Here is a 54,404-nt window from a genome sequence, read left to right on the forward strand (position 1 = left end):
CTGAATCTGAAATCGCCCCCTAAACCCTCATTCACTATCCTCTCTTATCTACGTTAGTCCACTGATATAGTTCACTTGAAGGAGGGAATGAAAACGAGTGAATGAATTCGGACAGCTGTTGTGTGTACATCGGCTGTACACTCGTTATTGCGGTGCAATGTGAGATTGAATGAGTGCACTCAATAACCACTATGGTTTCGGACACCACTACAAATGGCTGTCCCCTCAAATGATGCCCTATTTGAGGGTTTAGGGGCGATTTTGGATTCAGCCAGGGAGAGTGCTGGCCTGCCGAATCGGAACCAGGTGACAAACTAGGCAAGTCAACCTCAAGTATAACATTACAGCTGATTGTGTGTGTGTGAGCGTGCGTGAGCCGATCTGTTGGTGTGTGTGTGTGAGTGAGTTTGCATTTAAAACACACTCAAACACGTGCACACAATTTCAAAGCAATTAATTGGTTTTGTTTAACTCTTAAACATTTTTCGAGTTGTGTTGTGGTAAAAATAGCAACAGGTAGCGCCTAGAACGCAAACAAAATGGCGCCATCTATTGTCCAAATATATAATGGATTTTTTAAATAACGTGGATCTTTCATGGGTTTTCTACTACATATTTCAATAAGAGACATAATTTATGTTATATCAAGCCATACAAGTCTTAACACCAGGGGATCCCTTTAAAGGGAAATGGAAAACCACTCAAGGAAGCATCTGTTATCAGAACTTCCCACACTGTTGCGGTGTGTCTCTATTGCCAGGTACTGACTCTTTGAAACAATTTTTATATTATTTTGTAATTGTGTTTTATATTGAAAACTAAGATTTTATTATTTAATATAATTTTAAATTCATATATATATTTATGTATATATTTAAGAAATATTTGCATGTATATACTGTATATACATATATATAATCTATTATATATATATAAATATAAATGTTTTATATATAGAAATATATTTTTTTCTTAAATATATACATGCTTGTGTGTGTATTTATATATAAATAATAATTAACAGAGTGCACACACATATATTATGTAAACACAAACTTTTATTTTGGATGCGATTAATCGCGATTAATCTTTTGACAGCCCTAATTGAAATATAACATTTACATCAGAAATACAGTATTCTGTATAGTCAAAATTATAAGATTAAAACAATCTTATCAGACTTTTTCACCAAATAACACCACATAAACATGTTTAAAAATATTAAATTATGTTGTAACACCAAAAGAAAAGTGTAAAAGGTATTTTATGTAAAAAAAGCTTTTATGTAAAAGGTCAATTGTTCCTCAAAAGTACTGTATGAACTTAGTGTACTCTAAGTGTATTGCACTGACCGAAGACATGGCAGATATCACCACCTCATCTTTAAAGACAATCAAAGCATCCAGTGGGTTTAAAGGTAACGTTCCCTCTTCCTCCTCAACAGCAATTATGGTGACTGTTGCCGTATGCACCTGGTCAAGCTCCTTTTTCTATATGCATTGAAAAAACATATGTTAGTTTATGTCACCTCACCACATATAAAAATAACCCTTGTCAGGGCAGAAACATTTAAATTTTCATAAATAAAAATAATGTTGTGAAGGAACGGAGTAGATTTGGTTGATTAAACTAATTCCTCACAGGTGTTTTGGAACCGACACACCCAGAGTAAGCAATCGACCGAGAGACAACACAAACCAAACTCTTCCAGTCTCAGCTACAACTCCAGTGTTTGAGGGCAGGTCAAAGCACACATTGTTCACAGACAGCCAATGAAGAACATGTGCCCGTTGAGCTTTAAAACTTTGCTGACCTACTCCATTAGCAAAAAAGCTATATAACACATTGCCACAAAGGTAATATTCGAAAAAGCATAATTTATAGTTTTCACGTGACGTCACACGCCTATAGGAACGATCACCAGGAGGGCAAAACAAGGCTTTCCTCCATTGCCCACCAGTCATTTTTACCAGGTTTGTAGTCGGTATTAATGCAGTAAGACAGTGATATTAAAATACCATATTCAATATACACCTTATTGATGATGCATACTTTGTACAGGAAAGCAGATGAACACAAAATAGTAATGCATCACAAGGTTTCTCATTAAGAGTTTTTTCCATCGAAACCCATTATAAAGAAAACGTGTTGTATTCATATTCTCAGCTCATCTGCTCTCCTGTTTATAGTATGCATCATCAAAAAGGTGTAAACTGAATTTGATCTTTTAATATCACCTTTTTAGTCCATTACGGCACTTTAAGGGTGTGTTGCACCAAGGCTTCTTTAGTCTGGCGTCGGTTCACCCTCCGTCTGCTGCTTGATCAGCTCTTCTAACGGTTTTACTGCGTAATTAATCTGTTTCAAATTAAGTGGTGCAACAACTCGGTTTAAAATAAAACCCATACAAGCAAATCCTTGATTAGCGTTAAATTTAGCTTAATTCAATCCTTATTGGTGCAACTCACCCTATAGTGTTGTGTAGTGCGGGAAAACAGCGGACTTGGCAACACTGCCTCCAGGGCTCCGCGAAAGTCACATGACTGAAAACTATGAATTGGGGGCGCTTTAAAGTCGGCATGAAATTAAATTTACAAATATTGTAGTGTTTACTATAACTGATTTATCTGTGCACTTCATTGTGCAAATTAATTTACCCTTATAATCTTTAATCAAATAGGTAACTTTCCCTCCCCCATCGAAACAACTTCTTTTCTCTCCCTGTCATGTGATATGGCGCAAGCCTCTCAGAAACCTGTCAGAGATCGTAGCAATATGGTGGTTAGGTGCATTTTTCTCGACAATAACTTCTTCAGGAAGGTCTTGAGTCAAAAAGAGAGAAATATATGAGAAATAAAAGCTTTTTTATGTAAAGAATTGGACGATCGGACGATCAGCTTGTCGTAACGGCTCGCTCTTATGAATGCAGCGTATGTGAACACGCTTACGGCATGCCCCCCTTATAAGGGAGAGCTGAGAAAAGTTTTACAGAAATAAAGCCATAAAAGGCTTAAAATAATTGAAATCTGTAGCATGAACCAGCGAAAATTAAGGATATATGCTCAGTAACATATGTAGAAAGGATTTTGAGAGAAAATACATTATTTTAAGAGATAGATTGAGTTTTTCTCCACAACTGAGTGCAAACTGCCATTCAAATCTGCCTCCATTTTGTTAGCAACGCCCAACTTCCAACGATCCAATCAATTCCCGAAGGACGAAATCAAGCCCTTTTCACGCCGACTTTAAGAATTTGCGGTCCCTTTAAGAAATTTGACAGCACGCACACTGAGCATGCGCAGAAGAAATAAACGCGAGACGAGAGCAGACACTCCAGTTAAAGCTGAAAGCGACGATCGTGAAAGAAGGACAAATGTGGAATTTGTTCAGATGCCTTATATTTCCAGTCTGCAGGTGAGAGATGTTTCTCAGATTACAGAGTTTAACATTAATCAGCTCCAGAGTTTACATGTTTACCCAGATAGCAAAATACACTCGGGCCAGTTCCGGTTTGATTCTCGACTGCCGGAGACTTACCCGTCGGCCCGCTTCCGTCTGCCGCACTCGGGCCGTATGCATGTTTACTCACTGCCCGATTCCGGCCCGAATCAATCGGGCCAGATGCGGCAGCCGTTAACTTGCCGACGCTGCCGCAATCAAGCCGGAATCGGGCCGTCACTAATGCGTACTGCCCGCCAAAGCTGGCCCGATTAATTCTTGCCATGTTATTATGAAATGTCTACCTTTATTAATGTTAATTGAATAACCTTTATACCACTTTTGTGTTGATATGACAGCAAATGGATAATGTGATACAAAACATTTAGGCTATAATAAAACTTTTGAAGAAAATGAAAACATAACTTAAAACATATTTTTAATCCGAATATTGTTGCAAATGATATAAAAACAAAGGACAGAAATATGAAGAAACTATATTTATTTAGAAAATTGCACATTTATCAAGAAACAACTTTAAACACAACCAAAAAAAAATATTAAAGTGCACAAGTATAAGTTCAAAGAAACTTGAATACAAAAGTTTTGTAAAAAGGCACACATTTTAAATAAAAAATGGATATATATATTTAAAATTATACAAGTATGAAGAAACATCTTAAAACACCTATTGTAAATAAATAAATACTTAAACTAGATTATATTGAAAAAATAAAAAAAAGGTATATGTGTTATATGGTAATGGTAAACTAAAATGGTATCAAGAACTATCTTTAAACACCTATTTGTCAAGAAAATGTAATCTAAAAAAAAACCCCCACAATAATACTAATTAAAAAAACACGCATATAAATAAAATAGTGCAAAAAAAAAAAGAAAAAGAAAAAAGAAAGAAATACTTAAACACCTATTTTTATACCTGTCATTACAAATATAAAAAAAGAAAAGAATTGATCAAAGTAATTTACACATTAAACACGTTAGCCTTCGCTCTTTCCTTCCTTCCTCCATCTCTGTCAGGAGCAAGTTGTAGCCATCTTGTTATATACCTTTCCACCTCTTTATCAGTGGAGCTCTTGGTATGGGCATTTGTCCTCACTGCATCTGTAAATGGCAAACAATATTCACAAATAGTTAGTTATACAGTTACACAATTTTGCGCAACAAAGAACAGATATTGGTAAAAAAAAAACAAAAAAAAAACAAGCAAAAAATACACTAACAATACATTAACAATTATATGAAAGTAATCGTACACGACAGATGTATAGCAGCCTATATGTACTGGAATGTATATCAAATCAACTTACTGACTACAATAGTCCTGAGGGCCAATGCACGAAATGCCACTTTTTGGTTTGCACCACTCCAGTTAATTCTTTTAGCAAAGGAGTTCGCCAAAAGCTTTCCCAGGATACGCCACACAGCTTCTTTAGTGGAAAACCCACCAATTGTTCCTAAATAGGTTACCTTTGAAGAAAAAAAAAAAATGAAACGGTATTACAGGCAAAATAAATATACAACAGTAACGGAGTATCAATGTGATTATAATACATACAAGACAAGACACATTGTGTGAAAAATTCAAGGACTTCATCTTACCAACTTCTTCATTTGTTCTGGCTGATCCTTTATTTGATTTTCAAGCCTTTCCAGATCAGATAAATCTGACAAAGGAAGGTTGAATGTGGTGATGTCTGGAAGTTCATCACTCTGCGACTGAGCACTGTTCTGTTTCTGCTGATTCTTCAGAATGATGGCAAGTTGTTGCTTGATGACCTCTTGTGCTTTTAAAACTTCAGTCAGCAGGGCTGCAAAAAAAAAAAACATAAATAAGCGTACATGCACTTGAAGCTTGTTTTTTGTATATTTTTTGTATAGTGTTTTGGTAGGTAGTCAGTTAAATCTTAAATCCCTTGTTGAATTAGGCCTTTAAAATGAAGTTCATACTTACAAACACATGATGAACTGCAACATGTTCTGTCTCCATCTCCAGCTGCACTGGTACATAGACGTAAATTATTCCTAGAGGTGGTAGGACTTGCAATACCATCTGTGTGTCTGGATGGAGTTCTCAGAGGTTCTGCCATAGTCCGTGGTGGTGACGGTATTTGAGGTGCTGCAAAAACTTCTGAACGGTCCTCTATTCTGACAGTTTTTTCCAGTCTCTTGCTTGCAAAGTAATTATCGTCATCATCCTCACTAGAGTGGTTTCTTTTGTTTCCCCTGATCGTGTACATGAGGAAAAAACAACAACGTTAAAATAGTGCCGTAGCAAAACTTGCAGATTATAATGTATCAATGCAATATATGTACAATTTACATATAAGACAGTTAACCCAAAATGAAAGTTCTGCAATCATCTATTCCCTCATTCTGTTGTCGCTAACAGACTTTTCATTTTGGGGTTAACTACACCGTTTATTTGAAAAACACCTGTGGTAAAAAAACATGCTTAAAATACAAACAAACCTGTTCTTTCTTTTTGTGTATGCTGGACGATCATCATCATCATCTTCTGTCTGCAAATCAGACATCAGAGTTGCTTGCGGAAGTTTGAGCCGAGCTTCCTGATACGTGTCTATAAAACATACATGGTGGTTAACCTCCCCAAAAATGTAACAATCATGAAATATTGTCACAGTTTTCTTAATATGTTAGTACCTGTGGTGTGAATAATTCGCACCCTGAAGGCAGACCAAGTACGATTAGGAGATTCATGGAGTGTTACAGCCTTCTGGATCTTAGCCACAGATTTGTAAGTCGGCCAAGCACAGGTACCATTCTGCACCCATGAAGATGGCACAACTTCCACTTCAGATGACTCGATGAACTCCACAATATGGAACATTTTCCCAAAAAATCTTCAAAAAACAAAACAAAAAAAAGAGCAATTTGTTGCATTTTACACATTTTTACACAATTTTTATTCACATTACACAATAATTTACACAATAATAATCAAGTCAAGTTGAGCTGTCATTCCGCTTATTATTGCACAATAATCCTTCTATTTTCAAAAATACTGTTATGTTACACTCCACAAGCCTGTACCTGAATGTGAGATTTTGGTGAATTATGTTTAAATATATCTATGCTACATTAAAAAACCTAAGACCAACACACAGTTGAACTGCTGTTGTTGTCAATTTAAATGCAGTAAAGGTAGACAGGCAAACTTGGTTTGAAAAGGAAGTATGACATATTTTTTAAGCGTCTCATCAATTTTGGCACATCTAAATTCTTTAGAAAGATCAGATACGAGATAAGCTCCAAGCCTGCAAGAATCAATTGGGTAGTCATAAAATCTACGAACAGACTCAAACTCAGCATATACGATGTAAGCATCATTGTTCTCAATATAGATGTTCTGTACCAACCCAATATTGGAACCAATTCTGACACAGTTATCGCCTTTTGAAATTTTTAGACAAAAATCAGGGAAATATATTTCTTTATACTGTCTCACTTCTCCATTAACAAACTGCAAAATAGGACCATCACAATGCTCTTTTCGCACATAACTTTTGGAAGGGTCGATCTTAGAACCACCACTAGATATTTCAGATATCCTGCGTACAATCTGGGCAACAGGATGACATGGACGTCGGACCAATCTTTTTAACTGCCCTAAATAATTCTCGAATGGAAATGCAGAAATGTGGTCAAGTGGACCATGGCATTTCACATCATCAGCTAAGTGAACAAGGCCATGCACATTATACACCACATATTCCTTGCCATACAGCTTCACAAAGTGCTCCACAAAAGCCACTAGTAATACCTTTGCATATTCACACATTACAGAACACAGGGTTGGATCAATAAGAATTGAAATCGCAACTGAGAGAAGCATAAAGTTATTGTAAACAGGAGTGCATACAACATCATGAAGAACTACTGATCCTGTGTAGAGTAAAAACTGTCTTAGTTCAGTTGCCTTCCACCTGTTTTTTTCTTCAATCGACCTTGGTTTACGAGCAAATTCTGATGGGACATAATTTTTAATGGAGAGTAAGTTCTGAGATAATTTGACTACTTTCTGTGATGGCAAACGAGTCTTGAGAGGACCACTTGTCCATAGATCTAATAACCTTCGCATCACACCAAGACAGACTAAATGCATATAATCATGAGGGAAACATGATACCATGTTTATATCAAGTTCAGTAAATGGAGATCTAGTTATGTGGTGGTCTTCATCACACATGCTTCTGAACGTTTCATTCGTTCTTAGGGCAGCATTAGTCTCAGGGAAAGTCATGCGCTTTTGTATGTACACACCAGACTGTACACATTTACCACATGACGAATAACCTGTATGAGATTTAACTCCCTTAACATATGCACGAGCAGGTGCATCACAAACTACAGAACTAATTTTTAGGAGTAGTTCCTTTCCTCTGAAAATAAAGCCTGACTGCAGGACCTTAACTTCGTCAATTAAGCTTTTTAAATACTCTGCCAGTATTTTTGGTTTTGAAATGCCACCAAATATTGCTATTAGAAAAGGCTTTTTGGCTATGCCTTGTAATAAGCCTAAAATAGGCCACAGTTGCATATTTGAACTCTTGTGCAACGGAATGCCATCAAAATTCAACTGCAATCTCAGTGTGTGTCTGTTTGGTAACTGGGGCAATATTTTTTCAAGCATTCCAGACAATGCATTAAGAATACCAAAATAATAGAAAGAGCCTCCTGCTACTTGTTCTATCCTATATATTGTGTTAGTCTTAAGCAGTGTTCGAGCATCTTTTGGAAGGCTGGGATGCATACTACGCAAGACTGACAGAAGAGCTGTTAATGCAACCATTGTGATTCTGAAGTCTATAGCCCAGTCAGTTAGAGCGTTTCTAAAAGCTTCATCAGGACTTTCCTCAAAATAGTCATCACTATTCTCAGAATCACTTACAGAGTCTTCCGACATCACTGCATCATAATCATCTAAATTAACAGAGTCTTCTGACACCACCACATCAATATTGTCAAAGTCATTATCTTCAGAGGATTCATTTTTACTAGTGTACATCTGTTGATTATGAGGAGTGTCATCACTAGCCTTAGAGTTAGGAGTTTGCAAAGACTTTAGAATCTGAGCAACACTTGCCCTCGCCTTTTTTTGAATGTTAGAATTTACAGTATAAAACTCATAGTTTTCAGACATGACTTACACAGGATGGCCTCTTCTGTGCTGAGCTTGGCAACTTCACTGATCTTGTTGTGGTCTGTCAAAAAAAGCAAAAAGCACACAAACAATGTTTAATTTTGTTACAATCAATATACTGCATAGATACATTTATAGAGATCAGAAAACACCAGAAATCAACTAAATTACATCTTTACATACATTACAGACTTACACTTTTTACACTTAAAGAGCCAGAAGAAAGAAAGATCAGTACCAGCAGTTCATGGCTTGCAATAGCCCATTAACACCTCAGACAATATCATTCCTATTCACATGTTCATTATAAAACACTGACATTACTCTTTTGTCTTTGTGCAGATCAACTGATGTGCTGTAAATTGCCCAAAATGTGTACTTTTGTTCCCATTCAGTCGGTCACGTTCGACGTACGTCGGACGTACCGACGAATTGGGATCACTTCTGGGAGCCCCTATCAGCTTCGAGCTATCTAGAACCGGCCAATGAACAATTGGCGTGCGAGATTTGCATCTCGCGCTCCGCCCCGCGCCGCGGGTATAAACAGGAAGCGAGAGCGAATGCACGCTGTCATTCACTTCGGAGCCACACGGCAGATGAAGAGGACTCTCAACGCTACACTGCTTGAGTTTATCGCTGCTATCAGCAAGTTATTTAGAAGACCGGAGAATCCAGGAAACGCGTGTTGGAGAGACGGCACATTCCAGCGGGATCCGCGCTGACTCATCGGCTGCCTCTGCAAGCAGAGAAAAACTGCTGTTTTAACAGCAACAGCAAATCCTGTTGGTCTGGTTGGGCGTTTTTCCTGTTGAGTACAGGCACGGGCTGCACAACAATCCCGTGCGCTGTCGCGTTTCCCCCTGAGTGCTTCAGCACAAGAGCGTTTCCTCACAAAAAGAGTTCACGGGTGACGTGCCGTCCTTTTCAGGATGTCTTACCACCCGTGCGTTTCTGGATGCGGTCGTTCCCTGTCCCCTGCTGACGGTCACAATCGCTGTCTCACGTGTTTGGGCATACAGCACGTTGAGGCGGCGTTTGTGGATAGTTCATGTTCCCACTGCGGGAACATGACTATCGCGGAGCTTAGATCGAGACTCTCCTACCTCCGGGCTGGGGGAGTCCCCTTACCCATCCCACGAACCAGGGCTGCCCCTAACCCGGGTGGCCCTGCTTCTTTGGATGGCCAGGGTGATCTGAGGATCACGTTTAGGGCAAACCCGCCGAGTCAATCTCCGCAGGCCCCTATTCCCTCTGCTCCGCAGCCGGTAGAGCCTCCAGGAGAACCCGCTGGACCCTCCCACGGGAGACCAGTGGTGACTTTTGGAGCTCCAGCAGATGAACAGATGTCAATCGCTGCATCGGAGGGGGAGTTTCAGTCCTCGGGGGATGAAGGTTCAGTTGTACTGCCTCCCTCTGGGAGAGTGGCAACGGCTGCACCGGACCCTGAGATGGCTGCTATGCTTTCCCGGGCCGCCGAAAGGGTTGGGCTCGAGTGGAACCCTCCACCGTGTCCCGAACCCTCTAGGTTGGACGATTGGTTCCTCGGGGTGGGTCGCGCTGGTTCTCAGCGTCCCGCCCCGACACCTTTCTTCCCGGAGGTGCATGAGGAGCTCACGAGGTCGTGGAAGGCACCTTTTTCTGCCAGAAACCGGCCGAGTGACTCCTCCCCCCTCACTACTCTCGACGGCGGACCAGCCAAGGGTTACGTGGGGATCCCGCCAGTGGAGCGCGCCGTCGCGATGCAACTGTGTCCGGCGACCGCCTCTAACTGGCGCGGTGACCCGCGTCTCCCGTCCCGGGCCTGTAAGTTCTCTTCCAGTCTGACTGGGAAGGCTTACAAGGCCTGCGGGCAGGCTGCGTCCGCCTTGCATGGCATGGCGCTGCTTCAGGTCCACCAGGCCCAAGCGCTCCTTGACATGCACGAGGGTAGGCCTGACCCAGAGCTCCTCCGGGAGCTCCGGACGGCGACGGACCTCGCCCTCCGGGCGACGAAAGTCACCGCCCGTTCCATCGGTCAGGCGATGTCCACGCTTGTGGTCCAGGAGCGTCATCTCTGGCTCAACCTGGCTGATATGAGGGAGACCGATAAATATCGGTTCCTGGACTCCCCCATCTCGTCAGCTGGGTTGTTCGGCGACGCGGTCGAGAGCTTCGCCCAGCAGTTCTCGGCCGCCCAGAAGCAGACGGAGGCGATCAAGCACATCCTGCCCCGGCGGCCCGCTGCTGCCTCCACCCCGCCGCCGGCGGCAGCGCCTCCGACTACTCGTCGCCGAGGACGTCCACCCGCCGCCGCCTCCGCCCCCGCCAAGGCACCGCAGCAGCCTTCCACCAGCCGACGGCGTGGGGCCGGCCGTGGGAAGGATGTCCAGCCCGCTCAGGCCGCTGCCAAGCCAGGTGGCAAGCGTCGTCGCAAGCGACCCTGAGACGGGCCACCCAGAGATGGAGGAAACTGCTCGGAGGGAGATGGCTGCAGCACCACTCCTTCCCCCGGAGGAGGGCCGGGGGAGAATCTTTTGTTTGTCTGTTCCGCCGCTGGCCCCAGTGCCAGCGGCACCCAAAACATCAATAAAAGAGCAGTTTCCAATATCTCTGGGTGCCAAGAGAGCGCGCTTGGCGGTGGTCGACGCTCCCATGCCTCGCCACCCTCAAGTACCTCTCCCTTCGCCAGCAGGGGACGCCGGCTGTCGGGACGCACACAAGCGGCCTCCCCACACTCGCACGTCCCCTCCGCGGATGCAGGTAAGTGTTGCACAGCACACTCAGATCCCGCTTCGGGCCGCTCCCATGCCGTCCGTGCCGGATCCCTGCGTTCCGCCTCGCTGCCCCGCTGCGGGTACGTCTGTGGTACCGATGGTCCCCCTTGCTCGGAGTCTGGGAGCCTGGCTAGCGCTTCCCAGCCCGTCTCGGTGGCTCATCCGTACCATCAGACTCGGCTATGCGATTCAGTTCGCCCGGCGTCCCCCCAAGTTCAGGGGCGTTCACTTCACGACTGTAGTGGAGGCGAACGCCCCCGTGCTCAGGGCGGAGATCGCTGTCCTACTGGCGAAGGACGCGATAGAGCCGGTCCCTCAAGCCGATATGAGGTCCGGGTTCTACAGCCCCTACTTCATTGTACCCAAGAAAGGCGGCGGGTTACGACCGATCTTGGATCTGCGATTCCTGAACCGGTCCCTTCACAGGCTGCCGTTCACGATGTTAACGCAGAGGCGCATCTTCAGGTGCATCCGTCCCCGAGATTGGTTTGCAGCGATAGACCTGAAGGACGCGTACTTTCATGTCTCGATTCTTCCTCGACACCGGCCCTTTCTGCGCTTCGCGTTCGAGGGACGGGCATATCAGTACCGCGTCTTACCCTTCGGCCTGTCCCTGTCGCCCCGCGTCTTTACGAAGGTTGCGGAGGCGGCCATTGCTCCCATGAGAGAGCATGGCGTTCGCATCCTCAACTATCTCGACGACTGGCTGATCCTTGCCCAGTCGCGAGAGCAGTTGTGCGAACACAGGGACAAGGTGCTCAGTCACCTCAGCCAGTTGGGACTTCGGGTCAACTGGGAGAAGAGCAAACTCTGCCCCACGCAGAGGATCTCTTTTCTCGGTATGGAGATAGACTCGGTCGCCATGACTGCGCGCCTCACCGAGGAGCGCGTCCAGTCGGTGTTGAACTGCCTGAATTCGTTCAGAGGCAGGACAGCGGTTCCACTGAAACATTTTCAGAGGCTCCTGGGGCATATGGCATCCGCAGCCGCAGTAACGCCGCTCGGATTGCTTCATATGAGACCGCTTCAACGCTGGCTACACGATCGAGTCCCGAGATGGGCGTGGCACAGCGGTTCCCTCCGCGTCCAAGTGACTCCGAGGTGCCGCCAAACCTTCGGCCCGTGGTCGGACCCTCTGTTTCTCCGGGCGGGAGTACCCCTAGAACAAGTGTCCAGGCACTCCGTTGTCTCCACGGATGCCTCATCCACGGGTTGGGGTGCCACGTACAACGGGCTTGCAGTTTCGGGTCTGTGGACGGGGCCTCAACTGCAATGGCATATCAATTGCCTCGAGTTGTTAGCAGTTCGTCTTGCACTCAGCCGCTTCAAAGTTCCGCTCAGAGGCAAGCACGTTCTGGTCCGGACGGACAACACTGCGGCCGTAGCGTACATCAACAAACAGGGTGGTCTACGCTCCCGTCGCATGTCGCAACTCGCCCGCCATCTCCTCTTATGGAGTCAGAAGCATCTGAGGTCGCTTCGTGCCGTTCACATTCCGGGCCTGCTCAATCGTGCGGCCGACGAGCTGTCACGTCAGCAGGTACTTCCGGGAGAATGGCGACTCCATCCCCAGGCGGTCCAGCTAATCTGGAGTCGTTTCGGGGCCGCACAGGTAGACCTGTTTGCCTCCCCAGAGACGACCCACTGTCAGCGGTTTTATTCCTTGACCGAGGGGACCCTCGGGTCGGATGCCCTGGCCCACAGCTGGCCCCGGGAAGAACGCAAGTATGCGTTTCCCCCAGTGAGCCTTCTTGCGCAGACACTGTGCAAAGTCAGGGAGGACGAGGAGCAGGTCCTGTTGGTCGCTCCGTATTGGCCCAACCGGACTTGGTTCCCGGAACTAGTGCTCCTCGCGACAGCACCTCCCTGGCCCATTCCTCTGAGACAGGACCTCCTGACTCAGAGACGGGGCACCCTATGGCACCCGCGTCCGGACCTCTGGAAACTCCATGTTTGGTCCCTGGACGGGACGCGGAGGTTCTAGGTGACCTACCGCAAGCGGTAGTTGACACCATCACTTCCGCTAGAGCCCCCTCTACGAGGCGCCTCTATGCGTTGAAGTGGAACCTGTTCGTCGACTGGTGCTCTTCTCGCCGAGAAGACCCCCGAAGATGTTCGATCGTTTCTGTGCTTACCTTTCTACAGGATGGGTTGGAGCGAAGGCTGTCTCCCTCCACCCTCAAGGTCTATGTCGCCGCTATCGCCGCTAATCATGAGCTCGTAGATGGAAAATCTCTAGGTAAGCACGATCTGATCGTCAGGTTCCTTAGAGGAGCAAGGAGATTAAATCCTCCTCGTCCTCCCTCTATACCCTCTTGGGACTTAGCTCTGGTGCTAACTGCACTACAGAGAGAACCCTTTGAGCCTCTGCAGTCAGCTGAGTTGAAAATACTGTCGTTAAAGACTATACTCCTGATTGCGTTGGCCTCCATCAAGAGGGTAGGGGACCTGCAGGCATTTTCGGTCGACGAATCGTGCCTGGAATTCGGGCCCGGTAACTCTCATGTGATCATGAGACCCCGGCCTGGATATGTGCCCAAGGTTCCCACTACTCCCTTCCGGGACCAAGTGGTGAGCCTGCAAGCGCTGCCTTCGGAGGAGGCAGACCCAGCCCTAGCTTTTCTCTGTCCCGTCCGTGCTCTCCGGACTTACGTGGATAGAACGCAAAGCTTCAGGACCTCAGAGCAGCTCTTCGTCTGTTACGGAGGACAGCAGAAGGGAAAGGCTGTCTCCAAGCAGAGGATGGCCCACTGGATAGTGGATGCCATCGTCTTGGCTTATCAGTCCCAAGACGTGCCCTGCCCGCTCGGGTTAAGAGCCCACTCCACTAGGGGTGTTGCCTCTTCCTGGGCGCTGGCTCGTGGCGCCTCGCTGACAGATATCTGTAGAGCTGCGGGCTGGGCGACACCTAACACGTTCGCTAGATTCTATAGCCTCCGTGTAGAGCCGGTGTCTTCCTGTGTGCTCACTTCCCATAGTCAGTAACACCGAAGTACCCGTTCTAGTGTCGGCTTGCTGCGCCATTCCCTCCCCTATGGTAGACGGATGCGTGCGCTTTTTCGCTCCAGTCGAGTTCCCCGGAACGGCGAACCCTGTTGAGTCCTCCACAACCCGCGGCAGTCGGACGTGGCGGAGCGTTCGACGCCAGGTCTAACACTCGTATGCATTGGTGGAACTTGTGTTAGGCTGGGTTCCGTATGTAGTGACCCCCACGGCGGTCCCATATGTGTATTCTTCCACGGTACGGCTCCCTACGGCGAGCCCGTGTCTTTCCCTCGGCAGAGCTCCTCTGCCGTCTCAGGTACGTGTTGTCTCCCTCCTAATTGGCCGGGGCCACCCCTGAGACTTCCGTATGTTGTGCTGCCCACGGCCAGCCCATACGTGTATTCTCCACATGTTAACTCCCTCTGGGCATGATGTGGCTTCCGCAGCTGCCTTCACAGGCACGCTTTCCCAGCGTTATCCAATACAGTCAGCTGAGTGGGTCTTGCGGAACAGCAGCTTTGACTCTCCCTGCGTGAACCTACCCGCCCGCACCAGATCGGGATCTGTGGGGCTCATCGCTGGGCGCTGGAAGTGGTAGTAACTATGGCGTTTTCCATAGGGGATCCCAATTCGTCGGTACGTCCGACGTACGTCGAACGTGACCGACTGAATGGGAACGTCTCGGTTACGTATGGTAACCCTCGTTCCCTGAAGGAGGGAACGGAGACGTACGTCCCGTCGCCACAGTTGCTGTACCATCACTGCAGGTCGAGCCACTACGTGTGGCTCCTCAGTGAAAAACAGCGTGCATTCGCTCTCGCTTCCTGTTTATACCCGCGGCGCGGGGCGGAGCGCGAGATGCAAATCTCGCACGCCAATTGTTCATTGGCCGGTTCTAGATAGCTCGAAGCTGATAGGGGCTCCCAGAAGTGATCCCAATTCGTCGGTACGTCCGACGTACGTCTCCGTTCCCTCCTTCAGGGAACGAGGGTTACCATACGTAACCGAGACGTTTTCTTTATACCTACATTTGCATCTTTTTATACGTAAACCAGGATCTGTTCTACAGATATTTTCAGGACTGTTAACAGAGGCCAATAAACCAACCAATTGACACCAACGTAAAACTATAACTAAATGAAAATGGATAAGTGTTTGGAACCCATTTAAAACAGTCTGTACAACATACAATGAAAATTACAATGTTACTGTTTAACATTATGACTTACTATTTTAAAACCTTATTCACAGAGTCAAAATTCTACTGTATACTAATAATGAACTGCACTTGTACAGCATTTATTAATCTTAGTTAATATAATAATTTCAACATTTACTGAAGCATTATTCAAAACAAAAGTTTTGTTAATATCAGTTAATGCAATGTGAAGTAACATGAACAAATAATGAACAGCTGTATTTTGTATTAACTAACGTTAGCAAAGATTAACAAATGTATTGCTCATTGTTAGTTAATATATTAAGTAATGTTAACAAATGAACCTTATTGTAAAGTGTTACCAAATAACGACCTAAAAATACTTTTAAGTTAAACACAGTTACAATTTAACAGTGTGAATAATGTTTTAAAATAGCAAGAATCATAGTGTCAACACTCTACCGTATTTCCTTTAAGTTAGCTCAGAAATACAACATTTACGGCTTTTACTAGTGTTGTTAACAGAGCCATATAGTATATGGACTATTTTATTACTTCAAATAATTTGTTCAGCATGGTTTCTTAAAATAATATATACTTGACCTAAACTAAACTAAATTTAGCATTCACAATGTTTTAAAATAGCAAGTCAGTATCAACAGCATATCAAGTAGCAAAAACCTTACCTTTGCGATTGAAATCCAACGTCGAAATGTTGTCAAACTGTTGTGAAACCGAATCTCTTAGCATCACCTTTTATTGTCCATTCAATGACCGTCATCCAATCAGCTACGGCTACGGAAATGCGTCATTGTTACGCAAGATTTGAATTTGCCGAAGCTCAGCTAAATGCTGTTGGCCTATAACTTGAATAAATATTTATATTAAATAAATGGGTAATAACACAAGCTGTTAGAATATAATATGGCACTTACCGAGTTCGTTTTCAAGCCGTCATTGAGAGAAAACAACAACAACAACAAATCGCTGAATGGCAACCGTTTTATCTGCATATGGCCCATCGTAACAATTTTCAAAACAAATTTTAAAAGAACTTTTTTAATTAATGAGCACTGCTATTACTTTTTAGGTTGATTTAGGTCGTGGTCATCGAATTCCCATGCAAGAAAGTCGTGCTAGCAGCTGCAACAGTTATGGGGTTAGCTGCAGTCCCACGCGTGCTGTTAACGTCTGTAACATTAGTCCTTTTCAGCGTGTCTGCTTCATAGAATACTTGGAAATAAAAGCGCATCAATGTTTTCAAATTTTTTCTTACCATATTCGTATTTTGTGGTATTTAATCCATTGTTTTGTTTTCGTCCAAACACAACCACAATCGCCACAGTTGAGACCCCTCCCACTACTGTAAGTGACGATGAACGAGTCACCTGAGATCACGTGCATAATTTAGCACGTTTAAAAAGCATTACACCGTAAAGAATGACCTGCATGCTTTATTACAACTAAATAGATTTGATCCTTCTGTGCAAAACGATCACTGTTATTATCATTTTGATTAAGTTTTACCTTAGATATTTTGATTTGTACAAATTCATGACATTAAATGAGTAGCTAACACATTATCAGATCCTGTCAGGAAATTAAGTAAATTTTAAAACAATTTTATGTTAATTATTGCTTCATTATGTAACCATCAGTGATTGAACATAAGCCGAGTCATTGACAGAAGTGGCCCAGATCTCTATAGCCAGAATCGGGCCAGTTACAATGAACAGCAATCGGGCCAGTGCTTTACAGCCGTAACAAAACTGCATGTGCCAGAGCGAGCTGCGGGCCAGAATCGGCCCGGTAAACACACGCCGATGCCGAGTCAGAGCCGCAGGCGCCGCGGGGCAGCCGAGCTCGGGCCGATTACTACATGCTATCTGGGTAAGGACCAATGTAATGAAATGTGTTGTGTGTCCTGGTTTATTATTAGAGTGTAATAATATGTTGGCAGAGAGTTTTTCACAGACTCTGACTCTATTACACCAATACAATGTGCCACTTTACAGAAGATCTCAGACATCGGCATAATGAATGAGGTGAAAACAGGGAACTTTTGGAGACAAAGAGGCTTTTCAGCAGCTCAGCTAAACATGATGGTCCTGTTGTTTCTCTCGGACTTTGGACAAGAGTTGAACAAACCTTGTTTTAAATGCTATTAATATCTAACTATCAAACTACTCAATATTCCTGACAGAAAACATGTTCAATCACAAGTTTAAGTGTAAATGTAATTAAATTAATCCAACATTAATTCAGTAACTTATCTTTGATTTTTCCAGGTCTGGTCCTGTGGGCGTCAGTATCTCACAGTGATCACAGTTCACACCTGCAGTGATGTCCCTCCCACAACAATTCACCAATAAATACTGGGAAATATTCACATCATCCTACAAGAGAAGGACAAACTCCAGGTGTAGCAGCTGAAATCTGTGTGACTGTTAAAGATGGAGTTTATTAAAGAGGAGATTAAAGAGGAGATTGAAGACAGTTATCCAGAACCATCCAGAATAAAACATGAAGATACTGAGGAACAAATAGGTTGGTGTCCATTCTTGATTCTTCATTATTGACTGCTTTAGCAGCTGTGAAATAATAATCAGTATATGGATTATAAATGATAGAGACATGCATCTAAATTATCATAACCCAGTTTTAATTGTATTAACAAGTGAATGACAGAACTGATCTTTACACATTAAATATACTTAATACTCACACAGACAGATACAATATGTCTTGTTTTCTGCTAAGTGTTTTTAATTTTCACATTTAACCTCATTGAACTGATTCTGACAGCTTTATATGTTTATTTTAGACCAGATGGAAGAGAAGGAGCAACGACACAAACTAAATGACATTAAGAAACTCTGTGACTTCAAAACTCAAGAAACAAAAGCCAAAAAGCTGCACACCTGCTCTCAGTGTGGAAAGAGTTTACAAAATAAGAAAGATTTTAACACACACATGAGAATTCACACCGGAGAGAAACCGTATACATGCTCTCAATGTGGAAAGAGTTTTTCTCATGCATCAACTCTCAGGTATCATCTGCGCATTCACTCTGGAGAAAAACCATTTAACTGTGATCAGTGTGGTAAAGATTTTATTTCATCAGCACAGCTAAAAAAACACCTGATAGTTCATTCAGATGAGAAGCCTTATGTGTGTTCTCTCTGTGGAAAGAGTTTTCCGCGGCTGAACAATTTAAAAAATCACCAGAAAACACATGATGAAGTGAAAGATCATGTGTGTTGTGACTGTGGGAAGAGCTTTACTACAATTAGTCAGCTGAAACTGCACCAAAGAACTCATACTGGAGAAAAACCTTACAAGTGCTCATACTGTGACAAGAGTTTTGCTCGGCCTAGTAACCTGAAAATACATAAGCGAGTTCACACTGGAGAGAAACCGTATACATGCACTCAGTGTGGACAGAGTTTTTCTCAAGCATCAGGTCTCAGTGTTCATCTGCGCATTCACTCTGGAGAAAAGCCATTTAACTGTGATCAGTGTGGTAAAGATTTTATATCGTCACCAATTCTAAAAAATCACCTGAAAGTTCATACAGGTGAGAGACCTCATGTGTGTTCTCTCTGTGGAAAGAGTTTTTCACGACTGGAGAGGTTTAAACAGCACCAGAAAACACATGATGGAGTGAGAGATCATGTGTGTTGTGACTGTGGGATGAGCTTTACTACATCTAGTCAGCTGAAACGGCACCAAAGAATCCATACTGGAGAAAAACCTTACAAGTGCTCATATTGTGACAAGAGTTTTGCTCGGTCTGGAAACATGAAATCACATGAGCGACTTCATACTGGAGAGAAGCCGTAATACTGTACTCAATGTGAGAAGAGTTTCAGAGATGCTGGAGGATGTTGTAAGTGAGCAACATTTGTTTTCATGTCAAATATGAAGTTTTTCCACACAACAGTCAACAACTCTTACAGTGTAAATGAAGTTGTTTTTATTTTCTGTCAGGGTGGATTGTGTGACTTATATATATATATATATATATATATATATATATATATATATATATATATATATATATATATATATATATATATATATATATATTATTCATGTAATTTCCTTATTACTAAGTGTACTAAAGTGTGTTCTGAAGATCATGCAATTATGACAAATAAAACAGAAACAACATCTAGTCTTGATTGATCTATTTTCAGGAACAGAGAGAATGAGTTATACAGTTTTAATCACATTGAGTTTTCTATACTTGTGGTCAGAATTATTGTCCATGTTGGTAAGAAGCCTGTAAAAATAAATCTACATTGTTAATCATTTTGATCTTGTATTCCAAATATCCACAAAAATCTAACCTTTCATTTAAAATCCCTTTATGAAATAAAGTTCTCTAAAACATGTTAGACATAATTATTATCACAATTTTAGGGTGCGTTCACACTTGTGGTTCGGTTCGTTTGGTTCATTTGGTCAGGACCAAAAAACAAGAACAAAACATATAGTCCTGGTCCGCTTAGCATTCACACTGGCATTTTTTACAGCAACCCTAAAGTTACCGAACCAAAGGCATAGGGATACGGTAACAACCTGATTGGTCGGCTTTTATAACGTATATTTCGCAACGGAGCTCGCTTACTGAACATTCAAAACAATGCTGTGTGCTGGATTTTACGCGTGTACATATGGTTTTATTTTTACCAGCTGAGAACTCACGAAGAGCTCATAAATTGTTCAAAACAGCACCAGGATTTCCTCCATTGTATGCAGAATTGAAGATCTGCATATATCGATGAGGCACTTTACCTCCTCGTTGCTCCACGTTTGCCCTCTACTCATTTTGAATACACAGATCTTTCCGCGTCGTCAAATCAGCTGACTTGTAGCGTCGCATCTTGTGACATTACGTCCTGTTTTTGGTTCGTTTACATGTCTTTGGTCCGTGTTGCATTCATATATCAATCGAACCGCACCAGAGTTCATTTGGAAGCGGACTGAGACCCATCTTTTTAGGGGTCTCGGTCCGCTTGTTTGGTGCGCACCAGGGTTTGTATGGCAGCGTGCACATGTGTTCAAATGAACCGCACTAACTGAGCAATCGCACCAGGGTTAGTTTTAATCGAACCAAACATGACAAGTGTGAACGCACCCTTATTCAACACTCCTTTTGCCAAGATAACAGAGTCTTCTTCTATAACTGTGCGTTCACACCGCCGCAGGCGAGAGCGTCAAACTTCGCTCTGGCCGCCCTGCCATCGAAGCTGTAGAAGATTCGTGGACGCGCTGCCGCTCTGACGTAGATCGAATGCTTGGTCTTTTTTAAAACTGTATTTAAAGGGGCTGCAAAGCAAACACTAATGTTGATCGGCGTTTGTGCAGACTGACCACAGGTAGGGTATAACCGTATAATATAATATCATTAAATCATTTAAATGTCAAAGTTTAAAAAAAGCAGATCGATGGAAAGAACTTAACAATTATAGTTACATGTTTGCTAACGAAATAAACTAATTAAAAGCCATTTGTGTGGTGTATAAATAATCGGGAAGGGAATCGCATGACAATGGGACACATGGCAGGATCACATGACAAACAGGAACAAATGACAAAACCCAAACACACTGTGACAGATCCCCCCTCTATGGTTGGCTCCCGACACCCAACAAAACCACCCTAAACAAACAAAAGTCTAGGACGGCGGTCTTGGGGGAGGGATGTCGGTCTAGGCCCGTGCAGGGGGACAGAACATGGGGCAGTTCAGGGGGCCATGGTGGTACTGGCAGTTCAGGAGCCCACAGAGGCGGGGCCATCCATTGCACACACCTGCAAACTTGTCGCTTTTCGGCGACAATCGCCGTTTTCTTGGATAATTGGGTCATTTACGTTCGGTGCACACGTGTAACGTTACTGAGCGGTTTCCGAGTGCAATCTTTAACAATTCACAGTCGGCTCGTTTTAAGCGCGGAACACACTTCAATCCGAGTTCCCACACGAACATATTAAGTATTCAGTCCATTTTATCACGAAATTCAAACGATAAATGCCGTTTTGACGCTCTATGAGGCGTGACTGGTCACTGATCACAGTTCAAGCGGCCGCGCGACGTGCACGCGCGTGAACGCGATCATCAGTGAAGGCGATCGATCATCTCTTCCTAAAGAATAAACATGAATGACCATCTGAAGGTGTGTTGAGGATACATTGCAACTTATATGTGGTGTAATCGCTAAATCAGGGTTTCAACGGCGGAAAGACGTCATTATAACTGCTTGTAAACTAAACAATGTAATGTAACGTTAGCATCACATTTACCTCAGGCAGTCATGCAGTGTCCACAGAATTTTATTCACTAGAGAAATCAACTCTTTCACTAAATATATGCACTATATTAGCCGTTATATTCATTATGTTCTACTTAACCTGTTACTGATGTCTTGATTATTTCATGTATGTTAAATAAACCTGTCATGAAAATGACAGACACTGTGTATAAATTATTATATTTCAACAACGAATTGGAGAAAAAAAACTATTTTATAATTAGATTTAGAAGTTAATGCAAAAACTGCCTTATGTGAAGTTTACATGTTGCATACAATGTGTTATTTGAGTGTTGATTATTATACCTAAAAATAAATAGCAACTGAATTTAGGCTAATAGTTTGGGCTCTGTTGTTTTTACCTTTTAATATTAATGTGTAAGTAAGGGCTCCCTATATAATTTACAGAAATATCTTCAATAAACTTTGATATAATTTAATTAATTTTTTCTTCTTCAGTAAACCACTGTTAAATATAAAAAATAAATAAAAAGCAATTTTGTAAAACTGCTGTACCGAACTCGTACCGAACCGTGATTTCTAAACCGAGGTACATACCGAACCGTCAGTTTTGTGTGCCGTTACACCTCTACTGTCAGTCTTTTATTTTTTGCACAACACTTCCTTGGGTTTCAGGTGTTTCCGTGTTGTAAATAAAATAATTTTTAAAATACTAAATGTGTCATTCTCTTTAAGTTACGCTCAGAAATGTGTCATTTGCATATTAAAATCAACAACAAAAAATCGAGCCTGGGACCCACCCCCCACCCGCTACACTATCACCTTTTTTACTCTGAGGAGTTTGCAGGTCTGATTGCAACCCCCCCTCCCCCCAAAAAAATATTGGGCAGAGCTATGGGGTCATGGTCTGGAGCCATCTCTGGGCGCTTGTCAGTGGCTGGAGCTATCGCAGGAAGCCGGTCAGTGGCTGGAGCCATCTCAGGTCGCTGGTCAGTGGCTGGGCCCTCTCTGGATGCTGGTCACAGGCTGGAGAAGTCGCTTGGCTCTGGACGTAGACAGGAGACGTCGCTTGTGTCTGGATGTGGACAGAAGTTGTTGCTTGGGTCTGGACATGGGTCCAGCGTCCAGAGATGGCTCCAGCCCCTGACCAGCGTCCAGAGATGACTCCAGCCCCTGACCAGCGTCCAGAGATGGCTCCAACCCCTGACCAGCGTCCAGAGATCGCTCCAGCCCCACCCCGTGGCCAGAGTCCACAGAGGGCTCCGCCTCCTTCTGTCATGAGTCCACAGAGGGCTCCGCCTCCTTCTGTCATGAGTCCACAGAGGGCTCCACCTCCTTCTGTCACGAGTCCACAGAGGGCTCCGCCTCCTGTCACGAGTCCAGAGAGGACTCCGCTTCCTGTCAAGAGTCTAGAGTGGACTCCGACTGGGCCACCTGCTCAGACTGCTCCACCGTTGGGTGTCTCCAAGACCGTCTGCACTGCTGTGGTGGTCGTCTGCTCCACCTTGGGGGTCTCCAAGCCCATCGGCGCTGCTGTGGTAGTCGTCTGCTCCGCTGTGGGGGTCTCCAAGACTGTCTGCAGTGCTATGGTGGTTGTCTGCTCCACCATGGGGGTCTCCAAGACCGTCTGCACTGCTGTGGTGGTCGTCTACTCCACCGTGGGGGTCTTCAACCTCGTCTGTGCTGCTGTGGTGGTGGTCTGCTCCGCCATGGGGGTCTTCAACCTTGTTTGCGCTGATGTGGTGGTCGTCTGCTCCACCATGGGGGTCTTCAACCTCATCTGCACTACTGTGGTGGTCGTCTGCTCTGCCCTGGCCACCTGCTCCATCCTGGTCATCTGTCCAGCCTGCTCCTTCCTGGCCTTCTGCTCTGCCTCAGTCTCCAGGCCCTCCATCCCGCCCCCGGGTCCGCCTACGCTCCACCTCCCTCCGGGATAATAATAGTGTGTCTGGAAGTGTCTGGCTATGTCACGATCACTAGTGAGAGTGCCTATGTAGTCCACCAGAGGGCACTCCACCTCAGACTATTGCCATATCACCACAAACTACATTACCCATAATACACTCTGCCCGGACTCATCATCCTTGATTACATCCACCTGTGTCTCATTACCCTGTTCACTTCACCCTATATAAGCCTGGCTATCCCAGTATTCATTGTGAAGTCTTGTTTGTTGTATTACTGCATTTCTGAGCATTCTCCCTTGTTTCTTGTCTTGGTTTTGGATTACTTGCCTGTTCCATGGATTACCCTTTTGCCTGTCTCTCCTTTCTTGCAGTGTTAATTTCTTTGACGAATAATTTTTGTCATAATTTTCGTCAACAACCATTTTTCACTGACGAAAACAAGACAATAACTAAATAAAAACTAGTGTTGGATGACAAAAACTATGACGAAAATCAACTGTCAATTTCGTCAACAAATAAAAACGAGACGAAAATGTTAGGGAGTGACGATTAGGGAAGAGATCCAGTCAGAACTGATATCCTGTGTAACAGATGCGCACATTTGATTTGAACGTGCTGATCTAACCACTGGAATACAGCGCTGTTGCGTGCTCTACAGACTCACGCTTCCCTGCATACAGCGCTCCACAATCAATGAACATTAGCACACATTTCTGCCAAGCAATAGTTTATGAACTAATGCTGATGAATAATGACAATGTTTACTTTACGATGTTTGTACAGTAATATGTTTTAGACAGTTGTAACAATGCATATTTTATCTCATATGAACTTTATCTCATCTGAACTTGGATGAGTTCTGACCAATTCGGTATCACCATTGGTTCAGAGGTGACTGCTTCCCCACCCCTCACCAAAAATGACACGTTATGTGTGGTCTCTTAACTTCCCGCTGTAAGCAGAGAGTACAGTTGGACATGATTTCTTATTATAAGAACATGATACATTCTACACAGATTTCAATCAATCCATCTTCTGAATTATGAGCATACAATCACACTGATACCAAGCAAGACATATTTTCAATCAACCATTTAATAGTTATAACAATTACATGAATTGTGAGTAAGTTTAACCATAATGGTCAAGTGTTGTAACGTACTGCTCTGAGACAGAAGATTGAGAATCCAAATGCAGCTTTATTTAATGGGTGATTGAAAGTATGTCTTGCTTGGTGCGATCAAAATATAGATAATTTTGACAACACTACCATGCAGTTTGTTTGTTTCTCCAAACTTTAAGTCCATAAATCACTCTGATCTCCTTCACTGTTATGCTCTCCAGAATCTGCCGCTGCGCCGCGAGCACTTTTTTCACTTCAAATATCAGGCCATGACAAGGTAAAACCATCATTGAAAATAATTTGAAATCATGTAGGTCTATTATACAATGAATTATAGGCCTATAAAAAAACTTATTAACAGTCCATAATATGTTCAAACATCAATGAAAATGAAGAGCAGCTTTTTTTTTCAAACACTGACTTTCAAAAACAACTTGTTTAACATGAAATGCTTCTCTTTTCATCTTTTCACTAAATGTATGGGCCACAAGAGAAATATTTAGAAAATAAATTAATACAGTTATATACTGTTATCAGCAATATGTTTAAGTAGATTTGTCTCTAAAGCTGCAGTGGTTTGAGTGAAGCCTTGCACACGTGCCGTCTATGATTATTTACCTTTGTGTATTGTTCTTATTCTGTTCACTGGCTATTTTATTTAGCCTATAAATGGATTTTGATGTTTTCACAAAACTACACGTCTCCCGTGCATCTTCGCAGCCATAATGTGTCTTCTTTTGAATGCATACATAGATATATACAGCAGTGCTGTGAGTGGTGGCCAGAAACTTTAAAGTGAGTGGACCTCAATGTTAAATGCGATTTATTGCTTTATTGTAGAAAATTGTAACTGTAATCGAATGAAGGTGAATAGAATGTTGAATCTGTATATATTTTCTATATTTTTATTGTGTATTATTAATTATGATAAGTGTGTTTTGCTTCATAGGCGAGATGGTTTACTGAATGCGGCCCCTTTAAGAAACATGAGACCGCGCGCACTGAGCATGCGCAGAAGAGAGAATCGCGACTCGCGAGTGCCTTTTTCCTCTTCCGTCTCTCTTTTTTCCCCCTTTTTTGTTGTTTGAATGTAGCCTAACAGTCGAATAAATTGTGATTCGCTGCAAGTGTATGTTATGTTAATGTTCTTCTTGAAACTTTCTCCAGTTGAAGCTGAAAGCGACGCTGTTAACGATCGTGAATGAAGGACAAAAGTGGAATATTTTCTCCGGATGCCTTATATTTCCATTCTGCAGGTGAGAGATGTTTCACTTATAGTGCAAGAATTGGTATTTGTGTTGCCTAAATGTACATTGTTCGTTGTGTAATATACAGAGAATTAATTATGGTCATTCATTTTGCCTCTATTCAGTTATCTTTGTTACATATCAGTTTAATTAAATATATTAATTGAAGAATTTGACCTGTTACTTGTTTCATCTGTATAAAATCTGGAGTCACATAAAAATGAGCAACCTTTCTTTAGAGCTGTTTTAAATGATACTAATATATAACCATATCAAAATGCTCTATATTTTTCAAATCAAGCATATGGTAATTTGTGTAATTATTAAAGTATTTCAGTATAAACTCAGAAACCTTGAATTTGGCAGATCTGGTGTCCCTCACAATAATTCACAGAATAAGAGCTTCAGTTCAACCGTCAGTGAAATAATGAGAAATTATATTGAAAATGCATCTAAATTATCGTAATCTTGTATAGTTCTTCCACATTTTGATTGTCAAGTATTAGAATATTTTCTTTTGTGCAATCAATCTCAGTCCCTTAATTGACAGTTGATTTCTGATTAGTTTAGATATTAATTTAATAATATAACCTGTGCCCTGTTGCATCCTCATATCCTGTGTTACAAAAAATGAGCAACCTAGAGCTGTTTATACACTGTTAATATGTAACCATCAAAATGCTCAATATTTGAACCAAATTAAAGGCACCATATGTTATCTTATCTCTAAAAACGTAACTTTGATTTGTCCAGATCTGGTCCTGTGGGCGTCAGTATCTCACAGTGATCACAGTTCACACCTGCAGTGAAGCCCCTCCCACAACAATTCACCAATAAATACTGGGAATATTCACATCATCCTACAAGAGAAGGACAAACTCCAGGTGTAGCAGCTGAAATCTGTGTGACTGTTAAAGATGGAGTTTATTAAAGAGGAGATTGAAGACATGAGTTATCCAGATCCATCCAGAATAAAACATGAAGATACTGAGGAACAAATAGGTTGGTGTCCATTTTTGATTCTTCATTATTGACTGTTTTAGTAGCTGTGAAATAATAGGGGTGTAACGATATTCAAACCGAACCGAAAAATCGCGATACACCACCCACGGTTCGAAACCGCGATCCTCTCATGTTGAACCGATCGTGCAACTTCACCTTATGCAACATTATTTTTTTCTTCCTTGATATTTGATTAAATAGTAATTAGTACACTTTTAACAATTAACAACAGCCATATTTATAATAATATTATTTACTAAATATACACTAACTAAGTACATGTAACGTGACTTCGCTCAAGCTTCGTGCCGCCGCTCCCACCACGCGCTGCGCGTAGGGCACCAAGTGCTGAGGGGGCACCACAAGAAGACAAGAAGATCGTGGATGGCCTGATTCAGTATCTGCAGTCAGATGATATGTTGTAAGGCTATATGTCTCTTTCACCTTAGAAAACCGAACTTTCATGTCCTGTCAGCCGTTATTCTGTGCTCGTAGCGCACACACTTCAACTGCATGTGCAAACGCATATAAACGCACTTCATATATTAAGCGCAAAAGAAACTACAATCATGCAACGTAAGTCGTGAGATAAAAGTAAAGTACCAATAAATCACGCAACAGGTACGCCGTGTGTTATCTGAGAATGATTTGCATGCATTCTGTGTTAATCAGGAGCAGTCATATGATTCATTAACAGCTCATGTTGTGTATTGTGTATTTGCCATGGTAGCTGTTGTTTCCATAACCCCAAATGCCACTTTATTTTCACTGTTATTTTGTAAATAAATTATTTTGTAAATTTAAATTAGTGTGGTGGCTACTTTATTGTGTTACAAAATAGGGCTGAACGATACATCGAATTTTCATCGTCATCGCGATATGAACTCTCGCGATAAACACATCGCAACCGACAGCCTGACACGATGAATAAGGGAAAAGTAAAGTTGCACGTCAACTAAGCAGGGATCACCGGCGGTGGTCGGCCAAAACACCTTTTTTTGTTTGTGAATGCTGTTTTACGTGAATATTATTGACACGAGTGAAGCACAAAGCTACATTTACAAAATAAATAATAGGTTTGCAATTAAATGTTACATCGCAGCCATGGAAACATAAGGATTCATGCCGAACGAGAGAGGAAGCTTTGTGTGGTGAGACAAATTTAAGATTGCTTGCGTTTTGCTATCTGGTCACACGATTTTCCTCGAATTTAACAATAGGCTTAGGCTTACTACATTTTATTCTACTGGACATGGAATCTCTTATTTGTTTCCCCAAATCCTCATTTACGTCTCTCACAGGGGATTAAACGTGTCTTCCTTGTTTGATTTATTTAGGAGTAGCCTAGGCTATATTCGCATCATTTACTGTGGTAAATTAGAAAACGGAGTAGGACAGATAGGCCTACATTTTACTTTAAACTTTACTTTATTTAACACACTTTGTGCTGCTATCAGACTTGGTCAAGTTTATGTGTATAGCGTAGTTCATACACGCCGGAGATTTTTAGTTTCGCTTTCTCTCAAAGCGCATAATCAAACAAAGCCTCAGTTCTTGACCCTGCGGAAGATAATTTCGTTCTTCACATTTTACTACAAGTAGCCTATCAGTTTTGGAACATCAGGAGAAAACATAAAGATATTAGAAAACGATGCTTCTTTTCTGCTCGTGTCTTCCCTTTCAGCGCAGAGGCATGACGCACGTCTGTGAGGAAATATAAACGAATTTTTTCTTTAACTAATATTTAACTTATACTGTTTATATTTCGATTATTTACAGATATTTATTTAAATGTTTTACAGACTGTAGTTTGTTGTTTCACTAACGGAAGTAGGCCTACTAAAATAAACACGCATGTTTGAGCCTTATAGGCCTATATATTTTTTTTTCCAAAATGTAGGCTATTGAGGTAGCATATATATATATATATATATATATATATATATAATACGTCAATCTCAATTAAATAGCCTACATTTTGAAAATAAAAAATATAAACGAATAATATATTTAACGAATATATAATGAATTTATATATATATATATATAATATAATAATAATAATAATAATAATTAAATATAGCTGCAAGCAGCAATACCGGGGCCAAGCGCAAAGAAGAAGACAAGACATGCCAAAATGGCTGGCAGTGTCAGATCAACTGGAGCAATGAGCAATTAATCACGTTTTAAGATGATTTTAAGCAAAAGGCTGAAAATGCATTGTAGTCTGAGAGTGTCAGACCAACTGCAACAATGAACAATTATACAGTTTAAGAAGATTAGGCAAAATGGCTGAAATATCATATATTGAGTCACTGATAATGTAAGTTAATGGTTTATCACTTTTGACCAATAGGTGGCACAGATAAGAAATTGATGTGGTGTGGTCAGAATAAGGGAACAATGACACATGCAAAGTTTGATGCCAATATGTCAAAGCATTGCAGAGATACAGCCTCAAGAGTAATTTTGGCATAATGGCTCAACTTCGTCACTGCGGTTTACAAAAACGGTTTCATCTATTGATGCAAAATCCCTAACTTTTTGTTGACACAGTCTGAAGATGATACGATTCGATTTTGGTGGAAATTGGACAAACGGTCTAGGATGAGTTTGAAAAAGTAGGTTTTGATCAAATAAGAACATTGAGGACAGGATGTTTGACCAAATATGGAAAAATTAGTATCTCTGTTCTCGGCATGAGCCAATGACTGTATTATGACCAGTTTCATTAAACTAGGCTAATTTAATCAAAAGTTATTAGCATGTTTGTAAATTTTGTTATAACCTCTGACCACAAGGTGGCACTGCCCCAAAACGTTTTGAGTACCTTCAAAGCATGGTGCGGAAGACATGATTTTTGGACAAACAGTTCAAAAGTTATAAGCAAAAATAGCCATTTTTTGTATCTCCGGACCAGTAGGTGGCGCTGCGCCGAAACGCTGCATGTTGCTTCAGGTCATGCTTGTGATGACATATACCAAGATTGGTTTGAATACGATAAAGCGTTGTGGAGATATAGGCTTATGAGTGTTTTTGCAACCGCTACGCAAAATTTGTGTGCGCGTTTATCAAAAACGATTTGACAAATCAACTTGATTTGCAAGATTTTTTGTCAGCATGGTCTGAAGATGATCTGGTTCAATTTTCGTGCAAATCGGACAAACCGTCTAGGACGAGTTCGTAAAAGTAGGTTTTTTGGAAAATTAAAAATGGCGGGGAAATTATCATGACCGAAAATGACATCATAGGTTGCAATCGAATTGTCCTGAGCCAAGGAATCAGAGGAAAAAAGAATTTTGTTTCTAGCCCTTATGGTTCAAAAGTTATTAGCATAAACATGAGTCAAATTTTGGACTGATGGTGGCGCTAGAGGGATTGAGTTTGAGACTCCAAATTTGCTACGGTGACATTTCAGACTGTCCTCTATTAGTGTGCCAAATTTCACAACTTTTTACCATACGGTTCTATGGGCTGCCATAGACTTCGTGGCGGAAGAAGAAGAAGAAGAAGAAGATGAATAATAATAAATATAGCTGCAAGCAGCAATACCGGGGCCAAGCGCAAAGAAGAAGACAAGACATGCCAAAATGGCTGGCAGTGTCAGATCAACTGGAGCAATGAGCAATTAATCACGTTTTAAGATGATTTTAGGCAAAAGGCTGAAAAATGCATTGTAGTCTGAGAGTGTCAGACCAACTGCAACAATTAACAATTATACAGTTTAAGAAGATTAGGCAAAATGGCTGAAATATCATATATAGAGTCACTGATAATATAAGTTAATGGTTTATCACTTTTGACCAATAGGTGGCACAGTTACGAAATTGATGTGGTGTAGTCAGAATAAGGGAACAATGACACATGCAAAGTTTGATGCCAATATGTCAAAGCATTGCAGAGATACAGCCTCAAGAGTCATTTTGGCATCATGGCTCAACTTCGTCACTGCGGTTTACAAAAACGGTTTCATCTATTGATGCAAAATCCCTAACTTTTTGTTGACATAGTCTGAAGATGATACGATTCGATTTTGGTGGAAATTGGATAAACGGTCTAGGATGAGTTTGAAAAAGTAGGTTTTGATCAAATAAGAACATTGAGGACAGGATGTTTGACCAAATATGGCAAAATTAGTATCTATGTTCTCGGCATGAGCCAATAAATGTATTATGACCAGTTTCATTAAACTAGGCTAATTTAATCAAAAGTTATTAGCATGTTTGTAAATTTTGTTATAACCTCTGACCACAAGGTGGCACTGCCCCAAAACTTTTTGAGTACCTTCAAAGCATGGTGCGGAAGACCCATACCAAGTTTCGTAACGATAGACTAATGCGTTTGTAAAATATAGTATTTTAGCACATAATTCAAAATGGCCGAGAGCCAAAATGGCCGATATGGTAAAATTGAATATCAGACAACTCTGAATACCGTCCTGAATCTAACGAGACAACTTTTATGATTTTTGGACAAACAGTTCAAAAGTTATAAGCAAAAATAGCCATTTTTTGTATCTCCGGGCCAGTAGGTGGCGCTGCGCCGAAACGCTGCAAGTTGCCTCAAGTCATGCTTGTGATGACATGTACCAAGTTTGGTTTGAATACGATAAAGCATTGTGGAGATATAGCCTTATGAGTGTTTTTGCAACCGCTACGTAAAATTTGTGTGCACGTTTATCAAAAACGATTTGACAAATCAACTTGATTTGCAAGATCTTTTGTCAGCAAGGTCTGAAGATGATCTGGTTCAATTTCTGTGCAAATCGGACAAACCGTCTAGGACGAGTTCGCAAAAGTAGGTTTTTTGGAAAATTAAATATGGCGGGGAAATTATCATGACCGAAAATGACGTCATAGGATGCAATTGAATCGGCATGAGCCAATGAATGTATTATGACAAGTTTCATTATACTAAGCTAATTAAATCAAAAGTTATTAGCATTTTTGTCAAGTTTGTTATAACTTTTGACCACAAGGTGGCACTGCCCCAAAACTTTTTGAGTACCTTCAGGGCATGGAGTGGAAGTCACATACCGAGTTTAGTAACAATACACTAATGCATTTGTAAAATATAGCATTTTAGCACATAATTCAAAATGGCCGACAGCCAAAATGGCCGATATGGTAAAATTGAATATCAGACGACTCGGCATGCCGTCCTGAATCTAACGAGACCACTTTTATGATTTTTGGACAAACGGTTCAAAAGTTATAAGCAAAAACAGCCATTTTTTGTATCTCCGGACCAGTAGGTGGCGCTGCGCCGAAACACTGCATGTTGCCTCAAGTCATGCTTGTGATGACATGTACCAAGTTTGGTTTGAATACGATAAAGCGTTGCGGAGATATTGCCTTAAGAGTGCTTTTGCAACCGCTACATAAAATTTGTTTGCGCGTTTATCGCAAATGATTTGACGAATCAACTTGATTTGCAAGATTTTTTGTCAGCATGGTCTGAAGATGATCTGGTTCAATTTTCGTGCAAATCGGATGAACCGTCTAGGACGAGTTCGCAAAAGTAGGTTTTTCGGTTAATTAAAAATGGCGGGAAAATTATTATGACGGAAAATGACGTCATAGGGTGCAATCGAAATGTCTTGAGCCAAGGAATCAGAGGAAAAAAGAATTTCGTTTCTAGCCCTTATGGTTCAAAAGTTATTAGCATAAACATGAGTCTAATTTTGGACTGATGGTGGCGCTAGAGGGATTGAGTTAGAGACTCAAAATTTGCTATGGTGACATTTCAGACTGTCCTCTATTAGTGTGCCAAATTTCATAACTTTTTACCATACGGTTCTATGGGCTGCCATAGACTTCGTGGCGGAAGAAGAAGAAGATGAATAATAATAATAATAGGAACGGGAACGGTTTCAATAGGTGCCTTCGCACCTTCGGTGCTTGGCCCCTAATAAGAACGGGAACGGTTTCAATAGGTGCCTTCGCACCTTCGGTGCTTGGCCCCTAATTACATTTATATAGCGCTTTTCTAGGCACTCAAAGCGCTTTTACATAGAAGGGGGGAATCTCCTCAACCACCACCAATGTGCAGCATCCACCTTGCGCCAGTACGCCCACCACACACCAGCTGATTGGTGGAGAGGAGACTGAGGGATGATACCAATCGTGTATATATATGGGGATGATTAGGAGGCCATGATGGACAGGGGCCAATGGGCACATTTTTTTGGCCAGGATGGCCAGGTTACACCCCTACTCTTTATCGAAGGACATCCTGGGATTTTTAATGACCACAGAGAGTCAGTCAGGACCTCGGTTTAACGTCTCATCCGAAGGACGGTGCTTGTTACAGTATAGTGTCCCCATCACTATACTGGGGCGTTAGGACCCACACAGACCACAGGGTGAGCACCCCCTGTTGGCCTCACTAACACCTCTACCAGCAGCTACCTAGTTTTCCCAGTTTGGTCTCCCATCCAGGTACTAACCAGGCTCAGCCCTGCTTAGCTTCAGTGGGAAACCAGTCTCTGGCTACAGGGTGATATGGCTGCTGGCTATAAATAAATAAATATATAGGCGTGCGTGCGTGTATAGCCGCCACCCCAACCACCGCGGCACTGAACAGTTGCACTGCCGTGTCATATTTCGTTCTCCCTTCTCTTTCTTTAATATGTTTGAATTTCCAAGATAGAAACGATTTCTTGCCCTGGCTCTGTTGTTCTGGCTCCATCTCTACCTCCAGCTCCCGCTGCTGCTCTTCCGACTCACGCAAACTGTGCATTTTTTCGTTTTCATATTGGGGTGTTCTGAGAAATGCATTGAGTTGCCTTAATTTATTTAGAGAGTAAATAAACTCATGAAACAGAGAAGTATGGTTAATGTTATCCATTGATTTCAACAATTTAACTGTATTCTAAATATCAACTATTTAAATTGTAACTGTAACGGAACACATAATATGTATTCTGAATACGTAATGCCGGTACATGTATTCCGTTACTGCCCAACACTGAACACGACCTATTAAAGCACTAAGACATGGGAACAGTGTATAGCTAACATTCACATTTGAATATTTATCGCAAGTCATATCGTCATCGCAATATTAAACAATGTTATCGCTAGGGGTGTAACGGTACACAAAACTGACGGTTCGGTACGTACCTCGGTTTTGAAGTCACGGTTCGGTATGAGTTCGGTACAGCAGATTTACAAAATTGCTTTTTATTTATTTTTTATATTTAACAGTGGTTTACTGGAGAAAAAAGTGTCCTTGAATGAATTAAATTATATCTAAAAGTTTATTTAAGATATTTCTGTAAATTATATAGGGAGCCCTTACTTGTACATTAATATTAAAGGTTCACAACAGAGCCCAAACTATTAGCCTAAATTCAGTTGCTATTTATTTTTAGGTATAATAATCAACACTCAAATAACACATTGTGTGCAAATATGTAAACTTCACATAAGGCAGTTTTTGCATTAACTTCTAAATCTAATTATAAAATAGTTTTTTTCTCCAAATCGTTGTTGAAATATAATAATTTATATACAGTGTCTGTCATTTTCATGACAGGTTTATTTAACATGCATGAAATAATCAAGACATCACTAACAGGTTAAGTAGAATATAATGAATATAACGGCTAATATAGAGCATATATTTAGCGAAAGAGTTGATTTCTCTAGTGAATAAAATTCTGTGGACACTGAATGACTGCCTGAGGTAAATGTGATGCTAACGTTACATGACATTGTTTAGTTCACAAGCAGTTATATTGACATCTTTCCGAAACACTGATTTAGCGATTACACCACATATATACATGACAGTAAATTGTAATGTATCCTCAGCATACCTTCAGATCGTCATTCATGTTTATTCTTGAATCTTTAGTAACAGATGATCGATCGCCTTCACAGATGATCGCGTTCACGCGCGTGCGCGTCCGCTTGAACTGTGATCAGTGACCAGTCACGCCACATAGAGCATCAAAACGTCATTTATCGTTTGAATTTCATGATAATATGGACTGAATACTTAATATGTTCGTGTGGGAACTCGGATTGAAGTGTGTTCCGCGCTTACAACAAGCCGACTGTTAACTGTTAAACATTACATTCATAACCGTTCGGTACACGCGTGCACCGTACCGGAAGCCCTGTACCGAAACGGTTCAATACGAATACGTGTACCGTTACACCCCTAGTTATCGCACATCGCAGCTTTTCCTCATATCGTGCAGCCCTATTACAAAACGTACTATTTAATTGTTTTAACTTATAGGCGTGTTTTTTCATCATCAGTATTAGTCATATTCATACAATTTATGTGTTTAAGTAGACTAAAGTGGGACATTACTTGTGTGTGTGGTCATTCAAAAAAAAAAAACTAGTCTAGACTAGTCTACGGTGGAGGCATTTATTTAATTTTAGTTTACTCAGGTTTGCTAACTGCTCTAAAGAAAACGTGAAGCCAATGTATAAAGTTAATGAAGATAAAGTTAATAAGTTAAATTATTGTTGTTGTTATTATTAGGTTAAAAGTGAATCTAGTGTTACTATTGCTGGTGCCCTGCCATGAACCCTGACCCACAGCAAACAGAGCCGAACCGAACCGTGGCTCCAAAACCGTGATGTGAACGCAGCATTGGTGTATCGTTACACCCCTAGAAATAATAATCAGTATATGGATGATAAATGACAGAGAAATGTATTTTAATGATCATAACCCAGTTTTAATTGTATTAACAATTGAATGACTGAACTGACCTTTGCACATCAAAGATACTTTATACTAGGGATGGGCATTGTATTTGTTTATGTAAATTGTTATTTTGAGAAAATGCCTTATATCGTAATTTTTTTTAATTCAGCAAGTTTTTGTCACCATTTCTGAACAAACGTTTGATTAGGTCATGGGTGTCAGAACCATTGTATGTGGGTTGGAGTGGACAATACCCACTGTTTAAGACCAATGCTATTGATACAGTAATGTGCTGAGGCCATCCATGCTAAATAGTAAACGCCCCCAAACAATGCCTTAAAGGGATAGTTCACCCAAAAATGAAAATTCTGTCATCATTTACTCACCCTCAAGTTGTTCCAAACCAGTATGAGTTTCTTTGTTCTGCTGAACATAAAAGAAGATATTTAGAAGAATGTTTGTAACAAAGCAGATAGAGCAACTATTGACTACCATAGTATTTTTTTTCCTACTATGGTAGACAATAGTTGCTCTATATGCTTCATTACAAACATTCTTCTAAATATCTTCTTTTGTGTTCACCAGAACAAAGAAACTCATACAGGTTTGGATTTCAGTACATGAGTGGAGCGTTCGCTTGGGCCGTGTGCAATTGGAGCCTGGAATATACGAAATATTGCACTCACATGCTCTGATACGAAATGGATGAGTATAAGCAGTAGATCGTGAATAACGTGTGATTTCGAATCTCGACCCAGTGCATTTCATTTGATTGATTGAAAAACTTTATTAGTCCCTGTAGGGAAACTGGTTTGCCACCAACTTAGACCATACAGCCAACAAACTCAATACACAACTAACAGACTTCTGCATTAAGAGACTATTAAAGCTGATTAAGCACCAGTGAGAAATTTTACAGTTTCACAATTCAAAAGTATAGGAAAATAAAACGCTGCAGGGACAAAAAAACCTTCTCATTCACTCATTAGAGCACCGAGGCATTACCAATCGCTCACTGAAAGAGCTTCTAGGTCCTTTAAAAAAACTGTGTAGTGGATGGCCTTCAAAAAGCAAGACGATTTTTAGTTTCGACCTTATCCTCGTCTCCAAAGTAACCTCAAGTAACTCTGGTGTAAGACCAATAACCAAACCAGCTCTCTTGATTCGCTTATTTATCCTACTTTTGAAATGTGAGTAGGCCTATTGCAAGTATCGCCCCTGAGTTGAATACATTATGAAATGTATAAATAAGCAAGAATCAAACATCCATTTCGTTCCAAACGTGCGTGTCTATTTTGAGCACTTCCGTCAGTGAAACAACATGCTATAGCACAGCCTGTAAAACAATGAAATAAATATCAGTTAATAGCGATAACCTAAATAGTACTATAAGAACGTTAAATATTATTGAAATTGTTTTATATTTCCCCACAAAGATGCATCATATAGCTACTTCTCTGCGCTTTGAGAGGGATAACCTGTGTGGGACAAGAGCAGAAAAGAGACAATTTCTTTTCTAATGTCTTCATGTTTTCTCCTGATGACTTGTAAAAGGTCTAAAGAGCAAATCTGATCTGCCACGAGGTCAAGACATTTAGGCTATGTCCGATTTTGCGCTGCCAGAGAAAGCAAAACTAAAATCACCCGCGTGTGTGAAATGCTCTATTGAAATAAACTTTATGGTTTTTAAGTTTTTAAACTTTAAACTTTTAAGTTTATGGAGGCATATACATCGGCATGAATCCAAATGTTTCCATGGCTGCGATGTAAGATTTAATTGATGTCCTATTATTTATTTTCTAAACAAAGCTTTGTGCTTCCGAATTTTTTGGGAAACCGTTTTAGGCTATAAAAGCAATTGTTTAATTAAAGGAATCAGAATACAGGGGCTCCAGTCATTTTTTACTGGGACCCACCCACATTTTTTTTTGCTACGAACGCCCATGGATTAGGTAATATACACAACAATTTTACGTTACATCTTAATGTTTTCATTCAGTTCAAAACATTAAACAATATATGTCAACAAAAAATATAGGCCTAAAGCATTATAAGCTCAAGCAGTGCGAGAGGAAAAAAACACAAAGCAGAGCTTTCTTTCCTAAGCAGTTATTGTGCAGAACGTACATATACATTTGAGTCAGAATATCGTTATCGTGTTTATATTGTTTTACATTTTCATGTTGAGAAAAACTATAATATCATGTGGATATTCTCGGGTGAGAAAAAGCGCCCCGCTGACAGACATTGCAGACACACAAAGATAACAGCACTTTTTTCTAACAGCACTTTGTGTTTTCTGTTGCCTGACAAGCCAGACCCACATCAAAGATGTTGGGTCTGGGAACTCACCATTGGCAGGGCTCAATCGGAGGGGTGGGATAAACGGTTGTCTTTCAAATTCCCTCTGCACGCCATAGGATAGCGCTACAACCAACCAGAGCAATGAAGAAGGTGAAGCAGAGCTAGTGGATAGATTAAACTTTCACCATATCCGGTCGGCTAAACTCTGAACACATCTACCTTTCTTAAGAATGACTTCAGTGCCGTTCTTTGTTCTTTTCTCAAAGAAAAGCTTAACTCCAAGTCTTCCAGAGTCACGGCCAAAGCCGATTCGAAAGACCGCTGTCCGCTAGCTTCTTTGTTTTCAAGCAGTCAAACAGTTATGTTAGGCCCGCCCACCGACTCTATACACGATTAGGGGTGCACCGATCCGACTTTTTCAGTCCCGATACCGATACCGATGCCTGGGCTTTGTGTATCTGTCGATACCCGATACCGATCCGATATATTGTTGAATTAATAATAAACTGTATATCTTCCACCTTATACCTTCCTTGAAGAGACTAAAGGCACCAGACTTTACTAACTAAACATAACTAAGACAAAATAACAGATGTATGTAAGGTGTTGAATTCTTATTTATTTAAAAAACAATTGTGCATTCAAATCTAAAATAGAATGTAATCTAACTTCTTTAAATAAATAAAATGTAGCAGTGGAAACAAAAAACAGTCAAACATACAATAGTAATCTGACAGTTACCAAACATTTTTTACACTACAGATAATTGTTTTGGTATATAATCATATCAATATTAAAAAGTAGCATTACAAATTAACAAATAGTCTAATTTTCTACCATATGCAATTTAATAAAAATGTTCAGCTAGCTAATAACAACTTTGTTCTGGTTTCACCTCACTCCAGATTAAATGATTGTAGGCTAGGCCTATTTATTTTACTACACATTGTCAACAGAAATAAGATGAAATACTGTTGATAATTAAAAATAATTCTTACTACCCACTCTTGCTAAAATGGGTAAGCACACTTGTGTTCTCATTTCAGTTGCGTTCTGAGTAAATTAATAAACTGATTCATGAGTTCAGTGTTGGACGGATCAGTTGTTCTGGCCAGTCGTTAAAATGATTCGGTTCAAAGGAGTCATTAGGTCACGAATCGGACATTAGCAGACGCGTTGTGTGCGAATCCCGCCTGTAGAACATCGCGAAAGATGTCAACACACAGAAAACACTTCATAACTGGATATAATTTGTCTCCCGCTTATTGAAAGTATGCTTTATGTCAGCTGGTCAGAGAAGAGTCAAGGTTTTTTGAGCGCATTTCACACCCAGTGATAATTCAAGGACAAAATTGTCCGAATGTGTCACGTGCAACATGGTTTCGGTCTTCCGAGCTTTTGATTTGGATTAATATGTGAAATATGAGAGCGAACACTGATTATTTTGAAGACCCAGAGAGCGCGCGCGGGGGAGGAGCTCTCAGATCGGTCTCTCTGTCACTCAGTCACAAGCGCAGCATCTGTTCTACATCACTCGTAAATCACAATAACTCATCAAATTAGGCTTTGGCCGTCAAAAAAATGTCAATGCAGGAAAGACCCTGACTTTGCAGTAATACCCTCGAAACAGCGACGAACTAGTTGGCGTGGCAAGCGTGAAATATCTCCTCCACACAGCCGACTCTCTGGCTCGCTCCCTTCTAGCACGCGACACACGTGAAGCTGACGAATGACGTCGGTTCTGCTGCGACGGAAAAAAACACCTGGATCGGCTTGTGGATCTGTTAATTTTTCCGATCCCCGATCCAGCTATTTTGTCAGTATCGCGGCCGATATCCGATCCTAATATCGGATCGGTGCACCCCTATACACGATGTGATTGGCCTGACCAGAGTTTGGTTTTTCCAGCTCCCAAGCCAACCCTGGCTGCAAATTACATTTTCTGCCGCTAGGGTGCGTCTAGATTTCTAGACTATGTTTTCTGTTCTTAAACCCTTGACAAAACTTAAAGGAAGCATTTGTCTCAAGATCATTTTCATTATCATATACGTTATCTCACTCTCACTGTGCATTCACACCGTCGCTGGCAAAAGCGTCAAATTTCGCTCTGGCTGCACTGTCAAAGATTTGTGGACGCGCTGACGTACATCGAATGCTTGCTCGCCATCGGCTCCCATTGAAAATGAATGACTCTCGGCCACTTTGACTCTCTTGCCGCCAGCGGTGTGAACACACATTTACTCTGTGAACATCTGTGCTTGCCTGCACTTGTGAATACAGTGATGGACAGCTGTCTTTCCTCATTCGACTGGTTTCGTGTGATTACTCATTGTGGTCGTGATAATATGATAACGTGATTAATTTGATCAAAAGTAACTCCCATTTTGTAAGATCATTTAAAATTTACATCTAAGTAATTCCAAACATTGCAAGGCAGACGACAACATTATGTGATCAAATACTCTCAACTTATTAACATGCTCCACACCGCCACCCAGTGGATTTAGTTATAACTGCGAGTTTTAGTGGGATTTATCATGGATTCGCTGCATTTACGGCCAGCAAAGCAACATAGTAAAATTAAAATAGTTTTTTAATTTTTCGAATATTAATTATACAGATCGAATATTTGAATATTCTAATATTTGTGCACACCCATACTTTATATGCACACTGACAGATACCTGATGTCTTGTTTTCTGCTAAGTTTTTTTAATTTTTACATTTATCCTCCTTGACCTGTTTCTAACAGATTAATATGTTTATTTTAGATCAGATGGAAGTGACGGAGCAACGACAAAAACTAAATGATGTAAAGAAACTCTGTGACTTCAAAACTCAAGGAACAAAAGCCAAAAAGCTGCACACCTGCTCTCAGTGTGGAAAGAGTTTCCAAGAAAAAGGAAACCTTAATAGACACATGAGAATTCACACTAGAGAGAAACCGTATACATGCACTCAGTGTGGAAAGAGTTTTACTCAATCATCAGCTCTCAATGTTCATTTGCGCATTCACTCTGGAGAAAAACCATTTAACTGTGATCAGTGTGGTAAAGATTTTAAATTATTATCACATCTAAAAGAACACCTGGTAGTTCATTCAGATGTTAAGCCTTATGTGTGTTCTCTCTGTGGAAAGAGTTTTTCATGGCGGAACAGTTTTAAACTGCACCAGAAAACACACACAGGTGTGAGGGATCATGTGTGTTGTGACTGTGGGAAGAGCTTTACTAAATCTGGCAATCTGAAACAGCACCAAAGAATTCATACTGGAGAAAAACCTTACAAGTGCTCCTATTGTGACATGAGTTTCACTCAGTCTGGAACCCTGAAATCACATCAGCGAGTTCATTCTGAAGAGAAGCCGTACCACTGCACTCTGTGTGAGAAGAGTTTCAAAGATGCAGGAGGTTTAAAAATTCATTTGGGCTTTCACTCAGGAGTAAAGCCATTTAACTGTGATCAGTGTGGCAAAAATTTTAATTTGTCTTCAAATCTAAAAACACACCTGAAAGTTCATTCAGATGAGAAGCCGTATGTGTGTTCTCTCTGTGGAAAGAGTTTTTCATGGCTGAACAGTTTTAAACTGCACCAGAAAACACATAATGGAGTAAAAGATCATGTGTGTTGTGACTGTGGGAAGAGCTTTACTAGAGCTGACTGCCTGAAACAGCACCAAAGAATTCATACTGGAGAAAAACCTTACAAGTGCTCATACTGTGACAAGAGTTTCGCTCGGTCTGGAAACCTAAAATCACATGAGCGAGTTCATACTGGAGAGTAGCCGTAATACTGTACTCAGTGTGAAGAGTTTCAAACATGTATCAAGCCTTCTCACTCATATGAATGTTGAAATGTTGCAATTGAGCTACATTAGTTTTCATGTCAAATAATAAATACTTAGAGATAAAATATGAAGTTCCCTTTCGAATGGTCAGTTGTATTGCGTCTTTCTAGACGCAGTGAAACTCCTTTGATCAAGGCCCTTGTCAAACAGCCTTTCAGAAGGTTAACGTTGAAGCATATCCTTGCGTAGATTCGCCAGATGGGTTGGTTCTTCTCAGTGGATCTGAAAGTTGCTTACCAGATAACTCCCCGTCACAGACCGTCCTTGAGATTCGCGTTTAACGGTAATAACCACCAGTTTAAAGTCCAGTCATTTGGACTTTCCCTGGCACCTCACACTTTTACAAAGTGCATGGATGTGGCACTTTCCCTTTTGAGAAAAATAGGAATGCCTGGGTCTCAGAATAAACACAGCCAAGAGCTAGCTGCTCTCCAGGCAAAGGATCCCTTGATGAGCCCAGATGAGGGCATGGCTGTCGAACGAGCGCTCACAGACCATATGGCGGCTTAAGTGCTCGTTCGAAATGGGAACCAACAGAACCCTCAGAACCGTTCAGAGAATGCTAGGCCTCATGGCCTCAGCCTCTTCAGTACTCCCGCTGGGCATGTGTCACATGCATCCCCTGGAGTACTGGCTGAAAACATGGGTTCCTCCCAGAGCTTAGTGGTCAGGCCACCTCTCGATCAAAGTAAACCACGGCTGTATCAAAGCCTTGGCCCTCTGGTCGAAACCCAGTCTCTTCGAGTCTGGGGTGAGCTTGGGGACAGTATCGAAACGAATGGTGGTCACCATGGATGCTTCCAACAAGGGTTGGGGCGCTCTGTCCGAGGGCAAACCGGCCTTCGGCTTATGGTCGAGCACGGACACACGGTTGCACATCAACTGCCTAAAAATCCTAGCAGTTGTGCTAGCCCTCGAGATCTTTCTACCACGTTTCGTGGGTCACCACGTCCTAGTCCGAACGGACAACACAACAGTGGTTTCCTACATAAATCTCCAAGGCGGGCTCAGATCGTTTTGGCTGTACAAACTAGCCGAATGAGGAGTTCTCCTCCTATGGGCGAAAGGCAACCTGTGCTCGCTAAGGGAAACGCATGTGCCAGGCAATCAGAACCATGGGGCAGATATGCTGTCCCAGGCCATGTGTCTCCAGCTTAATGGACCCTCCATCCCCAAACAGTTGTGGAGTATTTTCGGGAGGGCAGAGGTCGACATCTTCGCCTCCGAAGACAACTGGGATGCGTTGGCCCACAAATGGCCCAGCCGCCACTTTGTTTTTTCTCTGGACTTATTCCTCCCCGAGCTTGGTGTTCAGGCCGCCTCTCGATCAAAGTAAACCATGGCTGTATCAAAGCCCTGGCCCTCTGGTCGAAACCCAGTCTCTTCAAGCCTGGGGTGAGCTTGGGAACAGTATCGGGACGAATGGTGGTCCCCACGGATGCCTCCTACTAGTGGCCCCTCTCTGGCAGACCCAGCCTTGGATCCCCGAGATGATTCAGCTGCTCTTAGCACCCTTTGATGGGAGCTTAAGGACCTCCCAGCGAGCATCCTGAGCACTATCAGCGAGGCTAGAGCTCCGTCTACCAGACGCCTCTATGCTCTTAAATGGTATGTGTTCTCTAGCTGGTGCTCAGCCAGGACCCAGCCTCGCGTGAAGTATCACCAATACTTTCTTTCCTACAAGAGTTGTTGGATGCAGGCCGTACTCTATGCACGCTAAAAGTGTGGCAGCCATCACCGCTTTTCATGCATCATGCAGTCAGTGGGCAGGAACGACATGATTGTCCATTTCCTAAAAAGACCCAGAAGGCTTAACCCCCCACAACCTCCTATGGTGCCCTCCTGGGACCTATCACTGGTCCTTCAAGCTCTGAAAGAGACCAGATTCGAACTGTTACAAACGGCCGAATTCAAGCCAATCTTGCTGAAAACTGTACTACTGCTAGCATTAGCATCAGTAAAGCGAGTTGGTGACTTACATGCGCTCTTCTCGAGTGCTTCCTGTCTGGAGTTTGGCCCGGCTTACTCTAAAGTCACCCTCAAACCAAGACATGGCTACGTGACAAAAGTGCTTTCTACCACATTCAAAGCACAAGTGACTCTCTGCACTACCCTCCACGGAGGACAAGCAGCAGTTGCACCTCCTCTGCCCAGTCAGGGCTCTAAGAGCATATATTGAGTGCTCCGCCCAGTACAGACAGTCGGAGCAGCTTCAGTGGCCGCACCATAGGGCTTCCAGTCACAAATCAAAGACTATCCAGATGGTTGGTGGATGCTATCGCTTTAGCCTATGCTTCTATGGGCCTGAAGTGCCCCAATGGCGTCAAAGCTCACTCCACAAGAGGCATGGCTTCTTCTTAGGCGTGGTCAAGCGGGGTATCTATTGGCGATATCTGTAGAGCAGCTGGCTGGTCGTCGCCGTTTAGACGGCCGTGCTATGGCGCATACGAATAGCGATAGTCGCTTCAGTTGAATTAAACCTTATTCCGAGCATCTTTTATAGGCAGATGCCCCGCCCATTCTGGCGGGCTCTGCACTCAGTTCGGCGGGCTCCGCACCGATTGGTTTGCGCAGTTACGCCGCTCTGCCATTGGTTCGTGCAGTTCCCACTGACCAGCCAATAGCATGTAGCCTCAGCACTGTTATGGCTGTGCAGTAGCACTGTGTGATTTTATAAAAGGCTGCTGTATTCCCTTATCTCGGGGAATCGAGGTTACGAAAGTAACCGAGTATATTTTTCCACTCAAAAGTTAACAACTCTTACAGTGTAAATAAAGCAAAATTTTCTGTCAGGGTGCATTGTGTGCTAATTTATTTTCTGAATTAGATATTTTCATGTCTTTTTACTTAATTACTAAGTGTACTATATTGTCTTCTGATTGTACATGCATTTATGAGAAATAAAACAGAAACAACATCTTGTCTTGATTGATTGATTTAATGACAGATAATGAGTTGTAAAGTTTTAATCACATTAATGAGTTGAATCATTCCATCTCAATACTGTGATAAATATTGGGATATACAGTATTATTTTAGACCAAATGATCAGGGGCCCGTTCTTCGTACGTCGCTAACTCAGTTAGCTGGATTTGATTGTTGACGATTTGGCATGATCTCGGATTGTTTGGTTTTTCGAAGCTCATCCTGGACTTGCTGTCATAGTAACAGGTCCGTAAGATTAAACCTACTCATGAGCAGGCTTATTTCATGTAAACAGGATTAGATTGCATCTTGAGGTGATACTTAAAATCTGTCCCAGCCACTGCTACTTTATTACAAGAGTTCATTACTGAACCAGGGGCAATAATAAAATTTTTAAATAATAATATAAAAATGTTATATTGTATATGTATATGAGAATGTATAATACTATAGACACAGCCACTTGATTCAGCGATTTATTTGTGATGGAATAATTACTTTATATAATTTTGTTTTTATTGGTTTACACGCATGTTGTACAGTTACTCGGAGCCGTGCATTAATTTAAGTGATCACAGATATTATGGGAGTGGCTTGATGCAGCGCAAGAGATGCAGATCATTTGATCTTGACCCATAAGAAACTTAAATACTGTCACGTAACAAATCTGCTTCAAATTGAATTAAAAATTAAATTACAACATTGAAATAAAAATGTAAAGGGTGTACAAATACTGTATAAAATCGTGAATATAAATAATTGGTAATCATGTAAAAAACAAAAAAACATTTATCATTTATCTTCTTATCACTATGATAACTTTTATGTTGGTTTGGCTGTTTCCTTATAAAGGTCCAGAAATTCGTGGGGTTTTTATTGTATAATTTGTAAGTTTTTTGCCAGGTGGCTTTTTTAATTATATGATGTCATTACGTTGCTGTCTTGACGCCAGCCTATCGCTGCATTGCTGATCGTGGTTTCGAGGATCGATGCATCTGCCCTCTTCAGGGAACACAAGAACGCGCTGTGATCTTAGATCATTTAATCCAGATATTTTAATCCAATCCGCAAATTCGTTTGAAGAACCAAATTAGCCAGAGATCAGTTATCACGATTAAAAGATCTGGGATCTGTCAAATCATCTTAGATGTATTAAGCGAGGTACGAAGAACGGGCCCCAGGTCTTGTATCATACAAAGATGATGGAGTTCATTTTTATCTTTCATTATTGACTGCATAGGAACAATAAAGTACCAAAGCTTATATTGTATGTGTGAACAAATAAAATGGATTCACAGGATATTCATCAGGATTAACTGGATAAAAAACATTGAAAAACCAAACAGAATGTCGAATACAACTAGCTCAAATAGGTTTAGCGTATTTTATTTAAGATATTACACAAATTTTCCCCCACTAAACATTTTCTATCCAAGTTTAACTAAAACATAGATGTAAATTGTTTATTTTGTTCTTTGCAACCAGAAACTGTACCTCATATTCTTTGGCACTGTCAATATACAAAGAGGTTATGGTGGAAAGTTTCAAAATGTATTAATGAAAAAATGGGACGCAATTTTATTTTGCTATATGAAAATCTAATATTAGTTTTTTTTTTTCAAATATGAAAGAGTGGAAAATAAAGCTTATATTATTTATTGTGTGATTATATTTGTTACGTTTCATTGTGTAAATGTATTAATGAGAAACCTTTTTTCTGTGGTATTGAAAGAATTAGAAAATGATATGGTTTCCCTTAAGGACAGTACAAACAAAAAGCTGTTAAAACCATTCATTTATTGAATGCATTTAAGATTTTGTTAAATATCAAAGGCTTTTATTGTTTGTTTGGTCAAAATGTTTGTATTCACTTTCTTGTATTTTATATTTTTGTATCCTTAAACCTGGCTTTTTTTTCTTGTTTTGTTTTGTTATATTTGTTCTTGTTCTGTAACTGTTGTTCAAGCAATAAAAAAAAAGAATAAGCGGTCCCTTTAAGAAAGATGACATCGCGCGCACTGAGGATGCGCAGAAGAGAGCGCTTCACTTCCACACTCCAGCTCAGGGAGTGGCGGTAATGCACCGAAAGGTGATCTGACAACCGGCAATAAATTAAGAAGAAGAGACGAGACGAGCGCTGAAACTTTAACCAGTTGAAGCTGAAAGTGACGCCGTGATCGATCGTGCATGACGGATAAATGTGGAATATTTTCTCCGGATGCCTTATATTTCCAGTCTGCAGGTGAGAGATGTTTCTCAGATTACAGAGTTTAACATTAATCAGCTCCAGAGTTTACATGTTAAAGGACCAATGTAATGAAACCAATGTAACGACGTTAGACGTTGTGTGTTCACTTAAAATGGCCATAGACGTTGATTTAAATATAGACTATATATTAATCTATCAGATAGATGGTGTAATGATCTGCACTACTTTTTAAAATATTTGTATAATTCACTGTTGGTCTTCATACACAGCCTATGAGAGCCAATTGAATTTTGTTTTTGTGAAATGAAAATGAATAATGCACATAGTTGGATCACATGGACAATGTAAGGATATATGATCTACTGTAGCCTATTTATATTCACCATAGGTTTTCTTATATACAGGAGACTGAGTGATGTTTATGTATGTATGTATGTATGTGTGTGTGTATATATATATAATTTTTTTATTTATGAATTTATATATAAAGTTACATTCAGATATTAACATAGTGTAATCATATGGACCCTCAATGAAATATCTTCTCTATTGGTTGTCATACAGCTACAGAACAGTGTCATAGCATTTTATGAAGACAAACACAATTCACCCCTTTCTAAAATTCCAAGGGCCATTTACTCACCTGAGAATAAAAAGACAACTATATATATGTTTAACCACTACAGAGACATCAGAGCCTGAGGCACACGTCAGAAGGACTAGCTGAGATGATGCTGTTCCAGGTGGGGTTAATGATCGCCTGGATCTCACAACTCCAAAAACGTCAGATCAAATGTTTAAATAAGTACTATCTTTACAAATAAGCCACAATCTGCAGCTTTAAACAACTAGCCTACATTCTCGCCTAAAAATAACCTATTTTCAGCCATTACACTGTCTATCTGATGTTAATTTAACATCTATACTTAAATTCACAAAAAAAAAAACCACTCAATTAGTCAACGTCTATGGCAATTATAATTTACTGTGTACTAGGGCTGCACGATTTGGGGAAAATATCGAATTGCTATTATTCTGGTTAAAATTGCGATTTAAAATGCGTTTTTTTCCCCATCATTATTAAATATAGAGTATTTAAGAATAAAAATAACAATATAATAATAATAATAATATTTATATTTTACAGAGAACTTATTTTACAAAAAAAACTGGGTAACCTGTTAATATGCAGACAGCCTATGACTAAAAATCATTGGAAAGGTCTGGAGTGAAGGCTGGCCCGTGTGGTGTGATCAAACAGGCAACTTACTGTAGCTCAAATTGATCAAGAAGCTAATGCTGGTTCTGATAGAAAGGTGTCAGAATACACAGTGCATAGCATTTTGTATTTGTTGTGTATATATCTCTCAAGCCGGCAGAGGCAGTGTGAAGCTTTGTGCAATGTTCTGCTGGGAAACCTTGGGTCCCGCCATCCATGTGGATGTTACTTTGATACGTCCCACCTACCTAAGCATTGTTGCAGACCATGGACCATTTCATGGAAACAGTATTCCCTGGTGACTGTGTCTCTCTCAGCAGGATAATGCTGAATGGTTTAAGGAGCATGAGTTTGAGGTGTTGACTTGGCCTCCAAACTCCCCAGATCTCAATCCAATCGAGCATCTGTGGGATGTGCTGAACAAACAAGTCCGATCCATGGAGGCCCAGAATTAAACTGGATAAAACAAACATTTAACTTACCCATGTTAGAACACAAAAAAATAGAGAAAAACAATGTAGGACAGGCAAATCACGTGGTCTCACGAATCCTGTCGCTTCACTCCTGAAATGCTCCTGGTGTGAGTTGGCACCACGTGGAAGACGGAGCAAAATCTTGTTGCAGCCGTAATGCGCCGCAGATGCGTGCAGTGTAAATAAGGGCTTAAACATGATGGTTCTATTATTTCTCTCAGACTTTGGACAAGAATTGAACAAACCTTGTTTTAAATGCAATTAATATCTAACAAAATACTCTATATTCCTGACAGAAAACATGTGTTCACTTCATTTAAGTGTAAATATAATTAAATTAATCCAGCATGAATTCAGTAACTTATCTTTGATTTTTCCAGATCTGGTCCTGTGGGCGTCAGTATCTCACAGTGATCACAGTTCACACCTGCAGTGAAGCCACTCCCACAACAATTCACCAATAAATACTGGAAATATTCACATCATCCTACAAGAGAAGGACAAACTCCAGGTGTAGCAGCTGAAATCTGTGTGACTGTTAAAGATGGAGTTTATTAAAGAGGAGATTGAAGACATGAGTGATCCAGAACCATCCAGAATAAAACATGAAGATACTGAGGAACAAATAGGTTGGTGTCCATTCTTGATTCTTCATTATTGACTGCTTTAGTGACTGTGAAATAATAATCAGTATATGGATGATAATTTATAAAGAAATGCATTAAAATAATCATAAAGTGCATCCGGAAAGTATTTACAGTGCTTCACCTTTTCCACATATTATGTTACAGCCTTATTCCAAAATGAATTCAATAAATTTGTTTCCTCAAAATTCTACAAACAATACCCCATAATGACAACATGAAAGAAGTTTGTTTGAAATCTTTGCAAAATTATAAATAAAAAAAAATGTACTTGTACATAAGTATTCACAGCCTTTGCTCAATACTTTCTTTAAGCACCTTTGGCACAAATTACAGCCTCAAGTCTTTTTAAGTAGGATGCTACATCTATTTTTGGGCCGTTTCTCCCATTCTTCTTTGCAGGACCTCTCAAGCTCCACCAGGTTGGATGGAGAGCATCGGTGCACAGCCATTTTCAGATCTTTCCAGAGATGTTCAATCGGGTTCAAGTCTGGGCTCTGGCTGGGCCACTCAAGGACATTCACAGAGTCGTCCCGTAGCCACTCTTTGTTATCTTGGTTGTGTGCTTAGGGTCGTTGTCTTGTTGAAAGATGAACCTTCGCCCCAGTCTGAGGTCCAGAGCGCTCTGGAGCAGGTTTTCATCAAGGGTGTCTCTGTACATTGCTGCATTCATCTCTCCCTCGATCCTGACTAGTCTCCCAGTTCCTGTACTGAAAAACATCCCCACAGCATGATGCTGCCACCTCCATGCTTCACCGTCGGGATGGTATTGGCCAGGTGATAAGCGGTGCCTGGTTTCCTCCAGATATGACACTTGCCATTCAGGCCAAAGAGTTCCATCTTTGTTTCATCAGACCAGAGATTTTATTTTCTCATGGTCTTGAGAGTCCTTCAGGTGCCTTTTGGCAAACTACAGGCGAGCTCTCATGTGCCTTTTACTGAGGAGTAGCTTCCGTCTGGCCACTCTACCATACAGGCCTGATTGGTGGAGTGCTGCAGAAATGGTTGTTCTTCTGGAAGTTTCTCCTCTCTCCACAGAGAAATGCTGGAGCTCTGTCAGAGTGACCATCAGGTTCTTTCCCCTGATCGCTCAGTTTGACCGGGCTGCCAGCTCTAGTAAGAGTCCTGTTGGTTCCAAACTTCTCCCATTTACAGATGATGCGAGTCCACTGTGTTTATTGGGACAAAGATGTGAAACACACTTCTTTCAGGTTGTCATTATGGGGTATCGTTTGTAGAATTTTGAGGAAACAAATGAATTTAATCCATTTTGGTTTAAGGCTGTAACATAACAAAATGTGGAAAAAGTGAAGTGCTATAAATACTTTCCGGATGCACTGTAACCCAGTTTAAACGTATTACCAAGTGAATGACAGAACTGACCTTTGCACATCAAAGATACTTGATACTCACACTGACAGATACCCGATGTCTTGTTTTCTGCTAAGTGTTTTTAATTTTCACATTTAACCTCATTGAACTGATTTTGTCTACATTATATGTTTATTTTAGATCAGATGGAAGTGAAGGAGCAACGACACAACCTAAATGATGTAAAGAAACTCTGTAACTTCAAAACTCAAGGAACAAAAGCCAAAAAGCTGCACACCTGCTCTCAGTGTGGAAAGAGTTTCACACAAAAACGAAACCTTAACATACACATGAAAATTCACACTGGAGAGAAACCGTATACGTGCTCTCAGTGTGGAAAGAGTTTTTCTCAATCATCAGGTCTCGGTAAACATCTGCGCATTCACTCTGGAGAAAAAACGTTTAACTGTGTTCAGTGTGGTAAAGGTTTTATTTCTTCATCACATCTAAAACTACACCTGAAAGTTCATTCAGATGAGAGACCTCATGTGTGTTCTCTCTGTGGAAAGAGTTTTTCACGACTGGACTGTCTTAAAACGCACCAGAAAACACATGATGAAGTGAGAGATCATGTGTGTTGTGACTGTGGGAAGAGCTTTACTAGAGCTGACAATCTGAAACAGCACCAAAGAATTCATACTGGAGAAAGACCTTACAAGTGCTCATACTGTGACAAGAGATTTACTCAGTCTCCACACCTCAAATCACATGAGCGACTTCATGCTGGAAAGAAGCCGTACCACTGCACTCAGTGTGAAGAGAGTTTCAGAGATGCAACAGGTTTAAAAAATCATCTGCTTATTCACTCTGTAGAAAAGCCATTTAACTGTGATCAGTGTGGTAAAGGTCTTAATTTGTCATCAAATCCAAAAAAACAACTGAAAGTTCAGTCAGATGAGAAGCCTCATGTGTGTTCTTTCTGTGGAAAGAGTTTTAAACAGCACCAGAAAACACATGATGAAGTGAGAGATCATGTGTGTTGTGACTGTGGGAAGAGCTTTACAACATCTGGTCATCTGAAACGGCACCAAAGAATTCATACGGGAGAAAAACCTCACAAGTGCTCTTATTGTGACAAGAGTTTCAATCAGTCTGGAAACCTGAAATTGCATGAGCGAGTTCATACTGGAGAGAAGCCGTACCACTGCACTCAGTGTGAGAAGAGTTTCAGAGATGCAACAGGTTTAAAAAATCATCTGTTCATTCACTCTGAAGAAATAACCCTTCAAATTCATAATGAAATATGTCACAAGTGAGCAACATTTGTTTTTGTTTTTTTTTCATGTCAAATAGTAAATACTGTGAGAGAAAATATATGGAGTTTTCCACTCAACAGTCAGCAACTCTTACAGTGTAAAAAAAAGTTGTTTTTGTTTTCTTGTGACATGATTGTGTGACTTTAACTTAGATATATTCATGTCATTTCCTTATTTACTAAGTGTACTAAAGTGTGTTCTGAAGATCATGCAATTATGAGAAATAAATAGGAAACAACATCTTGTCTTGAACTTGTCTAGTTTTAATCACAATGTGTTTTATTTTGATCAATTTACAGTTGTGTTCAGAATTATTCGCCCCCTTGGTAAATATGAACAAAGAAGCCTTTAAAAATAAATGCATTGTTAATCCTTCTGATTTTTTATTCCAAAAATGTAACCTTTCATTAGCCGCGTTTCCACTGGCGGGCCAGTGCGAGCCAGGAATTTCAACGGACCGGGCAGGGTTAATAGCCTCAGTCCTGTACACCGAGTCCAAAACCAAGCTGTGTTTCCTCCGCTGGACCCGAAGCTCTGCAGCGCTTTAAAAAAACCCATCTGTAACACGCCTCTGGAGCAACGGCAATCTCGACTAATCTCACCAACAAATGGAATTTTTATCAGAAAACTAATCAGAAAGAAATCACTGGAAACTAGCGAAATCACAAAACAAACATGATGGCCTTTTGTTGGCATTTTTGTTGTTTACTTTAAGATTTAAACCCTAGAACTGATGTTTTACAATAAGTGATACATTGATCATAATGAATTAATTTGTGTCTAGATTGCACAGTCCCACAGAAATAAAGTGGTATTTACTCTAATTTCACTAAAGAAAGATGACACTGGCACTTATTCATTCGAGTAAGTTTCTGTTTATTTGTAGCCATGGGACAGTAGACTATTATATCACATTTATAAGGAACAATAATTTCTACAAATGGGCAGCTTTAGCACTCTCTCCAGTGATGGTCTAAATAGTTACATTTTCAGTCAGAGAAACAGGAAGCTCCAGAAAAAACAGTTTGTTGCTTGCTTTATTTTATGACATTTTTTATGCGCTAAATATGGATATCAGATAGTCTGGTATAAAAATACAAGACGTACTGACCGATACAATAAATACATGATTGTGATAGCCTATATGATATGTCTGATGTCTTCAAGCAGTCATATTTTACCATGTGGTAATGGTTAGTGCAAATAGTCTTTTGCATGGCATATCAATATTTCTGCCTTATACAGTGATCAGAAAAACAAACAGAAGTTATTTCAAACACTCACTTCCGTCTGAAATTGAGTGTTGAGCTAAAATGATTTTAAAAGTTAGCTGGTATATGAAATCATCCGCGGCGCCGAAGCTGCCGTCTCCAAACTCAGATAAACTCCGCCTTTCGTAGCCATTCCTCCAGCCCGAGCTGGTCGGCTTTGGACCAAGGTATTCAGCGGGCCAGAAACCCCTGGCCATTGGCCCCAAGGAAGCCCTAACGAGACCCAATCAAGCCCTGAAAGTGACAGTGGAAACGCTACTGGCACACACTAGCACACCCGCCTTTGGCCCGACAGTGGAAACGTGGCTATTGAAGTCAAAGAATTAAAAATCTGTGGAAATCTCTTTATGAATTATTAAAATAAATATGATCTGTATGATCTGACTTCCATTTTTCCGCTCTTACATTTTTGACACGTTTATTTCACCAAAGTACAGCCAAACGTATTGCAAGCTTGTGAACATCGATTTGCAAGTGGAAACAACAGAGTCAGGAACTGCAAAACAGATTGGCTGCATAAAACCAGCCTTTGTGTAAAAAAAACAAAAAAAAATCAACTGTTGTAAATATCTAAATGACTTGTCTATGTAGGGCAAAAACGTTCCCGAAATAAACTAATTTGTACAGTTCCGTTTTTCATTTGGCTGCGCTTACAGTTTTGGCATGATTCTCTCACTCACTGAGTTTTGCAAGCGCGAGGAGGAAGGTGGGTCCATCTTCTTCTGTGGCCAATCAAATGAGTTTATAAATCCTACTAAATCCTTCTAAAGCCTACTCTTATCTGATTGGTTAAATAATCACCCCAGACGCAAGAACACATCTTTATCTTCATTTGGCTCAGCATCGTTCCTGTTGGCGAAATGGTACTTTAATGCAAACATACATATTAATAAAAATAAATAAATAAATAAATATAATATATATATATATATATATATATATATATATATATATATATATATATATATATATATATATATATATATATATATATATATATATATAAACAAATGAAACATGATTTCTTAATAAGCTGTGCACCATGTGTTCATACTGAATTTCAAGCTGGTTTTAGCATTATTGGATATTCTGATTCAGACTTTTTCAGACCACATTTCTGTTCATGGTATTTAACACTCAG

General features: G+C 41.0%; 3 protein-coding genes across 5 annotated transcripts; 2 read left to right on the plus strand and 1 right to left on the minus strand.

Annotated features, from left to right (window-relative positions):
* Window positions 1–4,284: 4,284 nt before the first annotated feature.
* On the minus strand, window positions 4,285–23,404 carry LOC307130402 (uncharacterized protein; the record flags this gene model as incomplete). The annotated part of the gene is made up of 9 exons (XM_079823364.1): window positions 4,285–4,563; window positions 4,770–4,929; window positions 5,062–5,270; window positions 5,510–5,685; window positions 5,932–6,040; window positions 6,124–6,323; window positions 8,250–8,488; window positions 8,631–8,684; window positions 23,240–23,404. The coding sequence occupies 9 exons, from the start codon at window positions 23,402–23,404 to the stop codon at window positions 4,424–4,426; spliced, it is 1,452 nt and encodes a 483-aa protein (XP_079679490.1). The 3' UTR covers window positions 4,285–4,423.
* A 2,424-nt stretch (window positions 23,405–25,828) lies between these two features.
* LOC307130851 (uncharacterized protein) lies at window positions 25,829–44,802 on the plus strand. The gene is made up of 3 exons (XM_079824100.1): window positions 25,829–26,081; window positions 26,826–27,074; window positions 40,820–44,802. Exons 2-3 carry the CDS (start codon window positions 26,990–26,992, stop codon window positions 41,830–41,832), a joined length of 1,098 nt encoding a protein of 365 aa, XP_079680226.1. The 5' UTR covers window positions 25,829–26,081; window positions 26,826–26,989; the 3' UTR covers window positions 41,833–44,802.
* Window positions 44,803–46,786: 1,984 nt separating this feature from the next.
* On the plus strand, window positions 46,787–52,823 carry LOC307130852 (uncharacterized protein). Of its 3 annotated transcripts, XM_079824101.1 has the most exons (4): window positions 46,787–47,062; window positions 47,716–47,772; window positions 49,102–49,350; window positions 50,878–52,365. In XM_079824101.1, exons 3-4 carry the CDS (start codon window positions 49,266–49,268, stop codon window positions 51,990–51,992), a joined length of 1,200 nt encoding a protein of 399 aa, XP_079680227.1. In that variant the 5' UTR covers window positions 46,787–47,062; window positions 47,716–47,772; window positions 49,102–49,265; the 3' UTR covers window positions 51,993–52,365. The 3 variants fall into 3 exon arrangements, with proteins under 3 accessions (XP_079680227.1, XP_079680228.1, XP_079680229.1); XM_079824102.1 differs by lacking the exon at window positions 47,716–47,772 and having other exon boundaries at window positions 46,912–47,062; window positions 50,878–52,823; XM_079824103.1 differs by lacking the exon at window positions 47,716–47,772 and having other exon boundaries at window positions 46,940–47,062; window positions 49,768–52,358.
* Window positions 52,824–54,404: the final 1,581 nt, after the last annotated feature.

Source organism: Gobio gobio (genome assembly GCF_949357685.1).
Source record: "Gobio gobio genome assembly, chromosome: 8".
Taxonomy (NCBI): Eukaryota; Metazoa; Chordata; class Actinopteri; order Cypriniformes; family Gobionidae; genus Gobio; species Gobio gobio.

Coding starts and splice junctions, on each gene's coding strand:
- LOC307130851 (XM_079824100.1), top strand. CDS start 26,990: ATGGAGTTTATTAAAGAGGAGATTGAAGACATGAGTTATCCAGATCCA. Junction 27,075..40,819: donor AGATACTGAGGAACAAATAG/GTTGGTGTCCAT, acceptor TGTTTATTTTAG/ATCAGATGGAAGTGACGGAG.
- LOC307130852 (XM_079824101.1), top strand. CDS start 49,266: ATGGAGTTTATTAAAGAGGAGATTGAAGACATGAGTGATCCAGAACCA. Junction 49,351..50,877: donor AGATACTGAGGAACAAATAG/GTTGGTGTCCAT, acceptor TGTTTATTTTAG/ATCAGATGGAAGTGAAGGAG.